The sequence below is a fragment of the Arabidopsis lyrata genome (assembly GCF_000004255.2).
Source record: "Arabidopsis lyrata subsp. lyrata unplaced genomic scaffold ARALYscaffold_4, whole genome shotgun sequence".
Taxonomy (NCBI): Eukaryota; Viridiplantae; Streptophyta; class Magnoliopsida; order Brassicales; family Brassicaceae; genus Arabidopsis; species Arabidopsis lyrata.
The window spans coordinates 931773-992720 of NW_003302552.1; the positions used below are offsets into that span (position 1 = coordinate 931773).

Consider the following 60948-nt stretch of genomic DNA (forward strand, 5'->3'; position numbering starts at 1 on the left):
CACTCACTGTCAAGTACAAAATGATCTGAATGTACGTCTAGGAAGAGAGGAGGTACCTGAATGATTAAATTAAACGACCCTTTGTAAATATTAGCAGCGACAAAGCAATGTTAATTTTGGAAAAGAGTATTAAGCTATCTTACCATGCTAACAGCTTCCTGTCTGGTTATGTTTCCAACTTCATTTTCTAATTTCAGAAATTCATGAAACCTGAAAAGCCCCAATGAAGAACCCGTCATGTCATGGGTATAGCACAACAAATACACTAGTTCCTTAAACATACACAAAGTAGCCAGAGTAACTAGAATGCTTAGAGAGTGACATGAATTCGTTATCTAATAATATGAAGTGACTAGGAACACTCATATGTTAGTGTAAATGTACCTCTCAAGTGTCTGATTTTTTCTAATCTCCTTTCGAGAAAAATTAGAATGCCAAGCGAGATTCTTCGGATACCAAGGCAAGGGCTTAATAGCCTCCAATTCACCACCTTCTATAGCCTGGAAACCAACATCAATGTGAGATAAATAGCTATCCAGTTACAATAGAAATAGAGACTACAAAAATTCCAATTACAAACACTGAATTTACCTCAGCCTGAAGTGATTTCATAAAGTCATTCTCCAATATCGATATAATCTCATCGCAAAATTGGCCACTGCAATTCATAAAAGAATGAAAAAACGAGAAGCATCTAGTTAGCAATTGCAATCTTGAGCCAATCCTAGTTCAAAATATAAACTTTAACTCAACCCTAAACCCTAAACCTCATTGAGACTAAGAACAAATAACAAAGTGAAGAGAAAATAAAAAAGCATTACTTTGAATTAACCCTAAACGCAGCAGGTAAAGGCTTACGAAGAATCTCCATGAACAAATCCCACTCTTGTGCTTTCACAACCCCTTGTTCCTACAACACATACACACAAGAGTTAGAATCACAATAAACAATGAATCCAATACAGAAACACGAATAAGTTACCTTGTAATATTCCTCGAAATTAGGGTTAACAGTGACAATAGGTTCCCAAGTAGGTTTTTGTTCCGGTACGGCGTTATCGGAACCATCAACGGAAGCTTCGGATTTGGGTCGTTTCCAAACATTCTCTCTGCTTTCTTTGAAATCTTTTCTCTGAGAACGACCTCTGTGTCTTCCTCCTCTTCCCATTTTTCGTAGCTTCCGTCGAAGAAAACGAAAAAGTTCGATTTCCGCCGCCGGATTCGAAAATTTCACGGGAACTGATGAAGTGAGAGTTGTCTCAATGAGTTCAGGGCTTTTAATGGGCTCTAGGGTTTTGGTTAATGGGCCCTAAAGCCCATAATAACCTCAAATGACAATATGGGTTCTTCTTCTACCGGCGAATTCGCCGACGATAATCAACGGCCGATGAGTAAGACCAAGCTTCTTCTTTTTCCTCCTCTTATACCAAAACTGAATCGTTCGCTCTACTCCTATTCTCAGCGTCGTACTCGATCACTTCCTCATCACAGAGACAAACCCATAAACTGGAACACCACTCACAGTTTCGTTCTCCAAAATCCTCTTCTTTCATTGCTCGAAAAATGCAAACTTTTGTTCCATTTGAAGCAAATTCAAGCTCAGATGGTAATCACTGGCTTGGTTCTAGACCCATTTGCTTCAAGCCGGTTAATTGCTTTCTGCGCATTATCGGAATCTCGGTATCTCAATTACTGTGTGAAGATTCTTAAAGGTATTGAGAACCCTAATGCGTTCTCTTGGAATGTGACGATCAGAGGTTTCTCTGAGAGCGAGAATCCTAAAGATGCGGTTTTGGCCTATAAGCAGATGCTGAGACGTGGTTGTTGTGAGTCCAGACCGGATCATTTCACTTACCCGGTTTTGTTCAAGGTTTGTGCTGATCTTAGGTTGAATAGTTTAGGTCACATGATTCTTGGGCATGTTTTTAAGCTGAGATTGGAATTGGTTAGTCATGTGCATAATGCGTCTATTCATATGTTTGCTTCTTGTGGTGAAATGGAAAATGCGAGGAAGGTGTTCGATGAAAGTCCTGTGAGGGATTTGGTTTCTTGGAATTGTTTGATTAATGGGTATAAGAAGATTGGGGAGGGAGAGAAGGCGATAGAGGTATATAAGGTGATGGAATCTGAAGGAGTTAAGCCGGATGATGTGACGATGATTGGGTTGGTTTCTTCGTGTGCAATGTTGGGTGATTTGAATCGTGGGAAAGAGTTTTATGAATACGTAAAAGCAAATGGACTGAGAATGACAATTCCTCTTGCTAATGCTTTGATGGATATGTTTTCAAAATGCGGAGATATTCACGAGGCGCGAAGAATATTTGATAACTTGGAAAAGAGAACAATTGTGTCGTGGACTACGATGATTTCAGGATATGCTAGATGTGGTTTGCTTGATGTTTCAAGGAAGCTTTTTGATGATATGGAAGAAAAGGATGTTGTGATGTGGAATGCCATGATCGGTGGATCAGTCCAAGCCAAGCGTTCTCAAGACGCTTTGGCATTGTTCCAGGAGATGCAAACAAGTAACACAGATCCTGATGAAATCACCATGATACATTGCCTATCTGCGTGTTCTCAGCTTGGTGCTCTTGATGTTGGCATTTGGATTCATCGTTACATCGAGAAACACAGTCTTAGTCTCAATGTTGCGCTAGGAACTTCATTGGTCGACATGTACGCCAAATGTGGTAACATCTCAGAAGCTCTCTGTGTTTTTCACGGAATTCAAACAAGAAACTCGCTTACATACACAGCCATAATCGGAGGTTTAGCCCTTCACGGAGATGCATCTACTGCTATATCATACTTTAACGAAATGATTGATGCAGGGATAGCCCCAGACGAAATCACTTTCATAGGGTTATTATCAGCTTGTTGCCATGGTGGAATGATCCAAACCGGCCGTGATTATTTCTCTCAGATGAAGTCTAGATTTAACCTAAATCCTCAATTGAAACATTACTCTATAATGGTTGATCTTCTAGGGAGAGCCGGGCTATTGGAAGAAGCGGACAAGCTCATGGAAAGTATGCCAATGGAGGCAGATGCTGCGGTTTGGGGAGCTTTATTATTCGGTTGCAGGATGCACGGAAATGTTAAGTTGGGAGAGAAAGCGGCTAAGAAGCTTCTCGAACTTGATCCCAGTGATAGCGGGATCTATGTGTTGTTGGATGGCATGTATGGAGAGGCTAATATGTGGGAAGATGCAAAGAGAGCGAGGAGGATGATGAACGAGAGAGGTGTAGAGAAGATTCCTGGTTGTAGTTCCATTGAGGTTAACGGAATTGTCTCTGAATTCATCGTTAGAGATAAATCAAGACCGGAATCTGAGAAAATCTATGATTGCTTACATTGTCTTGGAACACATATGGGGAGATCGTTGAGTGTACTATATTCGGAAATGAGGTTACTTAGAAGTTAGAAACAATGGGATTGAATGAAAAAATGCTGAATTTTATTTAGGCATCTTTGGTCTAATATAGAATGGGTTTGAGAGAAAAAAAAAAGAGAAAGAAAGACTCAAATGACATAGCTCTTGTGTATTAATAATATTAATTGACCAGTTTAATAAAAATATAAATTTTATTTTGTAAAATTTTACCTTTTGTGGTTTTTGTTGTTAGCTTACTTTTATTTATTAATATTATACATACTTAGACTTGACACTGAAAAAAATAGTTCCCAAACTGACCAGCTGAAACAAACAATAGAGGATTTTGGCTATTTGAGACTTTGAATTTTTACTTCTTTTATTCTCTCTTTAAAAAAATTCTTGACTAATTTTTTGTACCATTTAATTATTAATACATTATATATAAGAAAAACCAAGGTAAAAGATTTTCTGCCTTGGAAACAATGATGAAAGTGAAGGAAGATGTTGAGGATTGGTTTGCAGCTCAAGTGGTGGAAGGTGAAAGGAAGGTCTTAGCGGATCAAGAGGCCCTCTCGGCTGCGTCTCTGGTGCCCCTATCCCCTGCAGCTCGATGGGTTCCTCCACCCCTAGAGTGGGTTAAGTGTAATGTTGGGTTGCCTTGGTCTAGAAGAAATAGTTTGGCAGGAGTGGCGTGGGTTTTAAGGAGTGATTTGCGCAATATTTTGCTGCATAGTAGACGAGCTTTCACTAATATCAACTCATTGGTGGAGGCTCATTTCCTCAGCATTGTCTGGGCTGTTGAAAATATGGTTAGCCATAGAATTAACAGAGTTATTTTTGGTGTGGAATCTGCAGTTTTGGTAGGTGTGATGACCATACCACAAGTTTGGCCTTCCTTCAAGTATCAGTCTTCAGAGATAATGGAGGTATTAAAGGTGGTTGCAGATTGGAGAGTGTGTATGGAATCGGTGGCTTCGAATAGAGGTGCTAATCTCATTTCTCAAAGTGTGACTAAGGAGTGCCGGCTTCAATAAGTTTTCCTTCTTGGCTCTTTGATGTCTTTAGGGATGAGAGACTTCTAACCTCTGTGGGCTGAATGCCTTTCTGATTTTGACTCCTTGATCTTTTGGGAGTTATATTCTTTTGTTTGTTGTCCTACTGTATTTTTATTTCATGATTGACCTTTAGATATGTGCTTCTTGCCCTTTGCCCCATTTTTTGGAATGACTTTCCTCAAGTTAGTTGTAAATTCTCAATCTTTGATATAATTCCAGTTGACAACAAAAAAAATATTAAAAAAAAACCATATTTAATGAATTAAAATGTGGGTCAGTATTTATTGAGATCCTCTCTTCTATTGGTTTGGTGAACCTCAAATACAATGACCTCCATGTGCGTTCCATTTCCTGATTTCGATATCTATAGGTTTCTTTAGGAAACTAGATACCTTCGGTGTCCTATATATATTCCCTTCGTTTCAAAATATAAGACGTTTTAGTTAAAAGTACGCCGATTATGAAGATCTACTTTTTAAAAGTTCAGCCAATCATAAAAGAGACTGCATAATAAAAATAATCATAAAATATTAATAATATATAATTTGCATAGAAACTTGAAAACGACTTATATTGTGAAACAAAAAATTTTATCCAAAACACCTTATATTTTAAAACTGAGAGAGTATATAATTATGACTGTTTCTTCTCCGAAGTGTAATAAATTTTGCATATTATAAAAAAATTGAAAAATTGACAACTAAAGATGGGGACAACATAATCTCTTAAAAACGGCAACGTATCAGTACCTTTTAGAGTTTCAGAACGCAAGGTCATGATGATGACGACTTTCTTAGTGTCAGTCACTTTTAGAGTTTCAGATAATTTCTTGTTTGGTTGCAAAAAAATATGAACCAATGGCTCAAAATTGTTGCCTCCCTTTGTCACAACAGTTCTCTTATCTCAAGACACCCACTCACTATTATATTTTTTTTACTAAAGTTTCACTCTTTTAATAAAACACAAAATTATCGTGTCAAAAACTTGTTTTTTTCTCGTTGATATTTGTTTTATTTTATATTTTCTACATTTTTTATTTTGTATTACAGATTGACGATATAAAAAAAAACAAAGTTATACTCCTACTAGTTAACTTTTTTAAAATTATATTGACCTTAGTAGATGTTGCCTTCATCATGTTAGGTGTGTTTCAAACACCTCTAACCACAATTATTTCACTATTTTACAGAGTTACATATGGAGTACTTATTTGGTTTATTGTGATAATATTATCAACAATTTGTTCAGAAAATTAAAATTATAAAAAGGTAAATTATTTTAATTTTTAGCTTTATCATTAAATTATCAGCCGTAGCGTAACTATAGCATTGATCATCACAACCACACTGATCACACTAAACAATAAAAGATGCATGTTTTCTTTTTGTAAATATATATAGTTTGAATTATTTGGCCAACCCAACGCAAATGTGAAGATAAGGTTTTGAATGCTTTTTACAAAGTCAAAAAGTGTCTTGACTCTACGTTAGGTTTAACATCAAGGAGTTGAATCATTCATTCAATTTCTTCATGACCTTTAAAAGTCTATCAATACATGTGTGTTACATCATTCACTCAATTTCTTCATGACCTTTAAAAGCCTATCAATACATGTGTGTTACACTATTTGATTATAAACATTGACCAGGATTAATGTTTGATTCTAGATCATTCGCATTTCATAAATACTTCTATTTTCCCCATTATTGTCATCAAAAGTATTAACTATAGCATTATTGTCTTGAAAACGTTACATAAACATAATTGTTGTACAAATATTTAACTAGTTGTTGAATACAATAACAAAAATCTAACTATCCATAATATAAAAAAATAATTACTAGTACTAGTTTTCATCGAAACATAAATGATGTTTTAACAATTTCAACGCATTTAAAAAGTTACAAAAAGAAAATTGGCTCTTGAATTTCGGTTTTTTGTACATTATTTAATTTTCATTAGGATCAAACTAAATATTTTCATGTTAATATTTATACATTTTAAGTCATCACTTATTTTAAGTAAGAAAATAGATAAGACGATATTTATTTCCAAACGGAAAGAGTACTTATTAATTCAAAAACATATTTGCAAATACGGATTTATGAATTTTATTAAACAATTACCTGCAAAAGTTTCACACCTCTATAATTATCAAGTAATCCTTTTATCTTCTTTTTATTTGCCAGCTAATATACACCTAAAAAATTACCAAATATTACTTCAAACTCATTATTAAATAGTTTCACAAGCCCATATTTTTACCAAATACTACATTTAATCCCCCATTGGGACCAATTCTATAATTAGGAAATTTATTTATTTTCATTTATTAAATCAATAAATAAAAAAGATAGAAATTGGAAAGCCCACCACCACACTTGCACAAATTCCATCTATAAACAACACAAAGCCTTTAGTATCATTCTCGAAAACCACCAAAAACCTCTTTATTAACCAACAAACAAAGTCTCTTCTTCTTCTTCAATCACTGAAACACAACACCAAAAAAGAAAAGAAAAAAGTATGTCTCTTCTTCCCCATCTCATCCTCTACCTAACACTCTTCACGGTGGCTGTTACCGGAGAAACTCTCCGGCCAAGATTCTACAGAGAAACATGCCCTGAAGCTGAATCCATAGTAAGAAAAGAAATGAAGAAAGCTATGATCAAAGAAGCAAGAAGCGTCGCTTCCGTCATGCGTTTCCAATTTCACGACTGTTTCGTCAATGTAATCACAATTGAATCTTTCTCTCTGTTCTTGATTTTTTTTTACTCTGTTTTTTTTTCTCTGAATTTTCTTTGAATCATCAAATTCAGGGATGTGACGCATCTCTGTTGCTTGACGACACACCAAACATGCTTGGTGAGAAACTATCACTTTCCAACATCGATTCTTTAAGATCTTTCGAAGTCGTTGACGACATTAAAGAAGCTTTAGAGAAAGCTTGTCCTGCTACTGTTTCTTGTGCCGATATTGTTATCATGGCCGCTCGTGACGCCGTTGCTCTTGTAAGTCAATTTCAATTTTTTCCCGGTTTAATGATTGATTTCCGGTTTTGTAATTTTGGTTTTTGGAAACCAGACAGGAGGACCAGATTGGGAAGTGAAGCTAGGAAGGAGAGATAGTTTAACAGCGAGTCAAAAAGATTCCGATGATATAATGCCAAGTCCAAGAGCCAACGCAACTTTCTTGATTGATCTCTTCGAAAGATTCAATCTTTCTGTGAAAGACATGGTGGCTTTATCAGGGTCACACTCAATTGGTCAAGGTCGGTGTTTTTCAATCATGTTCAGGCTTTATAACCAATCCGGTTCTGGTAAACCGGATCCAGCTCTCGAACCGAGTTACCGTAAGAAGCTTGACAAGCTTTGTCCTTTGGGTGGAGACGAGAATGTGACTGGAGATCTAGATGCAACACCTCAGGTTTTTGATAATCAGTACTTTAAAGACTTGGTTTCAGGGAGAGGGTTTCTTAACTCTGATCAGACTTTGTACACGAATCGAGTGACGAGAGAGTATGTGAAGATGTTTAGTGAGGATCAAGGTGAGTTCTTTAGGGCTTTTGAAGAAGGGATGGTGAAGTTGGGTGATTTGCAATCTGGAAGACCTGGTGAGATTAGGTTTAATTGTAGGGTTGTTAATAGAAGGCCTATTGATGTATTGCTTGTATCTTGAAGAATTAGTAGCGAGAAAAGAGAGAAATATTAATTATGACTTCTAATAGTTGCAAATCTTCTACCACTTGCCGATTTTTGCTTCTCCAAAGTTGATTTTGATTATTGAATAATGGGCACAGCTAAAGCTGCAATATGGTCACACCAGTCTATAAAATTGGAAACATTGTCAAGTTGTTGAACAAACATATGGACAAGAACCAACATTGTAATTCTGAGATACACATAAAAAAAGAAGCTTAAATGTAGATATGAATAGAACTTTCCTCTAAACAATCAAAATGTTTCAATAGCCTCTGCATACCTTGCAAAAACTCTTCTTGCCTGCAGCTATGAATACAAGTTTCAATTACATCAACTCATCGAAAAATAGGGTGTCGAAAAGGTAGCTAATTTCAATAGCATTTGTATGATGTTATTCTATTATGCGGAAGCACTAACCGGAATACATACCTTGGCCGGTTTAGTGACGAATTTGTCACGGAATCGACTGAGAATTGATGCAGAGATCGGGGTTGAGATCAAGAACGGAAATCAACCACAAACCACCGTTCAAGTGCCCTTCCGGTTGATCTCTCAAAGCTTTCTCTTTAGAATTATCTTTGTGTCAATAGGCACAAAGTTATGTTTTATGTCTCTCTACAATCATCATTTTATATGCAAAGGAAGAGAAGCCACATAAAGACACCAATTGAGAAATAACTTCCTCAAAACTAAACCGGTTCGGTATGCTGCCAAACCATGGGCGCAAACCGACCATAAACCAACATACCAGTACTACAAAGAACACAAATACTCAATTTACTACCATTCCCCAAGATATGAACCTATACAACAATTATGGATGACTAAAATTCAAAGATGTCATTGCCTAACTTAGTGAAACAGCTGAGAAAGATATAGTTAAATTAAAGCCCAATTAAAACCGCCGGTGAGATCTGACCGTCTAATTATTCCGGTTTACTTTTAAACCGATTTCGTGGTCATAAAAGTTAGGAGGACTCTTTTCCTTCTTCTCCATTGTTGAAAATCAGGTTTTTGAAGATTCAGTGAGAGATCAGATCGCTAAAGGTTTGTTGAATTAGGGTTCTCAGATTCTCTCTATCTCTTTCGTTTAATTTTGGATTCGAATCGCTAAAAGGTTTCGATTTTGTTGTGTAGAAATGGATTGGCAAGGACAGAAACTGGTGGAGCAGCTGATGCAGATCTTACTTGTGATCTCCGGCGTCGTTGCGGTGGTTGTTGGCTACACAACGGAATCATTCAGGACGATGATGCTAATCTACGCCGGTGGTGTTGTTCTCACGACTTTGGTCACTGTACCTAATTGGCCTTTCTACAATCTTCATCCTCTCAAATGGTTAGATCCGAGTGAGGCCGAGAAGTATCCTAAACCAGAAGTTGTTGCTGTTGCTTCGAAGAAGAAATTCTCTAAGAAATAGGTCTGAATCTCTATCTCTATCCTATATATCGGAATTGTTTCTTGTGAGAGATATATGGATCGGAATCTTTAATTATGAATTGAATTTTCTGGGTTTGATTCTTATTATCTCTGTTCTTTGCCAAAGGAATTTGCTTTTTGAATCTGTGGTACATTATGTCTTGTTCGTGTAATCTGGCAATTAAACTTAGTTATGTAGATGTTCAGCAGAGAGTTTTGAATCACCAAAGTCTCGATTTTTATGAAGATGGTGCATAAATATGACACATGCTGGTCTTTGATGCTTTGTTCCTACTGGTTTTCTTGAGTCTTAAGTGTTTTCTAAGTAGATATAGATAGCCTATGGACAGCGGATTTCACGAGTTTGGATTCCGGGAGATTCGGGAATCGGATGGGTAAGCACGGCTGGTTTTAAGGTAGTGAGCACAAACTATCAGGATAGATATTTTGTCAATGCTTATAATGAACGATGTGGTGGGTAAATTGCTTTGTTGGAAACTAAGACTCGCTTGAGAATCAACTATCTCAAGAAGTGCTGCTATCAGACGTCACCTCTGCCCAAACCATATCCAACAGTCGGAGAAGGAAGGTACGAGTGTGATTTCTGCTGAATCATAAACTTCCTGGAAGTAGGATAAAGATTGTGAAAGAACTGAGTCAATGGTAACTGGTAAGTCATAGTCTTCTAAAAGCAAAACAATAGTTGAATCAGGTGTGTTGATATCAGTTAACGCGTCCGGGAGCGGAATCCGAGTTGATAGGCCCAGCATATGGCTGAATGCTTGTAAGTGAGCTGTTAAGGAAAAAGGGAAAATGACTTAGATCAGCAATAGAAAGAAGCAGAGCATGTAAAGTCTTATGTCACCAAAAGGATGAAACAGAGAGTGAGAGCTTTCCGGAAGCAGCGATAGCCAGAATCTACATGGTATCGCAACAAAATACATCATGTGGATAAATAATAGTGGAAAATACAGTGATTGTAAGAAACTAGTCAACTCTATAGACAAAAATACAAGTTATGACAAACTTACCAATGATCAAGATAAGAGGTTTCCGTGTGAATTGCGTTTAAAGGTTTTGAACCTGAAAAGGATATTACTAGTAACAAAGTACGACAAGAAAGTTTGGGAAACATATACAAAACATTGGAAGTCTTTCCTGTTTGATTCTTCATTGGACATTGGAAGTCTTTTCTGTTTGATTTGTCTTTTCTATTTGGATCTTATTTGAGCTTAGCAGCCTATTAATAAAAATGAAAGGGCCTGTTCAAAGCCCATCAAGTCATTGTTTTTACTTATTTAACTTCATCCACGCGTATTCGATAAAACAATCAACACATTTCTTTGTTTTCTAAAGGTTTTTGTCACAAGAAGTTTTTCACAAGACTGGATTTATTTAGGAAAATTGTTAAAAATACTCTTTTAGGTGTTTCCCTTTTCAAAAATGTCTCTTTTAGATGTCCATTTTCAAAAATGCCCCTTTTTAAATCTGAAATTTTTATAAAGTTTTATTAGGTTTATAAGGTACTTATTGTAACTACTACTTGAAGACTCGATCCAAGTATTTATAAGGTTTTATAAGGTGTTTTTAAAAGTTTTACAAGTTATTTTAAAGGATTTTTAAGATTTTTCAAAGGTTTTACAAGATATTTTAAAGATTTTTAAAGGTATTTAAAATGCATTTATAAGGTATTTATAAAGTATTTATAAGTTTGTGTATGTTTTAATAATATTACATACATATTTGGGTAAATCTTATATTTTTAAGAGCATTTTTATAAAGTTTTTAAAAAAAGATATTTTTGAAAAGTGACATTGAAAAAGTGGCATTTTTGCAAAAGCCCCTATTTATTTACTGGATACAATATAATACTGTATATACTTCTACAAATTTATTTGCATAGAAAAAAATATATATTAGAAGACACGTTTACTAGAATCTAGATCCGTGTTTAACGTAGATTTTCTATTGTGCTCTTCTAAATAATAGTATTAGAAGACTCACTAAGTCACTATGCTGCATTCACTGAGACATCGACCATCGAAGCATTTTTGGGGATTGGCGAATATATTTATATGCTTATCCTAACTTCGATTAAAATGATAAGTTGGGAATTTTTTTTGTAACACTTTGCATATTTGATAATTTTTCCCACATTTTTTTCCATTAAACAAAAGTTTTAAATTCTACTATTTAAATCAAAATAAATTGAGGTGGAAAAGTCAAAATAATCAACGGCTAGAAAAGAGAGATCTTGGCGTGGCGTGTGGGAAGTGGGAACTGTGGATGGAGACAGCAAGTAAGTAGCATTCTCAAGCACGAGACATCGCCGCTCACAGACAAATCCTCACCGGAGCGAGAGCGACTCTTCTTCTTTCATCTTTTTTTTTTTAATAAACATATTCGTTGTTAAAAAAGATAGTCAATGGAGTGCATTTATCGTTTGTAATAAGATATTTATAATAAAATCCCTAAAAACGTTATACACTATAAACTAATTAAAAAAAATTTAACCGAAAAAAACTTTCAAATAACTAATTACGTCTAACTCTAAGTCTCTAACCCAAGTTTTTTTTTTTATCACATTCTATCTTGTTGTGTAATTTATTATTAAGACATCTTTATATTTTAATCTCAGTATTTAATCTGTAATGGATTTACAAAACAAAACCAAAAAAAAACGAAAAACCTGTTATTAAATCCCAAAATGTGTTAACATTGATGATTATATATAAAAAATTGATAAAAACAAAATTTATTAAACATTGTATTAATGTACCTCGATTTTTTCTACTTGGATTAAGTCTACATATAAAGTAACTCCTTGTGTGCATATGTGAAGACACACGCATATGATAAAGTTTTCTTTTTTTGTTAGCCAGCAATAAAGTTTTCTTTTTGGCCAAAAATGTTTTTTTATTAAAAGGCCGAATTTTTTGACTTTGAATATCTGCAACAAAAAAAAAGATAGGTCCCATTAATTGCTGACTCGTTCTATTCCCTCTGGACCACTTGCAAAAACCGACACGTGTCATATCATTCGAGACAAACATTATACTTAGCTGATCTTTTAAGCCGATACGAGCCGTATAAGCTGTCTCCTTCAATGGGTCTTACTAATTGTATTTAATTTTCTATTACTTAAATTTTGTGATTAATCATTTTTTTGTATTTAACTTAATTTGGGTTGTATTTTAAATAACAAAAAACAAAAATTACAGTTTTTAACGAAAATTGACTGTAAATTAACTAATTTAGAGAAAATTTGCAATATGTCTAAATTTCCTAAATTAGAAAATTTTCAGAGCTAGAGCCTTGAAAGAGACCATTCTTAACGATCACATCTCAAATTAAATTATGATAAATTAATGTGAGTTCAAAGCTGTATCTCTTTATCTTTGAATAAAATATACAATCATCTTTGAAATTTAGGACCCTATGCTTTTTAATATTATATGATAATTAGTTGATATATTGAAATGGAAATGTTTCACCATCAATGCCATTGGTATAGTATTTCTTAGTGAGATTTTGATTTTCTAAAAGGGCCCTCGAAAACACGGGTGTCTAAAAATATTTGGAAAATAAAACAAAAGTTATTCTGCAAATAAGTACACTAAAGTGTCACTTTTTTTTATTTAACTAGAATATAGCATAGTGGGAAATTAGTAATTAAGTGAATATTATCCATGTTGTAATGAAGGTCTTTTTACTAATTCTATAAATGAACATATTTGTTGGTAAAAAGCTTTCGCCAAGTTTATTGGAATAAAACACATGAGCTAAAACTCAAGTGATCAAGTACTTCACACATACTATATTCATATATAATAAAATGAAGTGATAACCCCAAAACTGAAACGAATTTACGTCTTTAACACTAAATCTAATATCATTATAAGTCTGGCTTGAGTTCAAACATAACAAGCTCGAGCTTCCGGCATCAGTTTGAATATAGTGTTTGCAATGAAAACCTCGTTAGATTGATGGTAAAATCCTTAACCCCTGATATTGAGGTATAAGTTTCGAACTTTTCAACTTTCAAGCATCATTTTCTTACTCAAATTTTTTTTTTGCTGTGCAGCCTCCAAATATTTAATACCGGCTCTGATCAAATAAACCAAATCCTGTTTTCAAAATCAAACCAAGAGATTGCTGATTTATTTAAGATGTAAAAAGTTATGCATAACACAATATATTACTATGTAACATGTCAAATAACTATATAGTATTTATCAAAAAAACTATATTGTATTTTAGGGCATTTTTGAATATATCTCGTTAGATATATATATATAAGGGGTTACATACTTTTTTTTTTTTTTGGGAATGAAATAAGGGGTTACATACTTAATATCAAGACAAACCATGATTTTTATTTACATACTTACATTATCATGTATATTTTTTTCAGAAATCTACGTTTTGAGCGTGATCACGTCTTCTTCAGAAAATCATATTAACAGTATAAATTTGACATATACGTTGTCCGCTGACGTGGTGGATTCAAGTTTCCCGTTCTTTTCAATAACCAAGTTGTTGTTTTTTTGTGTATGTAAAAAAGTCTTTGTAGTAGCTACTTAACAACGTATTCTCTTGCTGCGATTTTATATTTCATTAAATTAAGTTTAGTTATACGTACTTAGATTTAGTCTCTTATACAACAGTTAAAAAAATGAAAAGCAAATTCTTATATCTTTACTAATTTAGTTCCATATACGTATACTTTACTGTACCTCGATCTGTTGGGCTATTTTGGTTAAAAATTTATAATGGGCTTCTCCAACGAAAGGAGTCAAAATTAAGTATGGGAGTGTCGACAAAAAAAATTACGTATGAGTAGATATCATTTTTTTTTAATAATAACATTATAGTATATGCTTGTTTCCTGAAATTTCTTATGATGTGAATTAAATAAAACCATGCAAAAGCATGAATCACGTAGAAACAATAGCTGGTGGATTGAAATGAAATATACTTTATTGGTTCTTTTTTAGGTGCTACTAATTAACTATATAAGCCATGAAAACCTACAAAATGATCATTATAACTTTTATTTAAATAATCAAATCTAAGATGCTTTGCTATTAAAATATGAAAAAGGGTTCATAGAGATCCTACGATTCTCAGTGTTATTTGCCGAGAGAAAGTGAAACACATAACGCAAGTGTTCGCCACCTAAAACTTAAAAGTGAATTAAAAATAACTTTACACTAGAAAATCAGCAAATATAAATCATAAAAAAATAACTAAAGCATATCGAAAACCAAGACAGAATAAAGAAATTAATCGGTTACATTAAAACCGGTTTAGGGCTTGTAGGTTAAGAAAATATAAAATTCATAAACAATTTTCGATAGTTTTGGTTTAAAATATCTATTTTTAGTTTACATTTCTTTTTTTTGTATACCCCTACCTTGAGGTCTGCTTGTATAGTTGTATTCATATGCTATATTTTTAATATATACATTTTAAAATGTCGAGTAGGCAAAACTTTAATCAAGATTTTTAGTGGATCCCTTTCCTGCTAATTAAAGTTATATATAAACTCGATCCAACTTTTAGTCTTAGCACAACAATGCCACCAACGAGGAGTTAATTTTCATTTTTCACCATGATATAAGTAATACAAATAATTGCATGAAACACAATTTTTGCGAAGAATAGCTTAGACAATTTTCATAAACTCCTAAGGTTTAGTTTAGATGGAGCGCATCTATAAAATTCGAAGACGAATTTTTTCTCGGCCGGCGTGACCTGATGCAACGAGATATTTAGAATATTTTTAAATATCTATTTCTAATATTTTTTAATTTATTAATTATAAACATTTTAGAATATTCTATCGATTTTAGGGTTTTATGTTTTATTATAAATAGTATTCTTTGGTCTCCTATTGTATTTAGTTGTTATTAAATTGATTAATCGAAAGATTTTAAAGAGGTTTTGATAAACTACTGTAAAAAGTATTCACAACCCAAAAGTTTTTACGAAAACTTTGAGAAAAAAACTCTCAAACCCTAGTTTCCGAACATTTTCAAAATCAAGGGATCTAGTTATATCCTTAGTTACTTCCGCTTCATCAAGTTTTAACTTCTTGACATGAAATATAAAGTAAGAGCTGATTCCTATATTCTAACATATGATGGTGATGTCTAGAATTGCATGAAATATTTTACAAAAATCTGAATAAAATAAGGAATTTACAACTTTTTTATATTAGAGTCAATGAAGAATTTTTTTCGGACAAAAAGATTGTGATGTTCGTATTTTTTTACTTTTTAGTTGATTTACTCTATAAATTACATTATACCTAAGAACACTTTTGTTTAACATACAAAATGAACTATGTTCTAAATAAAATATTAAAATTATTTCTCATGTAAAGATTCCGAAATCTCATGCATCAACTATTAAACTTCATTTTTAGTATAAATACATACAAAAGTATTGATCTACGTCAACAGTAGTAGAGTGTAGTCTGTTTTCTTCGTTTTGTATGACGTGTCGAACAATGAGTGGATAAATAAAGTGGTGAAATGGACGGCTGTGAATAGTTAGATTAGTTGAGCTGTCGATGATCGGAGCGATAAGCAAGAGGGGACCGTACACGTGCCTATCATCCTCCTCCTGCGATGTTTATTTTATTTTTATCTAAATTATAATCAAATAAATTAATACATAAAATATATTAAAATGTAACATTACAAACGTGATAGTGACAAATGGCTACGAAGAAAACGACATCTTCTTGATGCGTTTAAGGTCCCACGTCACATGGGTATGTGGGCCCCCTATATTTCTCATTTAGTTTTCGTATAAAGAAAGAAGCTACAGTGTGGGCCCTTCTTTTGGCAATTTGTCAGTATACAACAAAAAGGAAATTTATTTTATTATTATTATTATTATTATTAACTTTATAGTAGTATATATCACAAAATTTAGAATCATATTTTCTCTTATTTTTGTATTTTATTTTTAGGTTTAAGTGTTTAACAATAGAGTAGCAGACTAGTAACAGTGGAGATGCTCAATCCGGATTTCGATTCGGTTCAGTATTTTTGGGTTTTGAGACTTTCGATTTATGAATGATGGTATCCAAATTAGAAGCTATTGTAACCACTTACTATAATTTAAATAGATTTATTTCGATTCAAATTTTGTTTACAGAAAAAAAAATAGATTTATTTCGATTCAAATTTAATTAAATATCTTTCATTTTTTTTAAAGTTGGTTTAGCTTATCTTTAGACTTAATTTTTGAATAAAGAAAAATTAAATCTATTTAAATTATATTAAGATATAGTTTGGTTTCCGGATTAAGTATTTCGGTTCAAAACGGATTAGTTTATCCAGATTGAACATCTTTAGTAAATAGTAACAAATAATCCACTTAAACTTGAAAATATTATCACTTATGTTATAAATTATAAGCAAACTTTTAAGCCGATTTGGCTTGTAGTCTAATATAGTTTTTATTAGTAACAATTTATTATCAAACAAATTTATCATACGCGGCTTAATAATGATAAAATGCTTCAATTTTTCTTAATTTAGAAATATTAAAATTAAAAGTATATTATTGTATCAAATAATTATTATATATATATATATATCCAAAACGCATTAATTTGTGTCACGATTCATTTAGTTAGAAGCGCTTGAATTGGACAGTCAGTTGCCGAACATCTCCATTTCTTTTTTATTTTATTTTTTGGTGTGTTCCATTTCTTTTTTATTGATGAAGTCAACTACTTCAAATACTTTTAAGTTTAAATCACAATGTGTATCAACCAGAATTCGATCAACTATTTTTTTTTTTTCGTCTACAAATAGGATGAACTATTTTGATATATTAATTCATAATTCAATAATTTTACTGAATTGCATGGATTATAATAACGATCGTAGGTGTTAAGTATATTTATTTCAAAAACCACAATTTTAAAACTTGAGTTTTTTTTTTTTGGATAACCAGGGGGAATTAATAAATATCCACCTATCTAAACATTTTAAAGAGATTGACAAACAATACCTTACCTAATAAAGGAGAAACTAGTTAATATCACCATTCATTAAGATCTTGTCATTGTATTATTTATTTGAATGATTTTAAGATATTGTCCATACACATTGTAATTACTTTTGTTGTTGTCTATATTCTATAAGACTAGAACTCAAAATATTTTTTAGTAAAATAGGGGTTATGACTTATGACACTGTGCTAACATTACTACAAACTATTATGAAAATAATTCAAGTAATAAAAATATTTGAGGAGAAGATAAAAGAAAAATAGTGATAAAGATTACTGTGTCATTGCTAAGATGAGATTGCCTCAAATTCAGAGGCTATTCATGACGTGAGAAAAGCTTCTGAATGTGTCAGAAGGTTTCATCATCTTTATTTCTGTAAGAAAGTTTCTTCGATTAGATTCACTAAAAATGATGCTTCATGCTTCCACTTCACGTACGCGCACAATCACGACTGACGACCTTTTTCTCTAAAGCACCTTCATGATTTATCCTTCACATCCACCAATTACTATATTTTATTCTCTGATTTTATCCACCCATTAAAAAAAAGGAAACACTTATTTATTTCTTGGAGTTCTTGTTATTTTCTTTTACCATATTTAATCATTTATATAATTTAGAGTTTTTACATATTTTGGAGTTTTGTCTAAATTTTGATTCTATTAACAATATGTTATCATCTACATAATCTTCTTAGAATTATAGTTTTCTGGTTTATATCTCTTCTTAGAATTGATGTTAAGTTCCGGAGCAGCTTTACTTCTCAATATGAAGTTTCTCATTGGTTTATGAACCATTATAAATTGTGCATTTTGTTTTCATTTTTTTTTTTTTTTAATTTTCTTGAGAGTTGGTTTTGGATCCAAAAAAAAAAAAAAAATTAATCTTGTATCATGCAAAAACATATGAAAATTAAGATGGATTAACTCTAGTACCTTATGTACGTTAAGTGGGACTGTAATTGCGATGGAATGACAACAATTTTTTAGTACTGTATATTTCATTAATAATATTGAAATGACTAAACATATTGTATATTTCAATTCAACAAAATTATTAATGGTTATTTGACCTTCCCGTCAAGCTTGATTGCTTTCAGTGGTTTAAGTGGTAAGATATTCAAACTAAAATTAAGATTAGATCGAGTCACATATATTACATAGTTGTTGGTCCTTCATTATTTAATTTTTGACTTCTCCATATCTATCTAAAAATGGAAAAATTACTTTAGATGCTTTCTATAAACGAAGAAAAAATAGAGATATGTCGTGGTCGTGGGATTAGGAAAGAAAAGATGTATTTGATGTCCAATCACGTGTTCTCTTTCTCTTCTTCCTCCTTTTGTCCTATTACTTTTATCCTTCAATGTTTTCTAAAACCCCTAAATTCAACCTCTACTTTAACAAATTTCACTTTTTGGCCGCAAAATCTATAGGCTATATCAACATTGTATATAGTCATTCTATTTGGATGTGTTTGCCATAGACAATGTAAATCATTTGTATTATGAGACATGCATACGATGATACGAACATCGTTCCAAGTTAGGATTAGGCACTAAAACTTGTTATACGTTTATGCGTTGAGAAATTTGGATCCATTAGATCTTTATTTTCATCCCATGCTACTTACATTCATGACATGTAGATTCGAGCTTGAATTAGGTATTTTCTTTGTTAAATGTTATGGAATGTGTAAAATATCCAAATCACATGGTCTTTAATATATGAATAGTGAAATACCTAACTCAAAATATCAGAATGCTTAGTTATTATATTGAAAAAATATCTTAGCAGTCTATTTAAAAATAGTTAAAAAGCTAAATATCTGATTCAAAATAAATATCTCAATATCTTAAATAAAGAAATCGAACGAAACTATTTTTTGGATATCAATTTTTTAAAAATCTCGGCTATCCATAAATCTATAAACCTACGTACAAAAATATAATTGAATAAACATAAAACCAAACTGAATATTAGTTTAGATTAATTAGGTATTTAGTTTTGTTGTTGGTTTGGTTAGAGCACATGCAAATTTCTCCTAGACCATCTCCAACCTACTTCAATATTCATCGATCTCCAAACTTTATTTTGGAGTAAAAACCAAACTCCAAAATAAAATTACTCTATTTTGGAAAAATATATAGAGATATAGGTTGGAAATTGGAAATGCTCTTAGAAAAAAAAAGATAGAAAAGATCATTTAAAAAAGGTTTCTACAATGAGATCGAGGTTTAATTAGGTATTCGTTCAGAAAATAGTTAATATCGAAATCGAGATTTTTTCATTTTTAGTGAGTGATTATAAGTACTAATTTGATGTAACTTTGTGTCGGAATTTCATCAATTTGATATTCAAAATTTTAAGATAGTTGGTCCATAATGATTTCTAGTCTAAATTGATTGTCTATGTTCCTCGATGTAGTATGTACTAGTATATCCCCTAGACTCTATTCCCTAATCGTCGACTCTACTATATTGGGATTGTACGTACGCGTTGAGCAAACAATATTTACAACATAAATTTGTCTTTAGCTCCAATCACAAGAAACTTGCCATCCATGGTAAATGGTAAATTGGTAAACTCTTTTTTTTTTTTTTTGTGCAAAGTCACATATGACTTTGTGATTAAAATAGCGAAAAAAGAAAAAAAAAAAACATAGAGAAAAGTGACTATAAAACACAGAAAATCATATACATCGTACTGTTAAATCTAACACAGTGTAGTAAGATCTGATCATCGACATGTTTTAGTTGTTCTAACAGTAAAAAGATATAAAGAATCAAAGATGCTTAATTATTCTAATTAATTAGAAGATTCTCGTATTATTATTATAATGATCTTATTAGACGTGGTCCACAGCTTTGCCGGTTTACCTTTAAACATGATTAGTTTTCTTTTAACAATACACTGTTGGTTACACAAACCGAGACAACTCGAATTCGAATCAAATCAAATCTGAACAGCAAACCTAATGATATTGTTTAAATTCTAACGTTACACAGTTTTGAGAAATTTAAACTCGACACTAAAAGACCATGACATGACAACCTAGCCAGTAGTTTTTAGTTTTTTACTTTTTACTAATGATGTCATTGTGTTACGACATAAATTAAATCTGTATAATGCATACTGTTAAATGAAAAAAAAAAACTTAACAGTAACACTACAAGATGTTAAAAAGTATACCCAAAAAGATTATCAATTAATGCTATTAGTAAATGTCTGATAGTGGTATCGAATCTTTACTAGTATTTTTGAAATACATTTTTAACGGGTGGGTTAAATTGTTATCCTACAAATTTGGTATCCGACCCTATAAAAAATTTCCTTCATAAATCTTACACCGGATAGTTCATATTTTTATTAGATCGGGTCAAAACATATCCGAAATTATGAACCGGATATTCTATATTTAAAAATATAGATATTTAGAAAACTTGGTTAAGATTTAAATATACAATTCTCCTATCATCTTTGTTTGAGCATTTTTTAACTGTTTTAAATCGTAATATAATACATAAAGTTAAAAAAAAATCAATTTTTTCTGCATATATTGGGATTCGAAATTTTGAAAACGGATATAAATTATCTAATTGATGAAAATGTGTGTGTAACGTCCCATATCGGCTAAAATGGTTAGATATTGATTTAGAATCATAATATAAATAAGATCAAAATGAATCCAAATCCGAATGAACAAGAAGCTCAACTTAATAAGCATCCAAATTTAAAATTATATACCGTTTCATTCGGGTTTTTTGTTTAGCTGCTTAATTTTATCGGAAATGTTAAATTTTAAACTTTTAAAAAGATATAAATCATATAATTCATATATTTAAAATCAATAAAAGTTTATAATATTATGAACATTTGAACATATATAAAGAGTTACAATAACACGAGACGGGTTATATTGGTAGACAAATTTATATAACGGGACGAGTTTTTAAGAAGTTTTATATATAATGATTTATATATTTAAAATCAATAAAAAGTTTATAATATAAGAAAATTGAACATATATAAAGAATTAAAATAACATTGGACGGTTATATTGCATGATGGGGTTATATTGCAGGACGAAGTTATATTGCAAGACGGGATTATATGACGGGACGAGTTTGAATCAAAAAAGTTTAAAACATAATTAACCCGCTGCTTCAATACGGTTAAATCTTCATTTTATTGATTTTTTAATACCACCAATATTAGACATATCGAATGATCCTTATTAAAGTAAATTGTATAAAACAAAAATTATCTTGTGTTATACTGTTACTTAATAACAATTGTAAACTATAAAATATAAATATCTTATAAAATGATACAATTTGTAAATATTTTTATATAATATATATAACCACTAAATTTTAAAAATCACTAACTTTTTAAAAAATCGTTCGGATTAAAATCTAGTTATTAATTATTATTCAATGCTATAGTATTACAAATCGAGGTCGTATAAATCTTAAAAAGGTGGTACAAAGTCTTGTATTATCTACTTTTTACCGCCATTATTTTGAGGTGGTAAGAAAATAGTAAAGTATGTTTATTTTATTTTGATTTTAAAAGTCTTATTAAAATTTAAGTGTTCAATTTTTTTTGTACTTTCTAGATTGATTTTAATATATTTTAGTTATGAATACTGTTTACTAGTTATCTTACCACCATCTATTTACTAATTAGTAAACAGTATTCATTTTACTAATTTCTTTTCGTTAGGGCCTAGCTTCCGGGAAAATCTCGTCTTCCGCCGGTTTAGTCTCCAGAGACTTTCATGTTGTCCGCCGGCTTTAGTTTCCCTCTTTTAGACTTTGTATTCCACCTTGGTTTCATTACAAGATCAATAATAATAAAATTCTAGATGACCAAAAAAAAAAATAACTGCCATCTATTATCGTAAAATCAACCATTTTTTACCATCATTTTTTACAGTTTCTACTTATATCCCCACCTTTTATTGTTATCATTACTTCTAAATATTTTCTTACCACCTTATACAACTAATAAAATTATAGGTTACTAATTATAAATTAGATGTATATGAAAACAAACTTTTTATGTTCAATTAGAATTTTCAAGTTTAAATAAACCGAATGGAATAAAAATATAGGTTTGAACTAAATAAATGGTTGATGGCATGTATAATTTTGTTTTTCCAGTAATAAAAAAGAATAAATTGATTTATACTAAAGTTGTATTTTGAATCGCAAAACACATCATAATTCAAAGCATATTTAACCGATCTATTTCTTTCAACTAAAAAATTTTGGGTCTAAAGTTTGATCTATTTTACCCAAAAATTAGACTTAAACCTGAGACTTTTAACTGTTTTAGGTGCATTCTCTTTGGAAAAATCCCCTAATACACTAGACCTACATACACTTCTTTTTTTTTGTCAACATACAGTCACACATCTAATTTTATGATTCAAAAATTTATTTAAGGGTTAAAAGTGGTATAATTTAGTTTTTAAGGGTCGACTATTGTAATTTAAAGAGTCCATGCTGAATTTTTTTCCCTTCTCAATTTCTCTTTGATCTTAATTACAAGAAGTGCACGAAAACACCAAAGAAAAGCATAATTACAAATTCACCCTAAAATCATTATTCCCGCCCAGATTTAACCTTTCCTTAATTTTTCCCTTTCACCCTTCAATTTTAACCATTATTCCCATTTTACCCTCCTCTGTTTTTCCATCTTCTCCATATCGATTCCACAGAGAAGCAGAGAAGAAGAGAGCAAATAATCCAAAATCTCTTCCGGTGGTGTTTACAGCTTCAAGTCCAGTGATCTACGGTGGAGTACCAGTGTAGAGACGGTGGTTGTTGATCGGAAAAGAATTCACAAGCTTCTTCTCCACTCAGAAAGTCATCGTGATCCTCCGTCTGCTCCATTTTCACAAACTGGAAGAAATTACTGCCGGGAACCGTCACCGGAGCCGCCACAGTGACGTTGGAGCTGCTTTCTTCGTTCAGAAGAGCGCTTGAGTCGCTACTGTCTGAAGATCCAGCCGCGGCGGCGAATGAAGAAGCCGCCGCTTTCAATGGAAGAAGTTCACGTAGATCGGTGAAACTCCGGTAATTAAGACCATCGGAATGTTCAAGAAACTGTGGAGGAGACGACGGTGGTTCTGTAATCTTCTCCGGCAACGAAACTTCTTCTTCCTTAACCGAAATATCACTCTCCGTTGTTGTCGCCGCTAAGTTGTTCTCTTCTTCTTCTTCTCCTCCTCCGTTAAGCTTAGTTTTCAGTTTACTAATCTGCATCAAACCAAAAACATAAGTTTCAATTTTTTCATATATCTCAAGATTTGTAAAAAGTTTCAATTTTTAGTGTGAATCAAACAAAAAGTTTCAATCTTTAAACAAAAAGTTCCAATCTTTAAACAAAAAGTTTGAGTTTTTATACCTCTTGAAGGAGAGATTCATTGTCACGGCGGAGGGAATCAAAGTTATGACGGAGAGAATCATATTGAGTTTTAAGAACACCGTAATCTTTCTCAAGCTGTTTTGTCTTCCACCGTGCACGACGGTTCTGAAACCAAACAGCAACTTGACGAGGTTGAAGACCAAGTTCTTGAGCTAACTTAACTTTCCTCTCAGGCTCAAGCTTATTCTCTAACTCAAAATTCTTCTCCAAAGCTTTAACTTGGTTAATGCTTAACCTTCTCTTCTTCTCCGACAAACCCACGTGTCCTCTTTCTTCAACTATAGCTTCTTCTTCTTCCTCGTAACCTTCAAGCATCGACTGAAATTCTCTCCCACCGTATCTTCTTGGACTCTGCTCATCTGTTTTCATAAGAAGCCAAAATTAGAAAAACAAAGATGAAAATTAAGGGACTTGTTCTGAAAATTAGCTTAAAACTAAGTACCTGTGGAAGTTGTAGGACATAAAGAGATGAGACCACCCACGGAATCTGAACTACTTAATCTCTTCATTATCAACAATCTTTAATTACTATGAAAATTTGGAGTTTAATGCGTAGTTGTACTTGATGATCTTAAACCCATCAAGAAAAGAGAAAAGTTTGAAGGAAGAGAGAAAGAGAAAATGGACAGAAATTAAAGACAATGGAGATTCTTCTATATACAGAGAGATGAGAGAGATTGGGGTTGAGCGTTTTCCATATGAACAAGCTTGGTTTCACACTTTCTCTCAGTTTAAATAAACTCAAAGCTTGGGTTAGAAAGTAACCATGGTTAAGTAGATCTTGTGTTGGGTGTTTTTTTGGTAAATGAAAATTTGTTAAAAACTAAAAATAATAGTATATTCAATACTCTCGATTGCAATTTGAGGGGGTCCACCGGCTATACCCAGTTTTCTTCCGGTATCACTGGAACTCGTGTGAGAGAAAAAAGAAAAATTCTTTTAATTAAAAAAAAAAAAACTCAAACGGATATTATATGACTCGGCTCAAATCGACTCGGCTCGGCTCAAGCTATACGTGGAAAGGATTCTTTGCTACGACACCGTATTTATCTCGCTTCCTTTTTTTTTTTTTATATGTTTGGATAATCGGAATATTTCTAAAAATGGTTTTTCACCACCGTATTATAATTATAGAGTAGATGTGCTTCAATTTTTTTTTAATCATCAACTAGACAACTACGATAACATCACAACATTTTACAAATATTTGTTTAGAAGTTTTATAATAGAGTAAAATGTTGTGATGTTATTCGGGTATTCCTATGGTTTCGGTTCCTGTCCAGTTCGGGTATTGTCGGGTTCGGGTCGGTTTGGATAATACCCGAAATTTAAAATCACTTTACATACTCAAATGATCAAGTAAAGAGAATAGAACATCAAACATGACATTTAAATACTAAATCCAATCCAGAATAACAAAGATGACTATTTCACTGTTAAGTATTAAGAATAGATTCTAATTATCTATATACATATATAAACATGTGTATTGCATATATATAAGTATATAACTATATAAGACTATATATCTAATTATCTATATACATATATAAACTCAAACGTCAAAAGTCACAAGACCTAAAACCTAGGACATACATATAAGTATATAACTATATAAGACTATATATCTAATTATCTATATACATATATAAACATGTGTATTTCTTCGGGTTTGTGGGTACCCTAAATGGGTAACGGGTAATCCCCGACCCGACCCGATACCCACGAGTAATCCAATACTCTACCCAATGAGGTAATTTTCTAATACCCTAACCCGCTCCAACCCGATTTTTTCGGTCCGGATATCGGTTCGGGTATCGGATCCGGGTTTTTTGTCCATGCCTAGTTAATTGCTAAAACCAAGAATGCTTTAGAGTTACCGGAAAACATTTTACAAAATATTTTTGTCTTATTGGCATGGTAATCTAATCATCATATCTTTGTTAAAGTTGTAACAATTGGATTATATGCGTTTTTATTTTCTCTAACCCCTTAAAAAAATTATAATTAAAGTTGTGGGGTGACTTTCGTGGCAATGGAAAATGAGACAAGAGCTATTGGGCCTCGGTGACAGCAACAAGAATGAGTTTTTATTTTTTTTTATTTAGGTTAGGGTCTTTGATTCTGCAGTATATATGGAAAGTTTTTGGGTTAGGTTCTTTCATTTTTCACCTTATAAGTTTCTATATCCGGTATAACCCCCTTGATAATATAATTTTTATTTATTTATAAAATGTAAATTATATTCTTTTAGGTATAACATCTTCTTAATTATAATCAAAACAATCGTTTCTAGTAGATCGAACTAACAACCTTAATATTAAAAATAATTTTTGTTTTATTTGAAAGATGAAAATGCAACAAAATCTACAAGCTTCTATTAATCCCATTGTATAAAGACTAATTTGATTCGATTATAAATTTATAATCAACATAAAAATCTATAAGAATAACAATATACATAGACCATAAAATCATCACAATCCGTAATGAAATTTGTTCGGAGGATATAAGAGACATACCAATATATTTATCAGTATGTAATGTTTACAATTTTGTTTTTCGTTTAATAATTAAATTAAAATCCATATAATGACTCAATTTTCTATTTTGATACAATGCTCCATTCTTGTTAGAAAAAGAAAGAGGAAAATTGTGAAGTAAGGTGTAAATTTGGTGAAGAAAATCATTATCCAATAAAAAATGTTTGTGTGATAGAAACGTAAATAAAACGAGTCAAGGCACCGACACATGGGGATTTGTGTTTCCACGTAATACGACATCGTATTCAATTCCTAAACGACGCCGTCTCCACTCGTGCTTATCCATAAATGGAAAAATATCTACGCAACTGCCACGTCAGCACAGAAAAAAAAAGATCACCGGCAAAAAAACACAGTGATTCTATGGCGGTGGTTCAGTCTCTTCGAAGCTAAGCTCGTCGTCTTTTTCTTAAAACTCCGGCGAAAATGGCGTCTCTTACTCTCCGATGCGACTCGACCCATCTTTTTCCTTCGCGGTAATCATTTCAATTGTAATTCTCTCTGTTTCACTGAATTCGAATTGATAGTTTTCGATTAGATCTGTTTTGGATTCAATTGGAACACATCTCTATGTGTTTCTTCAATCGAATTGGGTTTAGGTTTAGGTTTAGGCATTGATGGAACATTTGTCTCCATGATGTTTCAGTGATGTTGTCAAGAGAACAAAACCATTTAGAACGAGCTTGGTGTGTCCTAGGATTATATCAAAGAGGTTTATTGTTAGAATGAGAGTGATATCTGAGGAAGGAGATGTGTTCTCTTCCTCTAAGAGTAATGGATCATCAATGGGGGTTGAGATGCAGCCGGATTTGGTATCGTTTGGAACATTAGCAGCTGAAATGATTCCCACAACAATGGATTCTCCTGTTGTTGAGGATGAAGAGTTTGATTTAGATCGACCTACTGATGGATTTGCGTCTATTCCTCAAGCTATTGACGATATACGACTGGGCAAGGTTTGTGTTAGTAGCGATAGTGTTGGATTTACTGTCTAATGAGAGGATTTTAAGTGAGAAAGCTTTGCGTTTTCTTGCAGATGGTAGTTGTTGTAGATGATGAAGATAGAGAAAACGAAGGAGATTTGATCATGGCGGCATCGTTGGTAACACCTGAAGCTATGGCTTTTGTTGTAAAGCATGGGACTGGAATCGTGTGTGTGAGCATGAAAGGCGAAGACTTGGAGAGGTTAGAGCTTCCTTTAATGGTGACCCGAAAGGATAACGAGGAAAAACTCCATACGGCCTTTACGGTTTCAGTGGTAAAGTAAAAATATGTTTTTTCCTTAGTGTTGAGAAAACCACAAGACCCTTTGTGATGAAAAGAATGTTGAAATCTTTGTCAGGACGCGAAAAAGGGAACATCCACAGGTGTCTCAGCTCGTGATAGGGCGCAAACAATATTAACCCTTGCATCAAAAGATTCAAAACCTGAAGATTTCAATCGTCCTGGTCATATATTTCCTTTGAGATACAGAGAAGGTGGTGTTCTTAAAAGAGCAGGGCATACAGAAGCCTCTGTTGACTTGACTGTTTTGGCTGGTTTAGAACCAGTATCGGTTTTATGTGAGATTGTAGATGATGATGGTTCCATGGCTAGATTACCAAGACTCCGCAAATTTGCTCAAGAGAACAACTTGAAAATAATTTCAATCGCAGATTTAATCAGGTACAATACAACTACTTCAAGATCAGCTACTGGTGTTTGGATTAAGAACACTCAATTACTGATGTTTTCCTCTGGATTTCAACTGCAAACTTTTTCTGGTAGATACCGAAGGAAAAGAGAGAGACTGGTAGAGTTTACTGCGGTTGCGCCTATACCGACAATGTGGGGACCATTCAGAGCACATTGCTTTAAGTCATTACTTGATGGAGTTGAGCACATTGCAATGGTCAAGGTAAGAATAAACCCTATTTGAAACCATGCAAGACTTCCGTTTCTTATAACCCATTATGATAAAAACACAGGGAGAAATCGGAGATGGGAAGGATATTCTAGTGAGAGTACACGCGGAGTGTATCACGGATGATATATTCGGAAATAGCTCCGGTGGAAAACAGTTAGCGATTGCAATGAGACTGATTGAAGAAACTGGGAGAGGTGTTTTTGTCTACTTACGTGGTCCTGAAAGTAAAGGCATTGATCTAAGCCATAAGCCTCGTACTTACAACACCAATTCAGATCAAGCCGAAGGTGTTTCATTTCCCGTTGCTTCACGGGAATACGGCATTGGAGCACAAGTAATGATAAAAACATTGAATCTTTACTGTTTCTTTTAATAAATAGCAAAGAGTGATCAAAGATTGGTGATGCAGATTCTAAGGGATCTTGGAGTTAGAGAGATGAAAGTGATGACGAATAATCCAGCACATTACGTTGGTCTTAAAGGCTATGGTTTATCAATTTCTGGTAAGGTTCCACTCGTTACTCCGTAAGTGTTGGTTTTCCTTGGGGAAAAATATGACCCGTTATTTGATTCCGACACGTGTCGGCCTCTATGAGTGACTTAGTTTGTTGTTTAGTTGTGGTTTTGGCGCCTAAACCATGTGTCTGATTTTGTTTTTTTGACCTCCATAAATATATCAATAGAATTAACTTTAAATGGTATTTTCCTCTGCAAATTTTACCTGAGAATTCGTTTTTTTTTTTTTGTTAGTAATCAAGTGATCATTACTAACATTTGCGTTCGATATAATTAAGTGAATTCCAGTCACGAAAAAAGAAAAACTTGTTTGGGATATTTTAAGAGTTAATTTTTTTTGTTTTTTTTTGTCAACGACTACTTATTATAGTCTGTTAAGTGCATTATGAATTGGTGTTCAAAAAAAAAAAGGTGCATTATGAACATTTGTATCTATTTTTGCCGAGTTATTCTCATTTTTGTCTCTTGATAAGCAGTTTTTTTAAAGACGAGACCATTATTTATGTAGTACAGAAATGATAGCAACAAGATAAACACTTAAACTCGAATCAATGGACTATCGAATTGGTATGATGTAGATTACATACAAAGCCAGAGCTAAAGCCAATAGCTTTAAGCACGACTCAAAAACAAGTTCTTTTCTCTAGACCAAAGAAAAAAAAAAAGGGAAGAAACTTGAAAACAGAACTCTTATGTACGATCACTCCAGCGGTAATTAACTCAGACCGATGATGGGACGATGAAGATACTGAGTTCTTGTCCGATATTCCCAGCTGGATCAATCAAATGGAAAGATTCAGATTCTTTCGAACCATTCACTCGTCTGAAACTAGCTCTCAAATACATCAATTCATCATCGAACCGGCCAAGTTCTTTCCCAGTCACAACGCCGGCTCCAACCATCACTTTACTCAGAGCGGTCAACGCCGTCATGTCATCTTGAGACGGACTGCGTTTTCTCGCATACCCAACTCTTTTTCCGTTGCAATACATGTTCCAAAATGGCTTTGACAAAATAGAGTCGTCGTCTTCTTTTTCGTTGTTACGTTCTAACACTATACGCAACGCGCCTTCTCTCATTTCTCGAGCTAAAACCGTCGTTGGAACTGCTAGCTCGAGGAGAAGATCGAGGTTTGTTGATTTTCTTGGTGTTTGGATACAGAAATTGATCTTTCCTTTGCGGTATCCGAAGATTGTTCCAGTGACAGTCGACGAAGAAAGGGATGAAGAGGAACGAAAAGAAGACGTGCGTGATTTGATGTCGTTGTAGAGGTTCTTTCCTCTCAAGTTAGTGTTATCTTGTTCGAGTTCTTGGACTAATGTGCAGTTGCAAGTTGGGATTAGAAGCTGAATGAATGAGCGGAGGAGACGCCATGACCTGACTTGTTTCTGGCAGTCTACGGTGGTTACCACCGTCGATTGAAACTCCATTGAAGCTATGACTTTGCTCTTTGACATTGTTAATACTTCCGATGAAGCAAAAAAAAAAAAGTGGAAAAAAGAAGAAGAAGAAGCTTAAGGATTTGGTGTTGAAGTCTTATAGGGTATTAGGGTTTAAATAGGGAGACATAGGAGGGTTTACGTACGAGTACCTTTTTTTTAGTACATTACTATTTAATTGTTTTAAATCCTATTTTGGTTTTATTTTTTTCATTTTTAATATATTTATGTTTGGGTTATGAGAGGCAATTTATGAGCTCTGATTTGTAAAGTATGATTCGTGTTGGGTTTTTGTCACTCACCCAAAAAGATTCTTTCGGAATAGGTGGAACTACTATTTAATATTTTGTATTTTTATTATTGCAATAAAGCATATAAAACTTAGATGTAAAATAATTGGGGTTTCTGACCTTGAATAATTGTTTGACATCTTTTTGCAGGATTTGTTTCAATTCGTATATATTCACTTTCTAGGAGGAATTTTACTTCAAAATATTGAGGCCTAAATCAACCATACAAACGTATTTAGTAAGTATCAAACTATCAATTTTGTTTATGATGGAATTAGTATTAAAAAAAACAAATATTCCATAATTAATAAAAAAAAAAAAAGGAATGCAAATGTTAAACCGCTCTCATGACTTATGTTAACAATCACAACTATCAATTGATATCTAAAGTTAGTGTAAATACTAATATATATATTCAACAAAAAATTGTATATTATATTATTTTTATTTTATTTGTAAGATTTTAATATTAGGTTGGTAAATTCTTTGTCGGACATATCCTGAAACTGTAATATACGATCAACTAAATATATAATCAGCAGATAGAACTGTTGGCACTCCTTATAACTGGAGTTCTTTTGCGTTGGATTGATAAGATTTGTTTGATATGATCTATAATATTACGGAATAACTTATATTTACAGCTGAACTTAAAAGTTTACATATTACCAATATTTTTTTGGGTTTTTAAAACTTAGGTATGTCTATTATAGTATTACTATATGTGTTAATTGACTTACAAAATGTGCAAATAAAATACAAGGTTTTATTTTTAATTTATGTAATTTGTTCGTCTTTGATTGACTCTCCAAAAAGAATTATTTTCTGGAATGTAATATACACAGCTTTGATGTTAATGTTAAATAAGAAAAAAAAAAAATTAAAAATAATCACTGCATTGAACATCTAACCGTCATAAGTTTAAGTAAATGATATATGTTCATACGATGCAAACGCGTATACTAAACTTTATTGATCTAGTTCATTTAGAGTGAATAATGATAATTTGTATGTAGAATTGTATACACACACGTATGAATGTAAAAAATAAATTAAACTTTTGATACCACATGTATCGAATTACGGGTGAGTGGTGACGTTGGAGTATATTTTTAATATTAAAATACAAAGAGAAAAAGAGAACAAATCGAGTAATCCAAAAATATACAGATTGGATGAAATTATTCTCAAATAATAATACAACATTTCCGCCTTTTGCCTTTTCAACTGCTAAAAATCATTTAAAGAAAACAAATTTTACTTATAAAATAATAAAAAGAAAGCAAACATTATATGTATATTAATATCCGTACGACACAAAGAGTTGTATAATTGCATAATGATTACACCATTAGATTCTCTCTACCACTTTCATTAGACTCCAATTTTTTCTAATATTAATTAAATCTGATTTTTATCTATTGGAAGATTAACATTGAGCACTCGACAAATAAATCCTAAAAAAAGTTCTCCATTCTATCTATTACGAGATTCCTCGTTACAGCTCGTGCATGTTATTATTTCACTTATCTTTTTCTCAAATATATTTAAAGATTGTAATTTAACTACAAATACCTCTTGGCTTTTCCAATTTCAATTACTCTAGGGTCATCAATTATGTTGATTCTAAAACAAAAAGAAGAGAGAAAAAACAAAAATAAAGCATGAGCTATGACACTAGATATTTTTCTTTTTTCTTTTGGCCCTCTTGTATCTCTTATTATGTTTATAAATCTATAGTAAGTTAACAAAAACAAAAGAAGAAAAGCAAGAAATGAGCTTTTATAAATCATTTAACAAATAAAAAGAAATGAGCTTTTATATTGAAATTACAACAACAAGCAGAAAAGTGCATTTGGGTCCAAATCTAACAAAAAGGAAAACTAGTTTATTATGGTGTGTCTAAGCTAGCCTGGTTTCTCCACTCATGTCTTTTTGGCATTTTTCCTTCACCTTTATTTTGTTCTCTACTTACATATATGTGCTCCATGTTAGTCATATACAAAATCATTTTATTTAATTATATATGCCACCTTAATTTCGTGTAATATAATTAACAAATATATTGATATCATTTCATTTTAGAAATATCTTAACAATTCACCCGAAGAAACTATGGTCTATATGATACACTAAGGGGGTGTTATTGGTTTATTAATTTGTAAATCCATATAGAATTTGAAAATCTCTATTAATTATGAAATCAAGATATATGGATTTTGAAATAACATGTGTTTACCCATGGATTTGAATCCTTCTATTTTTCTCTTTTAATTCCATTCAAATCCATTTAAAACATAATTTGGATTCTCAAATCCAAAAACAAATGACTAAACGAATAACATAGGATTTTAATTAGTATTTATAAATCATAGAACTAATAACACATGATTTTAATTAAGATTTTAAATTCAATGATTGAATAACAAATGATTTTTGTTTGGATTTCTAATTCTTTATAAATCCATGAACCAATAACCCCTCCTAAGAAATTGAAGAAATTCAAAACACCAAATTCCACTCTACTTCATATGTTGGGTACAAACCAACGTCCCACATCGGAAGTTTAGAAAAGAAGTTTCTATTATATAAGTAAAGTCCAACTCCAATTAGTATGAGGCATTTTGGGAAGGAGCCCAATAACAAATCCGTGCGGGCTTGAGCATGTAGGCCCAAAGCGGACAATATCATACTAATGGGGAGTTGGAATGGGCTTGGAAACCCCAATATCATATTTGTCAAACCTAAAAAGTATTTTTTTCTATGATAAAGAATCTCATATTGAAGTTTCAAATTAATGTCCCACATTTTTGGAATGGTTGGATAATCTTGCAATGTAAATAAAACATTCACAACAACCAATAATGATTGAAACCGCAATGCAATAACACTAAACCGCAAAGACCTTTACTAACATTTTCACATATATTCATATTAAAGTAACACTAAAGCACAACTTAATTTTCCACCAATTAACCAATCTGTAAAATACTCGAAAATTTAGAATTACCATATAGAGTACTAATCTTTTTGCACCCACACTTTCCATATCATAACAAACACGTACGTACTCTCTCAAAAATTTAAAATACTACTAATGTTTTGCTATGTTCGGCCAACCAATTCACTCACGAGTCACGACTATGACTACATCATAATGGTAACATTTTCATCCGGAATTTCATGTGTCTACCAAACACCTAACCTAAAGAGATTGATGTAAAATACTTAGCAAAGAAGATATGTAAATTCAAAGTTACATACATATATAGTGAAACTAATCTTATTCGTTCTTTGGTGTTTGATTAGTTGTTTCTTTTCTTCTATGATTCCTAAGAGAGAGAGGGAGCAAAATGGAAGTGTGACATCCCATTGTCTGAACTTTTGGTCGGTAATTCCATGGGCAAAGTTAGCTGTTATTGTTCATTGCCTTTTTACTCATCAATCATCAAGGCTTTTGTTACAATTATATTCCCTTTTAACATACATATTAATATACGTCCAAAATTATATATGATTCATATTTCATATCTGAAAACTTTTCTCAAGGACCTCATAAAACTTTCATGCCATCCTAATTAACTTTAAAAGTAAAGATATTTTGTGTCGGCTAAATTATTTGGTATCAAAGATTAGTTTCTCGTTTACCATGCCGCACGGTGTAGATAGTTTAGTTAGAGAAAACAACATCGAACTACACAAAATTCATATATATGAAAAAAAAAACATTCTCAAATATATATCATTTTGTTTTGTCTTTGTTTAGTTTGCAGAGTTACCACAAAAGTTTGAAGTAACTTTCCTAAATTCGTAGTAGGCAAGATTGACCCAAATGTATATGAAGAAGTGATAAAGAAGAATTTAGGATCCACAAAATATGATGTTTGAATGAATCGGAGTTTGATGAAAGATGTGCGAGTCCTCTTTTCAAGCCCACTAGAAGATAATGGGCTATTACTAATGAGCTTGTGTTGGTTGACGAACAGAAATGGAGTTCGAGAAATACCAGAAAGATGCTAGAATTGCCATCTACAATTGAAAACTAAGCAAATATGTGAACTTCTAATTAGAAGTAAGATGTACAAATATATAGGTTTATAAAGAGAGACTAGAGAAAAGCTAATGACATAGACTTTCCACACATATTTACTAATATCTGTTATATGCTTCTTCAAGATGGAGGTATTCGTGTGACTCCAATTTTGGAACATGGTGTTTGATGACGCGCACGGGGTAGCAGTTTGGTGAAGGCATCCGCAAACTTATCGTTTGTAGAGACATGAGAATCTCGAAGCACACCGGCCATGATTTGATAGCGAATAAAGTGCAGTATATAGAGCAGTGTGTTTTATATGGGAATGAAAAACTAGGCTGGCACAAAAATATGTGATTCCTACATTCTTGCAATATATTACAAGTGCAAAGGAAGACATAGATTCCCTACTAAAAAACTTAAGTTTTAAGTTGATCTTTTAAAAGGCACATGTGTAACTTTTAAGTTGATCTTATATATAAAATGGTATTTCTTGGAAGAAAAAAAATATATTCCCTACTAAAAACTTACCCAAGTTCTTCAAGACTTCCACCTTGACGATGTCATAAAAGCTATTGTGGAGAGAAAACAACATTATCCAATTCAAAAAGGTCCTTAGGAACACTAGGCTCATCTTCAAAAAATCCAAACCAGCACCACCAAACCAATCTCACCTTCTCTCAAGCATCTCACCATTTCTTCCTCATCGATTATAGCCCCACGAACCACGTTAACGATCACTCATTGCTTTCCCAGAGCAGAAAGAACATCTTTATTATTCAAATGCAATGTATTATCATTCAATTGACAACAGCTTATGAGTGCATCACTGTTAGCTGCCATATCTTGTAGTATATCCATGTTAATAGTGATATGGAACACTGGTAGGTGAGAGAGGAGTAAATTATTCGCACTGCTTGTTTGAAAACACGAATTATTTTCACACAAATTAAAATAGGGGTAATTGTAGAGAAATACCAAGTTACTAATTCTATATTTATTTTCTTTTGTCAGTATGTTGAGTTTGTTTCTCAATTCTTGTGGACCTTTCACATTAGAAAGTAGAAACAAATATTGATGTTTCTTCTACTATGTTTCTTTCTAGTCATTATCAAAAATTTCAGAGGAATCACATATGAGCTTATCAAGCAGAGTCAACATAATAACTCAAATCTGGTTAAAACTTCATTCCAAAGAATTAGATTCAAAACCTTCTTTTACTATGTGTAACTATCTAAACAAAAAATCTTTTGATTATATATAAAGGGGATTCTGATTTTTTTTTGTTTTTAAATAATGTACATGGCTTTTACATAGTATGATGAGACTTCCAATCCATGTCAAGATATTTTGACCTAAGCAACATGAACTAGCGTCCACGTAGAAAAAAACTTAAAAGATTTTAAGCTTGAAAAGAACACAAGAACTTTAGGGAGAAAAAGGCTTAGTTATTACCAATACAATAGTTAATGTCAGCTAGGCCTGGGCAAAATATTCGTTAGATCCGTTTCGATTCGGTATTCGTTTTGATTCGATTCGAAAAATCCGAATATCCGTAAAATTTTGGAGCAAAGCAAATAGGAAAATGTAGTATTCGTAAAAACCGGAGCAAATAACAAATATTGATTTTTTAAAAGTCGGATATCCGCTTCGATCCGTATTTTTTATATATATTAGCATATATATATATATATATATATTTTTTTTTTTTTGGTAAAAAATTTATGATATATATGCATATCATAATATATTTTTGGCTTGTATTTGTAAACTCAGTTTTTTTATCCTTTGGACCTGTGTTTGTGACACAATTTAATAGTTTTTATTAGTGAAGTGGAATTTATTAAAGAAAAAAAAAATCAATATCCCTTAAAAATAAGAAGTTGGAATCTTGCGACGATGTTTTTTTTCCAAATTGTATCTTATTCTTCGTAGTTTTACATGCGAGCGCTTAGCTTTTTAGGGTTTTAATAGGTGCAGAAGTATCGAAGTGAATATCCGCAAATATTACAAAAAAATCCGGATATTCGTTTTTCCGAATATCCGGAAATTTTCGGATCAAAGCAAATCACAGAATCAAGTATTCGGTTGAAACGAATCGAATAACGAATATCTCAAATTTTCCGGATATCCGCTTCGTGCCCAGGCCTAATGTCTGTAACCCTTCTTTTTTTTTTTCTGCATCATATTCTCATTGTCCAAACGTTCCTGGGTTTCTCATTTCATGTTGAAGGCAATTTAAAGTTTCAGAAAGCTCCTCCAAGGGCGGGTGTGACGAGTCATCGACAACAACGCCCTATCTACGCTCTTAAAATGATTTCGGACATGTTACTTGGAAGGGACGGGCATGCTTACAACGACCCATCTACGCTCTTTAATTTTGTTATTGGAAATACATAACAAAGCGAAAGTAAATTTAAAAGAATTATTTTGATTTATAAAAAAGAATAGATATTACACCATCTCGTCTCTATGTTCATCTCAACCCCAACAAATTATACATGTGTCCACGTCAAAATAATAATAGAAGTAAATAACAAATATGAACGAGAAGAAGTAATTAAGATAAAACAGTAATAGAAAGCAGAGGATCCAAATCCACCAAACTCAAAAGCTCTCTAAGCCAAAGCGACAGCGTATAAAGCTCCGGCAACAGCTGTTCCTACAAGAAAAGCTTTGTTAGCCCAGGCGGCACTTGGTGCATCAGCGGCACCGTCTGGTCCTGGAGCTGGAGCTGGAGTTGGAGTTAATCCAGCGGAGGGACCAGGAGCAGGAGCCTCTGTCTGAGGAGGAGAAGCAACCGGAGATGTTGTTGGAGAAGTGGTAGGAGCAGTGGTTGGAGCTGGAGTTGGCTCGTTAACTGGAACCGGTGGTGAAGCAACTGGTGAAGGTGTTTCTGCTGTCACCGGAGGAAGTGCCGTTGGTGGAGGAGTAACGGTGGTTGGTGCCGGTGCAGGAGCTTGAGCGAGACATGAAGTGGCCAAGAAACCAAGAAAGATCAAAGCTTGCATTGCCTTAGAATTCATTTTTAGAATCTCTCTTCTTTGTCTGAATCTTGAAACTCTGTTTGTTTGATGTTTTAAACTCTTTTCTTTGTTTTTGTTGATGGTGTTGAACAATGAGAGAAGAGTTCTATATATACCCGATGGTTGGGGATAATTAAATAATTAATTAATTATTGGTATGACACTAATCATGCGAACCACATACAAAAATACAACATGGCTTAGCTTTTCAATGGCGGTTTTAAAAATAATTGCTGTCTTTTTTTTTTTTTTTTTAACTTGACGTGTTTGAGTTTTTGAAGTTTTCTTGAAGAATCATCTACACGAAGGAGCACCAAACGGATCCACAGATCTCTGCCACGTGTTTATTCTTAACGAGGTTATTCTGAGATTCGTTAATATTGACACGTGTTGTGTTTATATTTGTTAATAGATATGATTTGACTGTGTGTAATTTGCTTTTTGGTTAACCGCGTTACAATGTCAGCTTAATATTAACACGATTTTTGACTTATATGTTTCATGGACATGACGCGTTACAAGTAAATAATTAACATTATACGAAAAATGGGTCATTATTATAGTTCAGATTCATAGTATGTCTTATCAAATTTGTCAACTGTTAATTATTTTAAATGTATATTATAATCGTTTCCGTTGAATTTTTTTTATTATATATATTCGTTTATCTGGACTGATTATACGAGTAAGGGCTGGCAAAGGCTGTCATATTTTCATGTTAATTTAGTTGATAAATAAAAAATAATTACTAGATCATTTAAGTTATATATTAGTATGTTTTTATTTAATTTTGTTGCAATATTCTAGTGACAGATTACTTGGTGGCCATTATTGTTACAAACTTACAACGAAACAGTCAAGCAAACGCGCATTCTCATATTCTACAGCTATCATTGTTACGGTGTGAACTGCTTAGTTATCATTTCAATAAGAACCTACCTAACAATTATTTATATCCTTGAATAATAAATTGTTAGACTCTTGCTTTGACCTTAATATGCATTGTATCTTCTTCAATAAAATTATCATTTGAAACTTTTTTTTCCTGCCAGCTTTGACCAAATTAATATATTAAAAACTTACCAAAAAGAAATTTTAATTAAATTGATTTGTAGAAGAAGTTTGGACGAGGCCTACCAAGGCCTCTCTTTCTAGCTTTTCGTGGATGTGGCCTGACCTCGTAACTTTTCTTATTTTTTCAAGCCCAAAGTAGCTTTGCTTTATTTTCACTTGCATACAAAGTTATTAGTTTTAAGTTTTAACATATGAAAATTCCAAGATAGAGGGGGAGTTATTCATTGTTTTAAGTTATTCATGTAATCTAGAAACATGTTGAACCTCTAAAGAATACCCTATGTTTAAAAAATTCACATGTAAGTATGAAAATTTGGTTCTGTTGGCTATAAAAAATGACCAAGTGATACATGACAATGTAGTGTGAAAAAAAAAAGATCTCGTCTCTGTGTAGATTTAATGTTTTTAACCGCTCATCAAATCTCTGTAAGTAGTTTGGTGAAGAACGTATGAAGTCTATACCGCTCGTATTACTCCTCAGACCCAATATATTGCATACATTGAACCTCTTTTTTAATTAAAAACATCAAATGTTCCATATCTTTGATTAAAAATTTATTTGCCCAAAGAAGAAACTAATCTGACACTAGTTACATAGAAAAACATAGACCCTTGTGCTCATGTCCCTATTGATCTCAAATCTTAATCCATACCTCTTAATTGTCTAACAAAAAAAAAATCAAACGTACCATAATTATCATCATATGTAATGTAGGAAACAAATACGTATTTACCGGTATATATAGTAAATACGATCAAAAAATCAAACATATCACAATATATATAATTTTATTTTTTACCAAAGAAAAAAAAAGGAAAGGCAACGATTACGATTCGATCCTTGCAGAATTCAAACTCAAACAAGCCGTTTATCTCACGCGCCGCCGTACGCGCCACGATCCGTCCTTGGAGATCAATTGATGGAGCCGCCGAAGGGAGATACCGAAGTGAAGACTGATGTTCCGGTCAAGGATCCATCGCTGAGCGTCGTCGAGGATGCGAGCACCGAGATATCTTTGTCCGATGAGGTTTTATCGAAGGGGAGCGATACAACGCCGGTGAAAGCTCCGAGTCGAACATCGTCTGGATCGAAGAAATCCGTTCACTGGAGCCCCGAATTGGTGTCTGGGTCTCAGGAACCGGATCAGAAAGCTGCATCATCGTCTTCTTCGGCTGGATCTAATCCGTATATTGCTCGTTCTCCGGCTGAGACGTCGTCAGATGCGTCGTTGAAAGGTAAGAGTGTAAATGGTGTAGTGAATTGTGATTCGTACCGGTGAGATTGTGTATTGCTTGGAATTACCTTTTTGTGATGTCTCTCTCTCTCTCTCTCTCTCTCTCTGTGAATTGGATTAGATACGATGGAGTCTGTGAAAGGAGTGCTTGGTAGATGGGGAAAGAAGGTTGCAGAAGCAGCAAAGAAGACGGAGAGCCTTGCCGGCAACACATGGCAACACCGTAAGTTTTCGATTTTTATATCATTTTGGAATCAAATTCAATGCTTAGAGTTCAGGGGAATCAAGAATTGTTCATAGAGTCTTGTTAAAAGGAGCTTGTTCTACTCATTTTCCTTTGTTGTATGTTGGTGTTTAGTTTGCTACTGGTTTTAGGACTGAGTAAATATCATCATATTCGTTAGTGCTCAAGTTTATCTTTATGATTTCTCAGTTCTTGATCGCTTTTCAACATGTTGTTGCTATAAAATGGGACGTTCTTACTGGCTTGTTTTGATAAATTTCATAATTACAAACGGAACACTCCCCTGAATGTCAGTCTTTAGTCAGTACATTAAAAGACAATGACCTTTGATCTTTTTGATTTCTTGCTTAGAATAGTTAAGGGACTATGTTAGCTGTGGAATCATATTGTGTTGTAAGAAATATCTAAATTTTTCTTGGGTTTATCTTCATAAACAGTTTAGAATCACAATTGTTGTACATGGATCATTCCTCTTCGATTTTTCTCCAGACCAAGATTAATAGCACATTTGCTCAGTTTTAGAGGATGATCTTTTGATATTGTCAAGTTTGTGATCATAGTAATTAACAAATCTGGCTTGGATTTGAAAAAGAAGATTCTCCAAGTTTGAGTCTGTCAAACTTTGTACCTTGACCCATGAGGCCATGAAAAGTGTTTATAAGAGAGTCTGAATAACCACTCGTGATGTAGTCTAACTAGTAGGGAATTAGCTCCTAGTTTTGAAATCAAAAAGCCTTTTGGCGGACTGACGAATTACCACTCTAATCAAGAGATGTTCTTGGTGGTTTGTTGAATGTTTGAGCAATGGAGGTTGAGGGAAAATGTAAAAATGTCTGAGAACTAGCTAAACATATTGAAATTGGGGGATTAAGAAAGTTTACAAAATTAAATTTATGTTAGAGTGTTTTTGTGTGAACTCTATAACCCTTATATTTGACATTCAAGCTATCTGATTGATGTCTTTTATAATCTTCTCTTTCAATCAGTGAGAACTGCTCCGAGTTTTGCGGATGCTGCTATGGGAAGAATTGCACAGAGTACTAAGGTCTTTGCAGAAGGAGGATATGAGAAGATATTTCGACAAACCTTTGAGACAGTTCCTGAAGAACAACTGCTAAATTCTTTTGCATGTTACTTGTCAACATCAGCTGGCCCAGTTATGGGAGTTGTATATATATCAACTGCCAAACTTGCTTACTGTAGTGACAATCCTCTCTCCTATAAAAATGGTGATCAAACCGAATGGAGCTATTACAAGGTAATGTGTCCTACATCTTTGCATTTCAGAATTATAACCATTTCGAAGACACCATATTATTACTTCAGTGACCATAACTGTTCGAAATCTGTTGGCTGGTTATCTGGTCAATGCTTAAGACAATGTTTCGTTATAGTTTGTTAGTAGCATCAACTAAGGAGCTGCCGTAGAGTGATTCATTAGGATTGAAAATTACTCTTAAGTTGTTACCGGAATCATAAATCCATGGACTTTTTGTGAGAGTCAATAATACAATAGCATCAGCTTCTCATCTCTTGTTTCCTCGAAACCATCCGATACGATTGCATTAGCTTAAACTGTTTATTCATTGCAATAAGATTACTGCTACATTGATCATTAATGAACACTGTGTGTCTTCTTCTGAAATAGGTAGTAATCCCATTACATCAACTTAAAGCAGTGAACCCATCAACAAGCATAGTCAATCCTGCAGAGAAGTACATACAGGTGATTTCGGTAGACAATCATGAGTTCTGGTTCATGGGTTTCTTAAACTACGAAGGCGCCGTCACATCTCTGCAAGATTCTTTGCAAGCTGGTGCTTTACGGTCGGTGTGATACATACTGGATGAATGATGACCATAAAAGCCTGCTGGTCTGCAACTTTTATTGCTTAGTCATATCAGAAGACTCAGATTTACATTATTCTGCGTGAAATATAATCTCCAAATCTTAATTTGCTACAGAAACTGTCTAAATTTAATTTAAAATGTTTTATCTTTTAATATGTTTACGAGAGGACAGCTTAATTGTAATTCATCATTCAGTAGCAGTTCCTTTTAGTTTCTCTGTTGAAGAATTCAAGAATCTAATATAAGCAGTTTTTAGCAAAGTTGTGGGGCAGTTTCATAAATACCGAAAATTTTGGGGTAATTTCGTAAATACTTAAAGTTTAGGGGCAATTGCATCAATATCGAAAGTTGAGTGGCAATTCCGTAAATATCAAAAGTTGTGGGGCAATTTCGTAAATACCCTAAAGTTGTGGGGCAATTTCGTTAATATCGAAAGTTTTGGGGCACTTTCGTAAATACCTGAAGTTGTGAGGTAAATTCCTAAATATTGAAAGTTTCGGGACAATTTCGTAAATATCGAAAGTTGTGGGTAATTTCGTAAATATGGAAAGTTGTGGGGCAATTTCGTAAATATCAAAGTTCATTTTCTTTTCGTCGAATCAGATTGAACTTGGATAAGGCATCTGATTAGGGTTTTTTCCCAAGATCACTAATTAAAAATTCAAAATTAATTCACAGAAGAAATTCGAATAAGATTAACCACTAATTTTGATGAAGAAGATTTTACAGGCATGACAAAAATTACAGACAAAATGAAGTTAGACTTGTTTCGTACTTGTTCGTTTCTAAAGAGCCAAGTACTGTATAGAGAGCGAGAGATCTAAACAACTTGTCTCTCTTCTCTCACTCACTTGTTGTGTGTTTTTTTTTTTTTTGTAAATTTTTCAAAAACTCCCTCCAAAAAAGAAAAAAACTCAATTGACTGAGAAAACTAAGCAAAAGATCAGATCGGAATCTTAGCCATGGATGCTCTTTCTCAGGCGATCACTTCCGGGATCTCCATTCCTTACAAGAAGAAGAATTCTATTCTCGTTCCTTGTCATGGACTCACATCTAAAAGAGAAATATGAAATGTTTGATTAGTTCTTGCAAGTTATAGATTACTTAAACACGTCAGAAATTTCCAGAAAAACATTGGATCAGTGTGTGTTTATCTACCTGACCCTTCTTTCAGGGAGACTGAATGGTTTTCTTAAATTGTGTTATTTTTCCTCTTAAGAATCCTTTACCCTGGTACAAAACCATTATGCTAGCAGTATACTATATACACAAGACCATAAAAAAAAAAACTACAAAAAGGGATCAAGACAGTTTATCTACCTGATCCTTCCTTCTTCCGAGGCAATTGAATTACTTTCCTAAGTTAAGTTATTTTCAGCTTAAGAGTCCTCCATCTTGATACAAAATAGCAGTTACTAAATACATAAGACTATAAATGAAACCACTAAATTAATGCTAATGAAGAAACTTACTCGAAATCTTACTAAGTATGATCAAAGCCGGGATTCGACTGCGTTGCTCCTGTTAATCTTGGCAAGGAAACAATGTCTACAGCTGAAATATTGAACATTTTGATAATTGTGAATGAAGCAAAAGTAGATGAGAAGAAATGGAGAAACTTCACCTTAAAACTCTTAGTGTTTTTCTTGGATTTTGAATCATCACCTTAAAACTCTTAGTATCCCTTCACAAGAAATCACAGTACGAAACATATCTAAGTAAATATATTGATTACCCCTTTACTTTTGTATGCAGGACACTGTTTTCGCTTGTACTCGCTTGAATCTCACTTTTAGAGCAGCATAAAAAGTAATTAGATTCAATGTGACCAACAAAATGATTCATAGTAGTAAAAGACTAAGAAAAGAAAGAAAAATGGGAAGAGAGAGATACTTCACCTGAAATTGACTTGGCAACATAATCTCAGAGTTCTTAACAATAAAAAAAAAAGAAAGATATTAATCGTAAGTTATTTATTGTCTTCTTTCTTTCTTGTGTCTAGTTTTGTGGTGTGCTGTATTTTATTTCTTGTGTTTGAGAGTGTTTAAAGTTTTGTTGCGTGTGATGTGATTTTTTTTGTAGTGTTTTGAGTTTTGTTGCGTGTGATGTGATTTTTTTTGTAGTGTTTTGAGTTTTGTTGTATTTCGGTGTGTTTTGAGTTTGAGTGCATTGTATTTGTGTGTTTTTCGTGTCTGTGAACGCGTGTATTTTCAGATAGTGTGAGTAATCAAAACAAGCTAATCAAATGAAAATAACCTGGTGAGATGACCCAGAGAACCTATGCATGACAAATTAGATATGAGAATAGAGGGAGAGATATCTGACCTCTCATGCTCCTGGCGACAAAATCACCTTACGAAATTTTGTTCTCTGGACCTCCAAGATATCTGCATGAAGCAGGAAACACGACCCGTCATTTGCTCTTGCCTACTGAACCAAAATTTTACCTGAATGTACAATAAACAAACAATAAAAAAAACAACAACTTGGTAAGAGTCTTACAGAGCCAAAATCTAACTGCTTGCAAAAAATTTCTACTTTTAATCTTGATGGATCATGCTGTATAACGAAGAACCCCCAACTGAAAATAATCTCACTTGAAACGCATTAAGATGTCGAAAAGAGAATCCAACCATCATCTTGGCAGAAATATGATTTAACAGTGTTTCAAAACCTGATCAAAACGAAATGACAAGATCAAGATGTAAACAAAAGTTTGGAAGCAAGAAACTAAATAAATGCAATTAGAAATTTATAACAATGGATTCACTTACAATAAAATCAAGCTTAGCCTTACATATTGTTGGGGTCGGATTCCACCCGCGTTAAGTCCGAGCTATGACAACGCCTCGGGACCTATCACCAAATCAGCTCGGGGAACTCTGACCAAACATCTCAGAATCCCGCACGGATCGGTTCGGATATCCTCACTGCCGGCTCGGGACTGCCAACCAACTTGGGTACCCGAGCCCGTCAATCCAATACCCGAGCCCGACTCGGACAACCGAACCCGTTCACGATTCAGTCAACCGAGCCGATTCTTTTCGACGTCCGAACGACCGAACCCATCCACGGTTCGGGTTCCTAAGCCCGTTCCTCCTACGAATACCCGAGCCCGGCAAATATTTCGGCTCGGGCATAATGTCACATTGTTTGTCCGAGCCGAACACCAGGAAGTCTCCGAATCACCCGAGGCGAGACCGTAAGACACCCGAGGCGAAATCATCAACCGCCCGAGGCAAAGACTTAGTAAATATTCGTCTTCAAAGTACCATTTCCAAGCAAGGCATCATTTCCGAAAAAAAAGGATCATTTCCGATAGACCTGGAAATGATAGGGAAGAATCTCGAAGGATCAACTCAAATCGGGAAATCTTCCAAGAAACTCCGAAGAATAAGGAAATTATCCCAAAATCTGCGATATTCTAAGCCGACTTCAAGATAAATGAAAATCTTCCGAGAATATCGCTGGAGAGGGGGTGGTAAGAGACTCAAGGCTCTCGCAGAAGGGGAGGCAATATCACTCTAGAATTTACATTATGCAAAGCTCTCACAGCACAAACATCTTTTTCTCTTACGATCAAACTCTAGTACGATCAAACTATTCTTTTCATCAATAAAATCAAGAACACCATCTTTGGTTACGATTGTTTTCTGTTGTTCTTTGAGAATTCTCGCAAATTGTATCCCTAAATAAAAACCATAGACAAATCTCGATTGTGTTAGTTTCGACTTCCACACATATTTTGTCACTGTAGACTTTGTAAATGGCTTCTTGTTACTAATGGCACTAAGAATTAACACGTTAGAGACCAGTAAAACAATATGAAACTATGTAAGAAAACATCATAGAGTAAAAGATGAATGTAGCTAATCTGAAATAATATACATGACAACAAGAGAATGTCATGTTTTGTATGAAGAGATGAAGAATTTAGTCACCTTATGACTGAAGAATATATTTGGTCGTCTCATATGCAAAAGAATCTAAAACAACTAAGATACAATCCCTGACTTCGTTAGTACTGTACCTTGGAAATCGAGATCTAGTAGAGAACTATGATATGCTTTTTTAGTTCCTGCAAGCTATAGATCACTTAAACACGTCAGACATTTGCAGAAAAACATTGTATCAATGTGTTTATCTACCTGACCCTTCTTCTTTCGGGGAGACTGAATGGCTTTCTTAAATTTGGTTCTTTTGCGCTTAAAAATCTTCCATCTTGGTACAAAACCATTATGTTAGCAGTATACACAAGACCATAAAAAAACTACAAAAACTCAGAGAAGAGATGAAGATAGTTTATCTACTTGATCCTTTCTTTTTCCGAGGCAACTGAATCACTCTCCTAAGTTTAGTTATTTCCAGCTTAAGAATCCTCCATCTTGATACAAAACCATTCTAATAGCAGTTACTAAGTACATAAGACTGTAAAATTAAACAACAAAAATAATGCTTATGAAGAAACTTACTGGAAATGGTCTTTTGAAGTCTGATCCAAGTCGGGATTCGACTGCTTTGCTAGCACCTGTTGTTTCTGTTAATCTTGACAAGGAAACAATGTCCACAGCTAAAATATTGAACATGTTTATTAATTATGATAAAAATCAGTTTTTGCGATTGGTTTTTATTAGTGAAGTATGTATTGATAAGAAATTTGTATAAAGCAATGTAAATGATAAAAAGAAGAGAGCTATTTCACCTGAAAAGTCACGGATCTTCCCTTCACATGGAAGCATGGAAGAAACATATCTGATATCTAAATAAATTTCGTATGCAGGACACCGCTTTTGTTTGTAGTGGCTTTGAATTTCTCTTTTGGAATATCATCAAAGTACGAAACTGCTAACAAAACATACTAAACTTCAATGTGACCAATAAAAATAATTAATAGTTGTTAGAGACCAAGAAAAGAAAGAAAATGAGAAGAGAAAGATACTTCACCTGAAATTGACTTGGCAACAGAATCTCAAAATTCTTACCAATAAAAAATATATTAACCGTGAAGTTAATGTTTTTCTTTCTTTCTTGTGTCTAGTTTTGTGCTGTGCTATATTTTATTTCTTGTATTATGTTGTGTTTGGGCTTAGTTGCGTTTGGAGTGTGTTTAGAGTTTTGTTGCGTGTGATGTGAATTTTGTTTCTGTGTCGTGTTTGAGTTTTGTTTTTTCTGGGTGTGTTCTGAGTTTGAGTGCATTTGTGTTTTTTGTGTGTCTGTGAACGTGCGTGTTTCTAAATAGTGTGACTAACCCAAACAAACCAAGACAACTCGGCTAATCAACTAAAAATAACCTGTTGAGATGATCCAGAGAAACTATGCATGACACAATAGACATGAGAATAGAGAGAGAGAGAGAGAGAGATATCTGACCTCTCATATGCTCTTGGCTACAAAATCAGACCTCAAAATTATCTGCATGAGGCAGGAGAAACGACCCCTCATTTCTTCTCCAAATTGAGATATGAATTGCCACTTGGTTGCCTGAATCATATGACCACAAGACTGATTAGATTTCGGAAATGTATATATCTGAGATAATCAATGTATGTGTTCACATAGATTTAAATTAACCATTTTTTTCAAATTAATCTTCACAAAATCACAGATAAAGACGGTGATGGACTCATATTGATTAGTCCCAAAACGATACAGTCAAAAACATGGACATGAGGGAAATTCTCCAAATCGTTAGTTTTTTAACCATTTAAACTCATCAATTTCAACAAATAAGAGAGAAATTTCGATGTAGACTCTGTTCAACTATTTCAGAACATTAAAACTCTCCGATCACCAACCATTGAACAAGTACGCGATTACCTCAATAAAAAAAGATCTCAAAACCATCAAACAACTAAATTCGAACAGAAATCAAAGAAAGCAAATTCCAAATCCAAAACCCTAGATTCCCAAATTAACTAAGAAGAGAGAGAGAGAGATCGAAAAACATTGCGTACCTTCTTCGATTTGGTAGGACTATCACACGATCCGAATTCAAACCAATAGAAAAGTTTTAATCCTTGTATCAATCAGTCAGATTCTCATCGATCCAAAATCAAAACCCTAGGTTCTCGATTTGAATTGACCCAACGAATCAGAGACGCCATTGACGACGTAATTCAATTGATCGGAGAAAAGAATCAGAAGAAGATAGAAAAACAATAATCGCTTCTCCATAAAACCCTAACTCGTTTTTTCTTCAAAGAGGATTTGAAGAATTGAATTTTGAAATTTCAACTCTCACTGACCGTTTATTTGTGGGAGGAGAAAAGTTACCGTTGCGAAATAGAGAGCAGAGAGGCCCACAGCTATTTATGTGATTTTTTCGAAACAAATCAGCATCTGAATTTACGATTATGACCCTGAGTTTTCAAAATTTGGATAAATCGGTTCGATTTCTTTAATTTGAATATACCGATAGTTAAGTTCCAAAATCATATTCATTGCAGAAACTAAATTATCAGTTGTACAACCCAAAATCATCTTCATTCTTATTCACTAGTGGATGTAAAACACAAATTATCAATTATGTAACCATTGAGATTCCGATAGAATGGAACATGGAACAAGACTACAAACAAAGTATGAACCCATTGAGATTCCGATCAAATAGAAGATGGAATCTGCAACTCATCCGCTAGTTCTTGAACATGGGTAGCTTCGCTCAGCATTTCAGATTTGGGTTGCTCATATAGCACAAAGTATATCCAGATTTCTTCAACAAGCTCCTGAGATATAACTAAATCAAACCACAATAGTCTTCAACCCAATTATATGCACGTTGAAGAAAACCCATTGAAAAACTCATGGACCTTCATTGCTATATATATATGTTTTAATTAGCAAATGATGTGTCTCTCTCGTTATGAGACTTAGCTTAGCCATGTTCTTTTACTCGTCGTAGTGACGGAGCAAAAACGACAGTGGCAGCGCTGTGAGGGTCTCGCTGAGTAGAAGACGTTGCACATAAGTGGTGTTTCTAAGAGAAGAAGGTTGTCGCTGAAATTTGTAGTGATAGCTACAGAAGTTATTGCGACTCCAAAATCAACAATGCCTTCATGATGATGCCAAAACTGTTCATAAACAAAAGCTACTACGACTCCAAAATAAAAAAAAAAGTTGCTACGGAAGTTGCTACGCAGGTGTTGCTATTATAATCAAATTAAAGAAAACTATTAAATCTAAAACGACATTATATCATGAAACAAGCTGCAAAGATGGGCTTTTTTTTTACCTTTAGCCCCGAAGTTCTCGTTTTCTTCTTTTAATCTTGAAACCTTGATCTCTAATTCATGAGTATAAGCCTGCAAGTTTCAATGTTATTATTAGATCAACTAACAAACAAACAGAACATTAGCTAACTAAAACACAATGTCAACTTCTGAACATGTTTTCTAGCTCGTGAACGTGATGCAATTGTTTTTTTTTGGTAAAAACATGATGCAGATTCTCTGTTCTTAATAATCCTTTTTTGTTTCCTCTCAACAGGCTTCTTCACAATCTCTCCAGCTACTCACCAAGTAATGATCCACATAATTAAAATCAACTCTCAAGTCCAAATCCAAAACAATTAGCATCAAGTAAAGAACAATTCAAGAATTATGAAGGTTCTAATACCAAGCTAATGCTACTTATCCACCAAGTTCACGTAACAATGGCCACGAAATCAAAAACCTAAAAGGAAAAGACACGACTGTGGTAATTTGTTTTCTCAACAACGACTCTGTTAATTAAATTGATCCTATTGTTAATGATTTTTTTTTTTAATTGATTTTATTTGTTTGTTTATTTTTTTAATATCTAATTAAGTGTTATATGACATGACAATTTGATTGGCTAAAACTAAAAGAGGTGAATACATAGGTTCACCCCTAGGAGTGAACCCAAGAATTGTTCTTTAAGTTCGGCTAACCGAGATTTAATTGAAGAACAAAAAAACATTAACCTAATATAGTCTTAGCCGCCAGATTATTCTCTCCCCCTTCCTCATCTTCTTCGATTACTCTTCAACTTCTTCTTCTTCTTCGATGCATCATCATCTTATTCTTCTTCGATTCATGACTATCACCTTCTTCTTCTTCTTCGATTCATAACTATCAATCCATCATCTTGTTCATCTTCTATTCATCATCCTTCATCATCATCATCATCATCTTCTTCTTCTTCATCTTCTTCTTCACTCTCTCATGATCCATGGAGAAACATTAGTGAGACTAATAGGATCAGGACCTCCATACATTCCTTGAAGGGTTCTGTTTTCCGTCATTGTCGTCTTCTTGAGCCTTTCTGTTTTAATCAAGGCTCGAGGGAGTTATTATCGAAAATTGCGGGGCAAATGCGTAAGTACCTAACTTTGCGGGGCAGATCATGAATACTGAAGTTGTGTGGCAATTTTGTAAATATGGGGCAAGTTCGTAAATATAAAAAGTTAAGAATAATTTCGTAAATATTAAAATATGTGGGGCAAATTTGTCAATACTAAACGCTGTGAGGCAATTTCGTAATACCCAGAAAATATTGGCTAAAATAATTACGACAGACTACTATTGTTAGAGGGTGATTGGCACAAGGCTTTGAAGACTTTAAGACATATTTAAAGTCTTTCCAGTTTTGTTTTTGCCAATTAGGTTTTCTTTACTTTAAGTTTTCTTAAAGTCCCAAAGCCTTTTTTTTTTTTTCTTCTTTTTTTCCCTTTAAAGGGAAAATTGAAAATTAAGGATAAATAATTAAACTATTGTCCATCTACGCATTCTATGACCAAATATCACATATTTCAAATTTACCCTTTGTAATTGATTTAACCAATCTTTCAAATAAAATTCATAACAATTCGTAGGTAAATGATGAAGAAGTTATGAGGATACTTATAACATCGAAAATATGTCGTTTTAATGCCGTTTTGGATGAGTAAAATATGATCTACGAAGTTTAGAACACACCTTCTGAATTTAAAATGTGTATTCTATATATTGTATATGTTCTATAAAATTTAGATAATGTATTCTACGCTCTTTACATGTTCTACAAAATTTAGAACGCATTTCTGTTTTACCTTATTTAGAATGCTAATTTCTACGGTAGTTAGAATACATATTCTATACTTTGCTCTTTCTCTTAGAAAAATTAGAATATATTTTCTAACATTTACTCATGTTCTAAAATAGTTAGAAAACATATTCTTATTTTTTCCTATATATTCTACAAAAAATAGAAAACAAATTCTATGTAAAATAGCGGGCTTTGCGGATAAGCCCAGGCGGATTGCGGGCTTTGTCCAAGTAGCCCACGGCGGGGTGGACTTGGACATCATTTTTTTATGTCCATATAATAGCGGGCCTCGCGGACAAGCCCAGGCGGATTGTGGGTTTTTTCGGATTTTATCTGCGGATTTGCGGGTCGGCCCGTAGGCTACAAATATTTAATAAAAATAAATAATTAATATAAATAAATAAATATTTTTACATAATTCTGAAAATATATATGTAAAATATATAAACATATAACAAAATTTAATGTATAAAATTGTAAGATTTTAAAAATTATTAATTTCAAATTTTAAAAATTAATTTTATTTTTTTAATTACTTTAAAAATATTAAAACTAAGCCCGCGGGCCGGCCTGCTAACCCGTTGGGCTTAGCGGGACTGGCCTAAACATATTATTTTTGCCAACGGTCCTAGCGGGCTGACCCGTTGCGGTCTCATAAACTTAAATGCCCATTGCGGGCCGGCCCGTCTGACACCTCTAAGTCAACAAACACCAGAGTTGGGAAAAATAGCATGACTGTGAATTGTGATGTTATCAAAGTCAAAATACACAACTCCTTTGACTTCCGCAAACCATGAGATTGAAAAGTTCATTTTCTTTTCGTCGAATCAGATTCGACTTCGAATACTAAGGCATCTGATTAGGGTTTATTCCCAAGATCACTAATTAAAAATTCGAAATTAATTCACAGAAGAAATTCGAATAAGATCACTTGTTTCGTACTTGTTCGTTAATCTAAAGAGCCAAGTACTGTACAGAGAGAGATCTAAAACAACTTGTCTCTTCTGTCACTCACTGTTGTGTTTTTTTTTTTTTTTGTAAAATTGTCAAAAACTCCCTCCAAAAAAAAAACTCAATTGACTGAGAAAACTAAGCAAAAGGATCCGATCGGAATCTTGGCCATGGATGCTCTTTCTCAGGCGATCACTTCCGGGATCTCCTCCGTTCCTTACAAGAAGAACAATTCTTCTCTCGTTCCTTGTCATGGACTCTCCTCCTTAATCCTCCGGAATACGAGATCTCCGGCGAATCCCTCATCACGAATCTCGTCGGCGAGAGCTTCGGCGATTCAACATAGCAAAACCTCAGCTTCATCGATCGATCTCAGCGATCCAGATTGGAAATTAAAGTATGAGAAAGATTTCGAGCAACGATTCAACATCCCTCACATCACTGATGTCTTACCTGATGCAGAAGCTATCCGTTCAACGTTTTGTCTCAAGATGAGGTCAGAGATAACTACTTTGATCTTCACGCTCAGATTCTTCTGGGTTTTGGAAAATCTCTCAAATTTCTAGTTTTGATTATTTAGGTCTCCGACGGAAGATTTTGTTGGTGGTTACCCTTCTGATGAAGAATGGCATGGATACATTAATAACAATGATAGAGTTCTTCTCAAGGTTACTTTCACTTTTTTGAGCTTTTTTTACTGAGCTTGATTTTGGGTTTAATTGGATTTAATTTTTTATTTTGGGTTCTTTGGAAATTAGGTTATTAGATACTCTTCACCTACTTCTGCTGGAGCTGAGTGCATTGATCCTGACTGTTCTTGGATTGAGCAATGGTAAAATTTTGTTAGTTGTTGAGTTTGGATTTGTGTTTTTTTTGGTTTTTGGTTATAAACTTATAATTGTGTAATGGGATCATTAGGATTCACCGTGCTGGTCCGAGGGAGAAGATATATTTCAGACCGGAAGAAGTAAAAGCTGCGATTATCACTTGTGGTGGCCTTTGTCCTGGTCTTAATGATGTCATTAGACATGTGAGTTTTTGTCTGAAACTCAGAGAGTGTGTTTGTGTGTGTGAAATCCTATTTGTATATGTTATTGAATTATTGTTTGGATACATTGCAGATTGTCATCACTCTTGAGATTTATGGTGTTAAGAACATTGTCGGGATTCCTTTTGGTTATCGAGGTTTCTCGGATAAAGATCTAACTGAAATGCCGGTATTGTTCGATTGTCCTCTTTGAGAAAAAGGAACTCTCTTTTCTGTTTAACTTAAATCGTTTGCTCTTGATCATCAGTTATCAAGGAAAGTGGTTCAGAATATTCATCTATCTGGAGGAAGCTTGCTTGGAGTTTCACGTGGAGGCCCGAGTGTAAGCGAAATTGTCGACAGCATGGAGGTATCATTTATTTTTTCAGTCCTGAAGACTTTCTGAGATGAGAGATTCTGAATTCTGAACTGAATATTGAATTTACTTAGGAGAGAGGAATCAACATGCTTTTCGTGCTGGGTGGAAACGGAACTCATGCTGGCGCTGACGCTATACACAATGAGGTTGTTAACTTAACACTTGAAACTAACTAAGTGTTGTTCTTGAGAATATTGTGTTGCTTTTTCTCCTTAGTGAGATAGCATCTTCATTTTTTACAATATAGTTTGTCCATTTTGATTTACCATTCTATCTTGCTTTCAATTCTAGTGCCGCAAAAGAAAGATAAAGGTAGCTGTAGTTGGTGTGCCAAAAACCATTGACAATGATATTTTACATATGGACAAAACTTTTGGGTTTGATACTGCTGTTGAAGAAGCACAACGAGCTATAAACTCTGCCTACATTGAGGTAACTTTAATGTACTCGCATTTAGGATATTCACTAACATGTCTCTTTGCTTTAAGTACTTAATCATTGCTACTTGGGATTTTTCCAATATGGTCTGCGTATTAGGCACATAGTGCTTATCATGGCATTGGTGTTGTAAAACTGATGGGTCGTAACAGTGGTTTCATCGCGATGCAAGCCTCTCTAGCAAGTGGACAAGTTGACATCTGTTTGATTCCTGAGGTACTTCTAAGTTCTAAACTTTTGTAATTATTTTCAAATTCCAAAACATGATTGATGAGCTTGCTCTAAGAGATCCTATGCATCTCCTTCTTTAAAGGTTCCCTTCAATCTTCATGGGCCTAATGGTGTACTGAAGCATTTGAAGTACCTTATTGAAACAAAAGGCTCCGCTGTGATTTGTGTAGCAGAAGGAGCTGGACAGGTAACAACTATAATACAATCGCATTTTAAGGAGGGATTTTTTTATCCACTTGAGTTCTTTGTCCATAAGTTATAATTCTGTCAATGTTTCTTGGTATTTTATTGCAGAATTTCCTTGAGAAAACCAATGCCAAAGACGCATCTGGAAACACAGTACTTGGTGATTTCGGTGTGTACATTCAACAAGAGGTTAGATATAAGCAAACAGATTGGTTGGGACTTGAGATATGTCTCATAAAGACTTTATGACTTGGATTCATTTTGAGTGATGCGTACTTATGATTTTACAATCTATCTTCTTTTTCTTTTTCTTGAATAGACGAAGAAGTATTTCAAAGAAATAAGTACTCCAATAGATGTGAAGTATATTGATCCAACATACATGATTCGCGCTGTCCGTGCTAATGCCTCAGATGGTATCCTCTGTACCGTTCTTGGACAAAACGCAGTAAGTTCACTCACACACACATCTCTTCAAGTCACTCTCTCATCGCTTTTGATAGAATCTTAGAAGTAGAAACTAAAAATGTTCCAATTTGTTTTAGTCCATTAAATCTTATGATAAAAGCTTATGAATTTATTAAAAACAGGTTCATGGTGCGTTTGCTGGATACAGCGGAATCACGGTAGGCATAATCAACACTCACTATGCTTATTTGCCAATCCCTGAGGTAATTGCATATCCAAAATCAGTTGATCCCAATAGTCGAATGTGGCATCGTTGCTTGACATCAACGGGTCAACCCGATTTCATCTAAAAAATCTTATTCAATCACGAAACAAACTGATAAAAATAAGCCTTGAAATGTATATACAGCAGCATTCTTGGTTCCTTATTATGATGTATCAAATCATATATTTATTTACTTTAAGTAGGAAATTTATTTAAGCAGTGAAATTTTTCATCATTTACCAAACTTGTAATGTGTTCCTTTAATTACTATGGACCACTTTTGTTCTTTTAATTGTTCTTCTTCTCTTCCTTCAACTTTCTCTCCTGAATCTCTCTGTTCACGTGTCTCTTACTTCAGATTGAAACTAAAAATAAATCTGTAGTATTACATTGTGATCCTTAACTTCTATGATCTTTCAATTTTTACCTGTTTTTAGGGAATTGGTCTCTTTGTTTTTTTTTACTTTTTTTATTTGAATCTTCATTTATTGAGTTGTGAATGTTAGCAACCAATGTAACATAGAAAGGTGACGATTTACGTAATTTGTGCAAGTTAGATTCTTTTTAATTTACTACTCAAAATGTTGAGTTTCTGTCTACGAGATATTATTAGAAGTTTGTAGTCCTATTCATCCCCATAATATTGAAATCTCAATATCTGAATATCATTTTTACCCTCAATTATTTTTTTCTTTTTATAGAACAAAATTCAAGTCGTTTCACTTAATTTAAATAATTATTTTTGTTGAGTACTAAATTTTACTTTCTTACAAAAAGAATAATTATAACTGTGCCCAAAAAGAAAACTGTGACCAAAAAAGAGAGAAGCAAGAAAGTGAGGGGGAAAAATGTCGTTTAATTGCTGAACTTTCAAAAAATGGCCGTTTAATACGTGAACTTCTCATGTGGCCAGTTTAAACACGAACTTAACGTTGACCGGCCATTTTAACTAAATATAGTCGTTGACTACGCCAAAAAGCCACACCGTTAGCAGTCACTAACTGAGCCGATAACGGCCGTTTACCCTCGTTAATGAGTCTCCGTTAGACCGAAAACGACGTCGTTTTACTCTTAAACCAAACCCCAAAATCGAAATCGATTTTATCCCCTTTCATAAACCTCAAATCCCTAAATTTCAATTCTTTGAGCTTTCAATCTCTCACTTCATCGTTCCCAATTTTAATTTCTTTGAGCTTTCAATCTCAATCTTCATCGAATTCTCGAGAGTGAGCTCAAGAAATGAGTTGCAGTTCTGGGAATTCTTGTGTTAAAGACGGTGGATGTGGCTTCCGTGGGTTTCCTTCGAAGTGTCATTGTGGGCTAGACGTCGTCATCTATACATCGGCGACGAAGCAGAACCCTGGAAGACCTTTCTTCCGTTATCCAACCAAACAAGATGTAAGTAGATTTGATTTTATATCTTCTTGTGTTTTGAAAATTGTTCATAATTTGTTTGTAAATGCACAGGATCATTTGTTTAAATGGGTCGAAGATGGTGTATACGAGGAGGTTGTTGATGCTCTTCCAAAATTCTCCATCATTGACAGCCAAATAGAGAATGCCAAATCTGAAGTTGCTGTCGAGATTGAAGAGTTAAAGGTCATGATCAAAGAATTGAAGGACGAAGGAATGTGGAGCAAAAGGGAAATAAAGAAATGGAAAACGAAGCTCGTGGTCGGAAACAAAGCTCGTGGTCGAGGCAGGCGTCGAAAACGAAGAAAAGGCATGGTCTTAGAGGACGATGAAGATCCTGAAAAGGAACCAGACCCCGTCCCCGACATTGAAGATGATTGTGCGGTGTATGGTGATGAAGACTGCGATGCTGTTGATGACGCAGTAGGCGGTGATGTTGGTGAAGGTAATGATGATAATGCTGGAGTTGAAGCTCGAAACGAATCAGATATGGTTGTCGGAGACTGCGATGTAGCAGGTGGTGAAGGTAATGATGATAATGGTGGTGTTGATGCAACAGGTGGTGGAGATAGCGATGATGATGCAACAGCTATTGAAGAAGATGTCAACTTCAACATTGGAGAAGATTTCCCAGAGGCTGTTAGAGGAGATGAAGCTGGTAGTGACTCGGATAGTGGAGATGATATATGGGACGAAGACAAGATTCCAGATCCTTTGTCATCTGATGACGAAGATGAAGACAAAGCTAGAGAAGAGGAAGCTGGTAGAGGTTCTGATGATCCAGAGGTTTTGCTAGAATTGGAGAAAACTTACAACTCTCCCGAAGACTTCAAGCTTGCACTTTTGATGTACTCTTTAAAGACAAGGTATGACATTAAGCTCTATAGGTCTGAAGCTATGGTTGTTGCTGCGAAGTATTGTTATGTAGATGATGAAGGTGTTGAATGTTCATGGAAAGTTTATTGTGCATATGAGAAGAGGAAGCATAAGATGCAAATAAAAAGATATATCAATGAGCATGTATGTGTAAGGTCAGGATATTCAAAGATGTTGAAGAGGTCCTCCATTGCTTTGTTGTTTGAGGAAAGGCTGAGAGTGAATCCAAAGCTTACCAAGTTTGAGATGGCTGCTGAGATTAAGAGGGAATACAAGTTGGAAGTGACTCCAGACCAGTGTGCTAAGGCCAAGACTAAAGTGCTGAAAGCTAGACATGCAAGCCATGATGCTCATTTTGCAAGAATTTGGGATTATCAAGCAGAGGTGTTAAAGCAGAATCCAGGGACGGATTTTGAGATAGAGACTATTGCAGGGGCAGCCATTGGTCAGAAGCAGAGGTTTTATCGTCTTTACATTTGTTTTCAAGCTCAAAAAGAATCATGGAAAAAGACGTGTAGACCTGTGATAGGAATAGATGGAGCATTTCTAAAATGGGATATAAAAGGTCACCTTCTAGCTGCAGTTGGCAGAGATGGTGATAATAGGATAGTTCCTATTGCTTGGGCAATTGTGGAGATAGAAAACGATGATAACTGGGACTTCTTTTTGAGAAAACTAGCTGAAAGTTTGGGGCTGTGTCAAATGCAAAATCTAGCAGTCATTTCAGATAAACAATCGGTGAGTTTTTATGCAAGTTTGTCTTATGTTCTGTGATTTCTTTATGTTGTTTTATTTAAGGTTTGTAATCTATGTCTTATTGCAGGGTCTTGTCAAAGCTATCCACTCCATACTTCCACAAGCTGAGCATCGTCAATGTTCAAAACACATCATGGATAATTGGAAGAGAGACAACCATGATATAGAGCTTCAACGTCTATTTTGGAAGATAGCACGCAGCTACACTGTAGAGGAGTTCAATAATCACCAAGAGGAGCTTAAGTTGTACAATCGCCAGGCTTATGAATCTCTGCAACGTACTAGTCCTATGACATGGTCTAGAGCATTCTTCAGAATAGGTACCTGTTGCAATGACAACCTAAATAATCTAAGTGAGTCTTTCAATAGGACTATTAGACAGGCCAGGAAGAAGCCAATACTGGATTTGCTAGAAGACATCAGGAGGCAATGTATGGTCAGAACTGCAAAGAGGTTTCTTATTGCTGACAAGTTGAAGACAAGGTTCACAAAGAGAGCTCATGAAGAGATTGAGAAGATGATAGCTGGGGTTGGTAATTGCGAGAGATATATGGCCAGAGAAAATTTGCATGAGATATATGTGAATGGTGTTGGCTACTTTGTTGATATGGAGTTGAAAACTTGTGGTTGCAGGAAATGGGAGATGGTTGGGATCCCTTGTGTTCATGCGGCTTGTGTGATAATAGGTAGAAAAGAAAAAGTTGAAGACTATGTAAGTGATTATTACACTAAGGTAAGGTGGCGAGAAACTTATAGGAAGGGTATAAGGCCTGTCCAGGGAATGCCATTGTGGCCTAGAACAAATAGGCTGGCTGTTTTGCCACCACCATGGAGAAAAGGCAACTCAGGGAGGCCAAGTAACTATGCTAGGAGGAAAGGAAGAAATGAAACTGCCTCTGTCTCTTCTAAAAATAAGAACAAGATGTCCCGGGAAAAGAGAATCATGACATGCTCTAACTGCCTGCAAGAAGGACACAACAAGCAGGGTTGCAAAAATGCAACTGTCTTGAATAATCAACCAAAGAGACCAAGAGGTCGTCCCAGGAAAAATCAGGTTAGTGACTCTTATGTTTTTTTTTTGTTTGACAGCTCACTTAACTCATGTCTTCTAATCTCATACATTTGACTTAGGAACCACATGTGGTTGGATCACAATCTTATCAAGGATCACAACCTCTACAAGGATCACAATCTTATCAAGGATCACAACCTCTACAAGGATCACAAGATCAGCAAGTACACGGATCACAGGTTCATCTTGGATCAGAAGGACAAAGGGCAACAGGTCGTGGAGCACAAGGATCTATGGCATCAAGTGGAGCATCACAAAGAGTACAACCTGATAGAAGACATGGATCTGCACAAGCACAAGCAGCAGCACAACCCCAAGCACAAGCACAAGCACAAGGACAAGCACAAGGACTTGGTGGATTGGCATCATGGTTTCAGTGTTCCTCTTAAGCTTAGTCTCAATTTTTTTCTTCTTGTTTGAACTTAAGCTTAGTGAGGGTATATTTTTGTTGGCTGACATAAGCTTCGTCTCGGCTTTCTTTTGTTGTTGTTTGAACTTGTCTTTATGACATGATCTTCCACTCGGCTTTCTTTTTTGTTTTTTGAACTTGTCTTTATGACATGATCTTCCACTCGGCTTTCTTTTTGTGTCTATGACATCATTGTTGTAATGTATGAATGGTTCTCTCTTAACTTCTCATTTTCAGAAATACCATTTCATTGCAAAAGATACAAACTCATACAAGACACGACACAAACAAGACACAACACAAAACTAAAACAAGAGAAGCCACAAACAAGAGAAACATGAACCAAGACCAAAGACAAAGACACAAACCAAATAAGACACTAATGCACACCTAGTAACCAAGAACTAACTTATGTCTTTTGTCTCCAACACCAAACAGTAGGATAACAAAGACAATGACAACAACACAAAGGCTCACTAAACACACTTTGATCATCGTTTTCCATTTCTTTATTTCCCTTTTGCTCCACATTCCTTCGTCCTTCAATTCTTTGATCATGACCTTTAACTCTTCAATCTCGACAGCAACTTCAGATTTGGCATTCTCTATTTGGCTGTCAATGATTGAGAATTTTGGAAGAGCATCAACAACCTCCTCGTATACACCATCTTCGACCCATTTAAACAAATGATCCTGTGCATTTACAAACAAATTATGAACAATTTTCAAAACACAAGAAGATATAAAATCAAATCTACTTACATCTTGTTTGGTTGGACAACGGAAGAAAGGTCTTCCAGGGTTCTGCTTCGTCGCCGATGTATAGATGACGACGTCTAGCCCGCAATGACACTTCGAAGGAAACCCACAGAAGCCACATCCACCGTCTTTAACACAAGAATTCCCAGAACTGCAACTCATTTCTTGAGCTCACTCTCGAGAATTCGATGAAGATTGAGATTGAAAGCTCAAAGAAATTAAAATTGGGAACGATGAAGTGAGAGATTGAAAGCTCAAAGAATTGAAATTTAGGGATTTGAGGTTTATGAAAGGGGATAAAATCGATTTCGATTTTGGGTTTGGTTTAAGAGTAAAACGACGTCGTTTTCGGTCTAACGGAGACTCATTAACGAGGGTAAACGGTCGTTATCGGCTCAGTTAGTGACTGCTAACGGTGTGGCTTTTTGGCGTAGTCAACGACTACATTTAGTTAAAATGGCCGGTCAACGTTAAGTTCGTGTTTAAACTGGCCACATGAAAAGTTCACGTATTAAACGGCCATTTTTTGAAAGTTCAGCAATTAAACGACATTT

The 60948-nt window shown here is 34.0% G+C and overlaps 13 protein-coding genes and 1 long non-coding RNA gene across 38 annotated transcripts in view; 7 read left to right on the top strand and 7 right to left on the bottom strand.

Moving 5' to 3' along the window:
- Positions 1-1256, bottom strand: part of LOC9316509 (tRNA (cytosine(34)-C(5))-methyltransferase) — a 4155-nt gene extending 2899 nt beyond the window's left edge. Inside the window, exons 1-6 of the mRNA XM_021027594.1 lie at positions 983-1256; positions 822-910; positions 592-658; positions 385-500; positions 144-210; positions 8-56 (exon numbers count right to left, since the gene is read on the bottom strand). Coding sequence (XP_020883253.1) covers positions 8-56; positions 144-210; positions 385-500; positions 592-658; positions 822-910; positions 983-1168 — 574 coding nt within the window. The 5' untranslated portion in view covers positions 1169-1256. The remainder of the gene's footprint in view (positions 1-7; positions 57-143; positions 211-384; positions 501-591; positions 659-821; positions 911-982) is intronic.
- Positions 1257-1327: 71 nt separating this feature from the next.
- Positions 1328-3598, top strand: LOC9316510 (pentatricopeptide repeat-containing protein At2g22410, mitochondrial). The gene has a single exon (XM_021027595.1). It carries the CDS (start codon positions 1340-1342, stop codon positions 3422-3424), a length of 2085 nt encoding a protein of 694 aa, XP_020883254.1. The 5' UTR covers positions 1328-1339; the 3' UTR covers positions 3425-3598.
- Positions 3599-6665: 3067 nt separating this feature from the next.
- LOC9314682 (peroxidase 17) lies at positions 6666-8185 on the top strand. Its single transcript, XM_021028873.1, has 3 exons — positions 6666-7161; positions 7251-7442; positions 7516-8185. The coding sequence occupies exons 1-3, from the start codon at positions 6958-6960 to the stop codon at positions 8107-8109; spliced, it is 990 nt and encodes a 329-aa protein (XP_020884532.1). The 5' UTR covers positions 6666-6957; the 3' UTR covers positions 8110-8185.
- Positions 8186-9052: 867 nt separating this feature from the next.
- LOC9314683 (probable signal peptidase complex subunit 1) lies at positions 9053-9718 on the top strand. The gene is made up of 2 exons (XM_021028874.1): positions 9053-9179; positions 9270-9718. The coding sequence occupies exon 2, from the start codon at positions 9272-9274 to the stop codon at positions 9548-9550; it is 279 nt and encodes a 92-aa protein (XP_020884533.1). The 5' UTR covers positions 9053-9179; positions 9270-9271; the 3' UTR covers positions 9551-9718.
- Positions 9719-9891: 173 nt separating this feature from the next.
- Positions 9892-12027, top strand: LOC110229030. The gene is given in 3 exon segments (XM_021027761.1): positions 9892-9944; positions 11721-11849; positions 11851-12027. Coding segments are annotated over 3 exon segments (294 nt in total). The 3' UTR covers positions 11963-12027.
- Positions 12028-23078: 11051 nt separating this feature from the next.
- Positions 23079-24735, bottom strand: LOC9314684 (homeobox-leucine zipper protein ATHB-6). The gene is made up of 3 exons (XM_021028596.1): positions 24464-24735; positions 24001-24380; positions 23079-23852 (listed from the first exon to the last, which is right to left on the bottom strand). The coding sequence occupies exons 1-3, from the start codon at positions 24528-24530 to the stop codon at positions 23370-23372; spliced, it is 930 nt and encodes a 309-aa protein (XP_020884255.1). The 5' UTR covers positions 24531-24735; the 3' UTR covers positions 23079-23369.
- Positions 24736-26717: 1982 nt separating this feature from the next.
- LOC9316511 (monofunctional riboflavin biosynthesis protein RIBA 2, chloroplastic) lies at positions 26718-29185 on the top strand. 2 transcript variants are annotated; one of them, XM_002878571.2, is made up of 7 exons: positions 26718-27040; positions 27211-27520; positions 27601-27822; positions 27907-28229; positions 28332-28461; positions 28532-28804; positions 28880-29185. In XM_002878571.2, the coding sequence occupies exons 1-7, from the start codon at positions 26991-26993 to the stop codon at positions 28997-28999; spliced, it is 1428 nt and encodes a 475-aa protein (XP_002878617.1). In that variant the 5' UTR covers positions 26718-26990; the 3' UTR covers positions 29000-29185. The 2 variants fall into 2 exon arrangements, with proteins under 2 accessions (XP_002878617.1, XP_020884637.1); XM_021028978.1 differs by having other exon boundaries at positions 26869-27040; positions 27205-27520.
- Positions 29186-29446: 261 nt separating this feature from the next.
- LOC9314685 (protein MIZU-KUSSEI 1) lies at positions 29447-30821 on the bottom strand. Its single transcript, XM_002880398.2, has one exon. The coding sequence runs from the start codon at positions 30442-30444 to the stop codon at positions 29707-29709; it is 738 nt and encodes a 245-aa protein (XP_002880444.1). The 5' UTR covers positions 30445-30821; the 3' UTR covers positions 29447-29706.
- A 6339-nt stretch (positions 30822-37160) lies between these two features.
- On the bottom strand, positions 37161-37942 carry LOC9316512 (classical arabinogalactan protein 2). The gene has a single exon (XM_021029977.1). It carries the CDS (start codon positions 37773-37775, stop codon positions 37368-37370), a length of 408 nt encoding a protein of 135 aa, XP_020885636.1. The 5' UTR covers positions 37776-37942; the 3' UTR covers positions 37161-37367.
- A 1699-nt stretch (positions 37943-39641) lies between these two features.
- On the top strand, positions 39642-42406 carry LOC9316513 (GLABRA2 expression modulator). The gene is made up of 4 exons (XM_021029762.1): positions 39642-40085; positions 40206-40307; positions 41315-41586; positions 41977-42406. Exons 1-4 carry the CDS (start codon positions 39770-39772, stop codon positions 42163-42165), a joined length of 879 nt encoding a protein of 292 aa, XP_020885421.1. The 5' UTR covers positions 39642-39769; the 3' UTR covers positions 42166-42406.
- Positions 42407-42863: 457 nt separating this feature from the next.
- Positions 42864-45592, bottom strand: LOC110229385. 15 transcript variants are annotated; one of them, XR_002332798.1, is made up of 6 exons: positions 44954-45592; positions 44682-44853; positions 44505-44566; positions 43652-44110; positions 43338-43573; positions 42864-43232 (listed from the first exon to the last, which is right to left on the bottom strand). It is a non-coding gene; the product is annotated as an uncharacterized LOC110229385 (long non-coding RNA). The 15 variants fall into 15 exon arrangements; XR_002332801.1 differs by having other exon boundaries at positions 43652-43968; positions 44078-44110; positions 44505-44853; XR_002332793.1 differs by having other exon boundaries at positions 43652-44626; positions 44777-44853.
- A 238-nt stretch (positions 45593-45830) lies between these two features.
- Positions 45831-48586, bottom strand: LOC110229384. Of its 10 annotated transcripts, none has more exons than XR_002332787.1 (5): positions 48134-48586; positions 47550-47660; positions 46328-47021; positions 46210-46264; positions 45838-45867 (listed from the first exon to the last, which is right to left on the bottom strand). XR_002332787.1 is itself a non-coding variant. In XM_021029386.1 (5 exons), exons 1-5 carry the CDS (start codon positions 46916-46918, stop codon positions 46225-46227), a joined length of 339 nt encoding a protein of 112 aa, XP_020885045.1. In that variant the 5' UTR covers positions 46919-47116; the 3' UTR covers positions 45874-46224. The 10 variants fall into 10 exon arrangements, 1 of the variants encoding a protein (XP_020885045.1); XR_002332784.1 differs by lacking the exon at positions 45838-45867 and having other exon boundaries at positions 45874-46563; positions 46652-46724; positions 46882-47021; XR_002332781.1 differs by lacking the exon at positions 45838-45867 and having other exon boundaries at positions 45874-46580; positions 46652-46724; positions 46882-47021.
- A 3492-nt stretch (positions 48587-52078) lies between these two features.
- LOC9314686 (ATP-dependent 6-phosphofructokinase 5, chloroplastic) lies at positions 52079-55344 on the top strand. The gene is made up of 13 exons (XM_002878573.2): positions 52079-52671; positions 52756-52843; positions 52934-53007; positions 53094-53205; positions 53297-53392; positions 53471-53572; positions 53653-53727; positions 53873-54013; positions 54119-54235; positions 54333-54437; positions 54545-54625; positions 54756-54884; positions 55027-55344. Exons 1-13 carry the CDS (start codon positions 52346-52348, stop codon positions 55192-55194), a joined length of 1614 nt encoding a protein of 537 aa, XP_002878619.1. The 5' UTR covers positions 52079-52345; the 3' UTR covers positions 55195-55344.
- Positions 55345-59865: 4521 nt separating this feature from the next.
- LOC110228914 (uncharacterized protein At1g43920, Chloroplastic-like) lies at positions 59866-60705 on the bottom strand. The gene is made up of 2 exons (XM_021027235.1): positions 60398-60705; positions 59866-60328 (listed from the first exon to the last, which is right to left on the bottom strand). Exons 1-2 carry the CDS (start codon positions 60554-60556, stop codon positions 60026-60028), a joined length of 462 nt encoding a protein of 153 aa, XP_020882894.1. The 5' UTR covers positions 60557-60705; the 3' UTR covers positions 59866-60025.
- Between the last annotated feature and the right edge of the window lie 243 nt (positions 60706-60948).

What these genes read in the sequence shown, in the direction of transcription:
- LOC9316510 (XM_021027595.1), top strand. Translation starts at nt 1,340, where the DNA reads ATGGGTTCTTCTTCTACCGGCGAATTCGCCGACGATAATCAACGGCCG.
- LOC9314682 (XM_021028873.1), top strand. Translation starts at nt 6,958, where the DNA reads ATGTCTCTTCTTCCCCATCTCATCCTCTACCTAACACTCTTCACGGTG. An exon ending in TTCACGACTGTTTCGTCAAT is followed by an intron (nt 7,162 to 7,250) that starts GTAATCACAATT and finishes CATCAAATTCAG; the next exon opens with GGATGTGACGCATCTCTGTT. An exon ending in CTCGTGACGCCGTTGCTCTT is followed by an intron (nt 7,443 to 7,515) that starts GTAAGTCAATTT and finishes TTTGGAAACCAG; the next exon opens with ACAGGAGGACCAGATTGGGA.
- LOC9314683 (XM_021028874.1), top strand. Translation starts at nt 9,272, where the DNA reads ATGGATTGGCAAGGACAGAAACTGGTGGAGCAGCTGATGCAGATCTTA.
- LOC9314684 (XM_021028596.1), bottom strand. Translation starts at nt 24,530, where the DNA reads ATGAAGAGATTAAGTAGTTCAGATTCCGTGGGTGGTCTCATCTCTTTA. An exon ending in ATGTCCTACAACTTCCACAG is followed by an intron (nt 24,381 to 24,463) that starts GTACTTAGTTTT and finishes TTATGAAAACAG; the next exon opens with ATGAGCAGAGTCCAAGAAGA. An exon ending in ATGAATCTCTCCTTCAAGAG is followed by an intron (nt 23,853 to 24,000) that starts GTATAAAAACTC and finishes GGTTTGATGCAG; the next exon opens with ATTAGTAAACTGAAAACTAA.
- LOC9316511 (XM_021028978.1), top strand. Translation starts at nt 26,991, where the DNA reads ATGGCGTCTCTTACTCTCCGATGCGACTCGACCCATCTTTTTCCTTCG. An exon ending in ACGATATACGACTGGGCAAG is followed by an intron (nt 27,521 to 27,600) that starts GTTTGTGTTAGT and finishes GTTTTCTTGCAG; the next exon opens with ATGGTAGTTGTTGTAGATGA. An exon ending in TCAATCGCAGATTTAATCAG is followed by an intron (nt 28,230 to 28,331) that starts GTACAATACAAC and finishes TTTTTCTGGTAG; the next exon opens with ATACCGAAGGAAAAGAGAGA.
- LOC9314685 (XM_002880398.2), bottom strand. Translation starts at nt 30,444, where the DNA reads ATGTCAAAGAGCAAAGTCATAGCTTCAATGGAGTTTCAATCGACGGTG.
- LOC9316512 (XM_021029977.1), bottom strand. Translation starts at nt 37,775, where the DNA reads ATGAATTCTAAGGCAATGCAAGCTTTGATCTTTCTTGGTTTCTTGGCC.
- LOC9316513 (XM_021029762.1), top strand. Translation starts at nt 39,770, where the DNA reads ATGGAGCCGCCGAAGGGAGATACCGAAGTGAAGACTGATGTTCCGGTC. An exon ending in CGGCAACACATGGCAACACC is followed by an intron (nt 40,308 to 41,314) that starts GTAAGTTTTCGA and finishes TCTTTCAATCAG; the next exon opens with TGAGAACTGCTCCGAGTTTT. An exon ending in CCGAATGGAGCTATTACAAG is followed by an intron (nt 41,587 to 41,976) that starts GTAATGTGTCCT and finishes CTTCTGAAATAG; the next exon opens with GTAGTAATCCCATTACATCA.
- LOC110229384 (XM_021029386.1), bottom strand. Translation starts at nt 46,918, where the DNA reads ATGCTTCCATGTGAAGGGAAGATCCGTGACTTTTCAG. An exon ending in GAAGATCCGTGACTTTTCAG is followed by an intron (nt 46,750 to 46,881) that starts GTGAAATAGCTC and finishes TCAATATTTTAG; the next exon opens with CTGTGGACATTGTTTCCTTG. An exon ending in ACTTCAAAAGACCATTTCCA is followed by an intron (nt 46,581 to 46,651) that starts GTAAGTTTCTTC and finishes AACTGCTATTAG; the next exon opens with AATGGTTTTGTATCAAGATG.
- LOC9314686 (XM_002878573.2), top strand. Translation starts at nt 52,346, where the DNA reads ATGGATGCTCTTTCTCAGGCGATCACTTCCGGGATCTCCTCCGTTCCT. An exon ending in ACGTTTTGTCTCAAGATGAG is followed by an intron (nt 52,672 to 52,755) that starts GTCAGAGATAAC and finishes TTGATTATTTAG; the next exon opens with GTCTCCGACGGAAGATTTTG. An exon ending in AAATTGTCGACAGCATGGAG is followed by an intron (nt 53,573 to 53,652) that starts GTATCATTTATT and finishes GAATTTACTTAG; the next exon opens with GAGAGAGGAATCAACATGCT.
- LOC110228914 (XM_021027235.1), bottom strand. Translation starts at nt 60,556, where the DNA reads ATGAGTTGCAGTTCTGGGAATTCTTGTGTTAAAGACGGTGGATGTGGC. An exon ending in GTTGTCCAACCAAACAAGAT is followed by an intron (nt 60,329 to 60,397) that starts GTAAGTAGATTT and finishes GTAAATGCACAG; the next exon opens with GATCATTTGTTTAAATGGGT.